This window comes from Peromyscus leucopus, chromosome 5 (genome assembly GCF_004664715.2).
Source record: "Peromyscus leucopus breed LL Stock chromosome 5, UCI_PerLeu_2.1, whole genome shotgun sequence".
In the NCBI taxonomy this organism is placed as follows: Eukaryota; Metazoa; Chordata; class Mammalia; order Rodentia; family Cricetidae; genus Peromyscus; species Peromyscus leucopus.
In genome coordinates, this window is record NC_051067.1 from 105,481,957 (window position 1) to 105,552,336 (window position 70,380).

Sequence of the window (70,380 nt, forward strand, 5' to 3'; positions counted from 1 at the left end):
CGAGCCCAAGCAATAACCAAAAGGAGACAATTTCATGTGTTGCAGCTCCTTGCACCAGGTCACGATACATTCCAGAGAAGACCAGGGACCCAGGGATGTCACACAATGTGTACAAGGTCCCACAGCAGCAGGCAGGCGTGGGAGCTGGGCTTCACGCTCAGGTCTCCCGACTCCATGTTCGGGGCTGTTCCTCCCTACCTCTTTTTCAAACTTGGTTGCAGAATAAAGCGGGTTGAGCAACTGACAACCGAAGCGTGACGGAGACCAACAGACAAGGGAACTTGAACTTGTTTGTAAAACATCCAACCCCACCCCTACCGCCTCCCCACCCGGCTGCCCAGCTCAGGAAAGGAGGACAGGGCTCAGCAAACACAGCTTTCTGGCATTCCCCCGAGGCTGCTGGCCATGAGCACAAGCAAAACACTGCCAGGGGACTGGGGGAATCTCATCCAACTGAGCATTTAGCAAATGCCCATTGCTGCCCTCCAGTGTCCCCATTAAGAAGGTCAGCCTCTCCCAGGCTTGGCATCCATGGTCCAACAGGAAAAAGAAAAGACTTGTGGGGAGCAAAGAAAGAGCCACCAAAGCTTTAACTTTATTATTATTTTTTTACACTAAATTGTATTGTACCAGATCTTTTTCTTTTTTTCTTTTTTTTTTTTCTTTTTCTTTTTAGTGTGGCGTGAAGCCATCCAGTGCTGTCCTCTAGTGGTGGATTCTATATCGCAGCCATCTATCACATGGCAATTTGAATTTAAATGTTAAATAATTAAAATGAAACTAAAGTTGGTCTCATATTCCAAGCACTCTGTGGCCACAGGTGGATAATAGCCACCATATTGGCCATCACCAACTAGAGACTGTTTCTTTGAAACACTGAAGTGTGGAGAGTAGTTTTCTCAAGATCAACACAACTAAAAGTAAAATCAAGTACAACTCACATTTGAACCCATGCATGGTCAACGGGCATTCCTGGTCCAAGTTCTTTATCACCCTACAGCATTGAGTGAGCCCCCAGATCCTGTCCCTTCCAAACATAGCCTAAGGCAGGAGCTAAGGTGTCTGTTGCCGCCGCCGCCACAGACACACACACACAGACACACAGACACACACAAAACACAACAACACAAACAACAAAAAAAAAAAAAAAAAACAGAGAGACCTGCCCTTACACACTTTTTTTAGCAACAGGACAAAGAACAAAAGAAAACAACACACAGAGATCATTTTTTTTTTTTTTTTTTCTTTTTTATCACGACACCTAGCACACACAGACACACAGACAGACAGACAACAACACACACACACACACACACACACACACACGAAGATAAAAGCATTTAAGGACACCCATGATTGTTAATACTGACAGACAGTACCACACCCAGAGCTTTTCAGGAAGACAGCTGAGAATGTGTCTCGAAACATGTTCCCTCAGAGCTGCCTATCTTAAGGTTCGGGCTTTTCAGATTTGTCTCTGATAACTCTCCCAGTTCCAGAAACATCCGTGAAGGCTGGTTGTATGTGAAGCATACAAGCGGTCAGTCTCACAACTGGCTGACAGCCAAGGGATGCAGGTAGAGAGAGAGCGAGGCAAGAACACCCAGGGCTGAAAGGTGGCCCACAGATGTGAGTAGCCGTAAAACCAGAGAAGCAAGCACACCACATCCCAATGTTGTGCCCAGACTAAGGCTGCCAGAGTTACCTAGGGACCTCCCGAAGTAGTGTAAGACACCACAGCATCATCACAAGCCCAGGCCGAATACCCTACGCCACAGCAGCCAAACAGGTGCCCACAGAGAGAGGCGAGCAGGATAGACGGCCAGGACTGCAGCACGATAGGACATACCAGGCACAGAACAAAGCCCCAAGTGAAGGAAATGCTCTGTCTATAACTGTCCCAAACAGGAAAAAACCCAAGTGCAAATGGGAAGATGGGCGAACAAAAGGCGACAGATTACATTGTATACAGTACATAATAGAGTATTTCTCAGCAAGTTAAAAATCCATACAATAACTACAAATGAATCTCACAGGCACAGTGTTGAGCAAGAGGACCTGTACGCAGGGGCGTGTGCCTGGGGACTGTGTTTATATACAGCTCCATAACTTCTTGGAGGGATCTGTATGGCTGGTCTCACTAAGCTCACCTCTGGCAGGGAAAGTGGGGATAAGGACTTGGCAGGGACATCAGGCAACTTCTGGGTGTCTAGAAAGGTATTTTTTCCCCATTGAACCATATATTTAAGTTGTGTGAATTTACAGTGCGCATGTCATTCTTCAACAATGTCTTTTTAAAAGAGGGGAGCATGCTAACTATCTGAACCAAGTGTTAACTGAGTGTGAGAGGCTGCACGGCTGGAGTGCACCTACTGAGCTTGGCCTGAGGGGGCGCCTTTTCATTGTGTTGTCTCATCTGTTCTCTACCCCCACCTCACCCCACCCCACCCCGCTGTAATCTTTTCCCAAGAAGCTGCAAAACTGTCCCAGCAGGCCTCCCAAAGTGGAGCTTATAGGAAATGTTCCAAGACAAACAAAACCTCACCCTGCTAGAAGGGAGCGCTTAGTCTCATGTGTACCCCACACCCCATCCATACCTCAAGGCCGCCAGGGGTGCAGGGAGGAGAAGCAGGCAGGGCAGGGTGCACCCTCTGGTACCTCCAAACCACTCCTCTGTCCACTCAAGACTGCAAGTAGAGCCTGCAGTCAAGTCCCTTGCAGTCTGACATCCCTCGTCCCTCATCCCTCCAAGCCTTAATGCACCATCTCCAGGGGCTGAGCTCCCGTGGGGGGTGGGGATCCCTTAGCTCTGGGGGTCCTGGGAAAACATTTCCATGGGTAGAAGGGTGTTAGCTCTGCAAGCGATGTTCCCAAATTTACACAGGGGACAGATCACTATGGCAACCAGACTGGAGTCTGGAGAGTTATAGGGCAGCTAAGCTTGGCCTCCAGAGTGGCCTGTGTCATAAAGAAACCCCACGAGGGAGCTGGAGAGGGGGCCCTGGGGATACTTGAGAGGAAGGTTTCTCGTACACGATAGCTGATGTGTGAAGGATGCAGAGGGGAGGAAGGTGAATGGTGCAACTGCTCCATGTACCTAAACCTGAGAACATGGACCAGGAAACAGATTTGGTCCATAAATGAAGAGTCCATTTCGGAACTATGTGGAATGCTGTGAACTAGACGGGCCTAAAATTAAAAAGAATACTCAATTTTATTTTTAAGTATCAATTAAAATACGGATTAAGTAAGGCAAAATAATTATCACTAGTGGCCAAGCCTGACTGGTAGTGAATGCTGGGAAAGGTTCTAGAGCTGTGTGTCAGCTCGGATAAGTGGCATTAGCTGCAATAACACCCAGCTCCCAAAACTTGGCCACTTAAGCAAACAGTAGCTTAGTATTGGCTCACATTACAAACCACTATTTTCTTAATCAACTAAGCTTTGGGGATTGAGTGTCAGTACAGGTGATGCTGCTTATCCTAGCTAACACATAGTTCTAAAAGTTTTAGTCAGGGTATTTCATCATAGCAAAAGGAAAAGAAACTAAGACAGCCCACATGTGGAAGAGAGATGAGGGAGTTAAAGTCAAGGAAGGAATCGTTAGGTAAGAAAAACACAAATGGAAGGCATGCAGTTGCTGGCTTTGAAGACAGAAGGAACCATAAGCCTAGGGATGCAAGATGGCTTCTGTGATGGTTAATTATCAACTTAACATGATCTAGAATTACCCAGGAGACAAACATCGACCCGTGTCCTTTCGGGAGTGTCTAGCTTTGGGTTAATGGAGGTAGGAAGTTCCATCCTATATGGAGGTGGTGCCATTCTGTGGGCTGGGGTCCCCGACTGAACGAAAAGGAGAGAGTGGGCTGTGCACCAGCGTTTGCCTCTCTCTTTGCTTCCTGACGTCTGCAGAAGTGACCAGCTGCTGCCTCCCACTCCTGCACCCTCTAACTGTGAGCCAGAATAAGCCCTCTCTTCCAGAAGGCGCTCGTATCAGGTATGTCGCCACGGTGACGAGGAAAGTGGCTAATGCAGCCTCTACACCCAGGAATGGGCACGGCGCTGTTTGAAACTGAGGACAGTTGTTTTACATGCATGTTCCCCGGAGTATGGCCTTACTTCGGGGGGCTTTGGGACCTTTAAAGGGTGGGGCCTGGTTGGCAGAAGTACATCACTAGAAGCAGGCCCTTGAAGGTGACAGCCCAGGCCCAGTTTCAGTCCTGCTTTCTGCTTCCTGGGCCACCACCTTGTGGGGGACTTCTGAATCGGGAGAGGGTGCAAGTCAGGGCTCCAAGGGTCCATCGACAATGACAATGTATCCGCTGGGACAGCTGCAGCAGAGCTGGCAGTGAAACAGGGTACAGTAAGGAAAGGCAGGGTGTAGGTCTTGAGGAGTAACCCCAAACTCCTTGACACAGCCCCAGAATAGCAACCCTTCCTTAGCGCCGTTTCTATTTTGAAGACAGTTTCTACTATAACTCTTACATGTGGCAGTCATTGTTGGAGCTGACACTTGCTGGGACACTGACTATGGATCACACCGTCCCAGCACCTTGCACAAGGAATGCCTGAGGGAAGTGTGTTTTGTTTCCAGGTGTTAACACTGAGGCGCAGAGCTTAAATACCTGCCCGCAAACACACGGGAAGGGGCCTGGATTCAGACTGAAGTTGGTGGTGGGCAGCAAGGACTGAAGAGGACCAGGCCTCCCTTGCGCTGCTCTGCTGGTGTCCGCAGTGGAGAGTCCCAGGAAGACTCAGAGCCCCCTCTCCCTCCCCAAACCCACCACAGACCAAGCAGCCCCTGCCAGCTCTCTGCAGCTGTGGCGCATCCAGCTCAGGGTGGGAGCAGCTCAGGGTGAGAAGATGTCCCACCTGCCCGCCCCTAGCAGCCGCCTGTCCATCCCCTCAAAGACAATTCTCCCTAGTGTTTATTGCCTTTGCAAGTGTTTATTAGCCATTTCCTTGACAAATTTATGCCGAATCAATGTTGGAATAACAGCTAGGCTGGGAGGATTGATTTCCTGTATTTAAGACGAAACTGGTTTAGTTTGGAAGCCCAGAGCAAAAGCCTCACACTGGCTGACAAGATAATGCTTAGCTCAAGGATTCCTGGGAAGCCTTCCAAAGCCAGAGCCCTGGGAGGCTAATGGCCTTGGCCTTCAAGGTTGGGGCCTGGGAACTTGGCCCCATCTGTGCCAAGAAGGACCAGTAAGCAGGAACATGGCCACTGAGTATTTCCCATATGCAGAAGATAGCATTGGACACTGCCTGAGCAAGTATGTCTCCTGCCCACTCTCTCCTTCCTAAATGGGGAAACTGAGGCTAACTTGATAGCTTGGGTCTGTCTTCCTCTATGTAGGTGAGACTTCTCTGTATCTAGTGGTTACAGCTTTCTAACCCCAAAGTAAGTCCTCCCGGTTTCCGAAACCACATCCCAAAGTGAACTGTGAGCCAGGGCATGTGACCCCTTTGAAAACAGAATGAGATATTCAATTTTGCTACCAGCAACTGAACATCCAGGTCGGGTAAACACCCCAGTCCCTGCATCCTAAACACAAATGAACAATAACACTGAAGTCATGATGATCGGCTGCAGGGTGAACCCTAAACATTCATGTGAAATCTGTCACAGGCCCCAAGACTCAGGAGTAAATCTGTATCATAGGAGAAACCCGAAGTAGTATAGATGATGTACACTTTCCCTCTATCAAACTTACCATTATCCCACATCACAAAGACTTTGAAAACTGCCCAAGGGGCTAGGGAAATGGCTCAGTCAGTAAAGAGCTTGCCATGCAAGCCTGGGGTCCTAAGTTTGACTCCCCAACTCACACATAAAAAACTGAGTAGAGTGGGGTGGGCCTGTAATCCCGGTACTGGGGTGGTAGAGACAGAAGGATCGGATCCCGAGATCTCACCACCCAGTCAATCTAACCTAATCACAGAGCTCTGAGATCAATGAGAACCCCTGTCTGAAAAGATACCAGGGAGAATGATTGAGGAAGACACCCAACATTAACCTCCAGCTTCCACACACATGTGCACCCAAATAATAACTTATGTATACACATAGCACACACAGAGATGGGGGGGAGGTTCTGGTAGTACCTCTGAATTGCAGAGGAAAAGTGACCTTAGCCATTTTCCCAGTACCCGTCTCTCTGATGCTGGCAGGGTCTCCCAGCTGCACCTTGAGCAGCCACTGGGATGAGGGATTCACTACCTCTTGCCTCCTATTCCACCCTAAGTTTAGCTTCCCTGCAGCCTTTCCCCACGCATCCCCTGCTTGCTCAGGAAGCAATGAACACAGTGCTCCAAGTCAGGCTCTGTCCAGGCCAGAGTTAGCAGTCCCTAAAGGGGGCTGGTCCCCATGCATGCTCCGTCATTGGCTAGCGCTGATGGTCTTAGGCTAGGTATGAAATCTGTCGGATATTCTAGTCCTGCTGTTGAATGGGGCTCGGTGGTAAGACAAAAGATTGGAGATGTAGCTCAACCATGGAGCACTTGTGTTGGGGAGTATTATTCTAAGGTGTGTTACTTTTGTTTATGTTGCATTTGTTTAACTCTGTGAAGCTGCGTTACTGTGCCTGTCTAAAACACCTGATGGTCTCATAAAGAGCTGAACGGCCAATGGCAAGAGAGAAGAGAGGATGGGCAGGGCTGGCAGGCAGAGAGAAGAAAGAGAAGGAGAAATCTGGGAGAAGGAGAGGAAGGAACAAGAGAGGAAGGAGGAGATCTTTGGGGGCCAGCCACACAGCCACACAGCCACACAGCTACACAGTCCCCCAGCCACCCAGCCACCCAGCCACCCAGCTACACAGCCAGACATGGAGTAAGAAGGAAAGAAAAGATACAGGAATAGAGAAAGATAAAAGGCCCAAGGCCAAAGACAGATGGGATGATTTAAAGTTAAGAAAAGCTGGCTAGCAACAAGCCAGGCTAAGGCCAGGGATTTATAAGTAAGAATAAGTCTCCGTGTAATGTATTTGGGAGCTGGGTGGGGGCCCCTCAAAGGAGTAACAACACAATTCGCCTAACATGTACAAAGGCCTTGAACTCAGCCCCCATAGTGTAAGAAAATACATTTAAAAAAATAAATAAATAGATTTAAAAAAGAAAATATATAAGTAAATAGTACCTATCTCTGCTCTTGACTTTGCATTTTAAGCCCAAGTTCAGGGTCTTCAACTCACATTTGCAACATTACATAATTATTTTTTAGCCCTTGGATCCATCACTAACTCAATTCCCACCCCACCTGGGTTCACATGGCCTATCAACTGGATCAGTGGACAGTCTTCTAAGTCCATCTAAAAGGACTCTTGACAGATCCTTGTGGCACTGGAGGCTTTCTTCCTGATCAGTGTTTCCCAAACTGTGTTCTTTGACATTTTTGCCTTCCTTGAAGTGGCAGGTGTGTTTGGCAGGTGTGTTCGGGGCTAAAGGACCCGAAACGGAGTGCTAAAATAACATTAATGTTAGCAAACAAAGGCACAACATGTAATGGAGACTTCCAGGCCTTACCCTCAGCAATACAAGCTCTCAAATCTCTTCTGTCCATGCTGAGCTATTTTTATGAAAGAATCACCTCTTCCCTTGCCCTTCCCCGAGCTTACAACATAGCCTTTCTCCTCCTGAAATGGCCTTCTTCCATGTCCTGCTAGTGAGACCCTGGGGCAGCCCAGTCCTCCTCTACCTGCTGTAGGGATAGGCTGCAGCCATTAACTCTGATTCATCACTGTGAGCCCCTGTTAAGACCTGGGTCAAATAAAAAAAAAAAAAAAACCTAGGAGGTGGTTCCTTCCATGGCCAAACCACTGTTCTTCCTGTGGCTGGCCCACGCGACTCCCTGGAAGCCTTTTCTGGTGAGAACAGTTTGCTGGGCCTTGGGGCACCGAACACCTGGAATAATCCATGCACCGCCCCAGATGTGTGAAAGACAGCGAGCCTTCCTCGAGCTGTGTTGTCACAGGAATGTCCGTTAGCCCTGAGGGTACGCAGAGCTGTCCTGCCTGGTGAGTGTCCATCATTGTCTGTGCTTCCTATCCGGCCTGGGACCCAGCCTTTCTTGCTTCTCTTCTAGGAGGTGGTGAGACTCCATCTCCAGTTCAGTTTAGTGTTTCTGAGACAGAGTCTCAAAAAGCTGGACCACACTAACCTGTTCAACTCCCTATGTGGCCAAGAGTGGCCTTGCACTTCAAATCCCCCTGCCCCTACCTCCCCAGTGATGGCGTTTCAGATGAGCACCACCATGGCCAGGTCTTACGCAGCACACAGTGGGCATCAACCTAGGGCTTCCTGCATGCTAAGCATGTATTCTGCCAACTGAGAACACCATCCCCATCCATCATCGTTAAACCCATTCACTCTTTCTCAAAGGACGCCTTTTGTAAACTAGTCTCCTCTCAGTAACGTCTGTCTCAGCACTGGCCGCTAGATGGCGATGATAATATTTTTCTTCTCCAAAATGAACTACGGGAATCTCACAGGGCTTCTCAGTAAATAAAGGGATCGTGAGAAGGGGAACGTCCGCATTTAGGACGCTCGCTCCTTCCTCAACGGTGCCGCCCTTCACTCAGAGATGTTGACCCTGGAGGCACCTTCCCCTAAACAGTGATTCAGCTCAGGTTGGACGGACACTCAGACCCCCAGGAGCTTTAAAACTAATGAAGTCCCTCCAGCCCAGGCCAATTAGGTCAGAACATCCAGATCTGCCTTTCCTTCCTAGTGCTCGGGACAGGACCATTTCACTGCTGCCCAAGGCGAGAGTCACTTACTTCCTGGAACCCTGGTGCCCAGGCCTGGAGGGACTGCAGGATTTACTAATGTTGCGGGCCAAATCGCAACTTCAAGAACCGTCTTAGAGAGAGGGAAAGTTCTGGAAGACAAGTGTATGAAACTCGAGGTGCTGGGATGTCCCAAAGGAGACTATGTGGTTTTATTTCTACCTTTTCTTCTATTGCAACGCCGCCGCCGCCGCCGGAGTGCCCAATAATTCAAGCGAATTCTGATGGTAACCAGGCATTTAGGGCACGTTATAGGTTCACCACAAAGTCGGCTGCAGCTCTAACCCAGTCATTCATGGCAGCCCAGGTGATTCACACTGAGAACAGACCACAGTCTACAGCCCTCCCTCATTTCCTTGGCCTAGCGGCTTCTTAGGTCCCATACTACAGCCTAAAATATGGAACCTTGGCATTTGAGAGATGAGCAGAAGGTCTTTCCAGCCTTCTCACTGAATAGGTCATGAGACTCTCAGCAAGAACTCCCCTCCTGAACCCAGCCTGATGGTACAAGGTTATAATCCCAGCCCTTGTGAGGTAGAGGCAGAAGGGTCAAGAATTAAAGCCAGTCTGGGCTACATAGGGAAATTGTCTCAAAAATAAACAAAAAGAAGTATCCTCCTTATTTCAGAGTGAAGGAGACCGTTGTTTCAGGAGATGTAGAGACACAGAAAGGAATCCGAGCACACAGACCCTGCAGGACCTGCTCCATTTATTGCCCTTGGCTTACAACTCCTTCGTCCAGCACGGTTCCCACAGCTACACTCTGGCCAAGGTCAGCATAGAACATTCCTGTTCCCTATGTCTTTGGCTCTTCTTGTTTGTCATGATGTAAAAATTACAGTAAAGGAACTTGTGTGTCCATCTCTTTGTTGTTGTTGTTGCTGTTATGGGGACTCAGCCACGAAGCTAAAATGGGAATATTCAAATAATTTAAAATAAAAAAAAATATTTATTTTCCCTCTTAATATCAAAAGACAGCAGAAATAGATACATTGGACTTCATTAAAACTAAAAGCCTTTGTATTTCAGAGACACGTTCAATAAAATTAAAAAGCTTGGAGTTTGGTTGAAAGTATTTATAATCATATATTTTATGATAGATTTACATCTGAGACACTTAAAAACAAAAACAACACTCCCCCCCCCAAGTGCTAGTAATTGAACTAATGCTTCACACATGCTAGCTAGACAAGCACTCTACCATGGAGCTACCTCCCCAGCCCCTAAAAATTCTTAACATCCAACAACAAGCAAGCCAATTAAAATTCTAAAAGGCAAACGATTTGACATTTTCATGTGGCCCGTACATATGAAACGTCACTGGAGAAACGCAGATCAAAATCACAATGAAACAAGACTTCTCACCCACCAGGAGCAGTCAGAAAGTCAGAAAACGACGTGCATTAGTGAGGAGACAGAAACTGAAACATCCCCTCTACTTTGGGAAAATGATTTGACAAATCCTGCAAAGATTCAAGATGGACATGTCAGTTCTGTGATTGGGTAGATCCATTCTTAGATCTCTACCTCAGGGAGTATTAAAAACACTCACACCAAACACCGTACAGCAATGTTCACAGCAGCCTTATTTATAATGGGAGAATGGCAGACATGGCCCAGATGTCCATCAGCGGATGAATGGATCAACCAAATATGATAGACCCATATAGCGACCATGCTTCACCATGGAAATATAGGGATTCTGATACATGCTACATCGTGATGGTCCTTGAAAACATTGTACAGAGTGAAAGAAGTCAGTTACAAAAAAGCACATGACTCCATTTGTGTGAAAACCCATTGCGACAGAGAGATTATCACTGGGGGAGGGGGAAACGGGAGCCACTGCTAAGGGGCTTCTTCAGGAGGTAACACCAATACTCTTGAGTTAAGTACTGGGGCTCAGTACAAAGTTTAAGAGTGCACACACACACACACACACAGAGAGAGACAGACAGACAGACAGACAGACAGAGACAGAGACAGACAGACAGAGAGACAGACAGAGACAGAGAGACAGAGAGACAGATTTGGAGAGGTCAGGAGTGGAATTCCAGGCAGTGGGCAGTGGAAACGGTCTGTGCAAACGCCCTGTGACCTAAGAGCATTGTGCTTGTTGGGAAAGCACTAATCTGAGAGATGATGTCTCTGACCTAGGCAGGGGAATCCCAGAGGAAGCCAGGTTCTCAGATAACGAGTGGAGGAGGGGTGTAGAAATAATACCCCCACCCCCGTGGGGCACCTGCCCTGACCAAAGGGCCCTGCTTCCTTTTCAGTTGGCCTGACTGTTCCCTAAGGACTCGGGGTCCCCACAGCGTTCCTGCCCTTTCACCCTGCCTCCTCTGTTCACGCCGTCAAGTTCTGCCTTCCACACCCCACACCCCAGTCATCTGTGGTCCCCTCTGGCCTTGGTGACAGTCACAGGAAGGACAGGCCAGGGAGGCGAGAGCCTTCATCACAGTTTATGGAGTTCTTAGAAAGCTGTTGCCTGTGAGGTCTGAAGTCAGTCACCTCACAGAGTAGAGATGAGGTAAAGGTGCTATGCGCCACCAGGGGCAGATCCCGAAATGAAGAAGCCTCTAATTAAGGGTCTACTGCTTCCTTCCACTGGGCCCCTCTGGCCTGGAGAAGTCCAATTGTTAGCTTATTACAAGTTCATAGAAACGAAGTCCACAATGTAGGAGAAGAGGAACCATTTCTGTTTACCCGAAGGTATCAGTAGGATGGAAAGTGGGGCAACTGGGAGGTCCCCAAGACCCATACCAGCCTGAGGATTTGGTTCCATCCAATCCGGCCTCTCTCTAGCAGCTGCCCTTGAAGGACTAGCACACGCTGCTGCCTCTCCCCCGGCTGCACCGTGCTTAAAGGACGGGCCTCAGGCCACAGGAGGCATTGTACACTGCGTTGAGGATACGGGAAAAGTTGGAAGCGGAGCTGGAGGGCTTGTTTAGATGAGAAACTGGTGAAAGACCCAAGTCTGTTTGCCCCATCAAGCTGGCCAGGCCGGGCCCACCTTCCTGCCCCACAGATGGGGAAGGCTCCTACCCATTGTTCTCCAGGATGCTTTGACAGAGAGGGAAGGGAATGTGGGACCTAGAGACAGGAAGGTTCAGCTTCCGGGCACCAAGGTCTGCCAGACTCAGGCCTGCCCTCCAGACAGGAAGGCTGGTCCTTGGTCCCATGCAGTCCTGCCCAGCTGCTGGGCCACCCCAAGCAAGGCCTCACCCTTTCTGGGCCCTTGCATGAGATGGGGTACAGGAGGATTTGTAAGTTAGCTGACGCAGGCAGAAAATTTCAGAATGTGGAGGAAGGAGATGCACAAGGTTTAGACCTCCCTGGGCTCAGCTGTACCACTCAGTGCATGATTGCACTCCAAATACCGCACACAGGACACATCCACAGGAATGCCTTGCACACGCCACGCTTGGTCTCACACACTCACATCATCAGACAAATGCCACGCACACAGCAGCAGCTCCTACGTACTCACTGTTGCCCATTAACCTCTCTGCTGTTTCATTGTCAACGCTTACTGAATAACTATTGTATACTTTGCGTAAATCTCTATAACTCCTCCCAACATCCTTTGAGGAAGGCACACAATCACCCCCATCGTACAGAAAGGAAACTAAGGCAGCAAAAGCTATGTGACTGGTCTGGGATCAGCTAGACAAGCTAAGTGGAAGATACAGACAATCCCAACCAGCGTGGCCCAACCAGCTCTCCTCAAGCTCCACGCTGAGTCCTTTCAGCCTGGCTGTTCCAGCATCAAGGTCCTTGATCCTCTCTCTAGTGGTACTTCCCCAACAACATTGATAGGATGTCTGAGAGAAAGCAAGCAAGACAGCTGGGAAAGTGCTCTAGGCGAAGTTAGGAAGTTAGTCCCCTCCGCCCAGGAGCTTTCTAACCTGCATTGTTCTCACCATCAGGAATGCGGTCCCCATCTGCTCCTTCCTGGCCTAGGATGGGCTGCCCAGCACCCCTCTTCCTCCTCAGGGTCCTGTGGCTGCAGCATCTGGCCTCTCCTGTCACCGTGTTTCAGATGCTCCCACCCTCGACCCCACTCCAACACACACACACACACACACACACACACACACACACACACACACACACACGATCACCCCATGGGGAGCTTACACCTAGATAGAGCAATCTCCCTAAAACAGAACCTCTTAAGTTTGGCCCACATTTCAAAACAGCTTGGGGGACAGCCGCCCACCTCTCTGGCAATGCCCAGCATTAAGGCATGTTCCCTATCACCAGCCTGGTTCTCTTCCATATGGCTCATGCTCACCAGGGGATCTCCCACTCAATGGGAGCTTCCCCACGCCTGGCACAGAGCTAGGAAAAGCTTGGGCATCATTGGGTGGGTTGGTTTGTTTTTAATGAGATGAAAACACCGACAAACAGTGACAGGGTCCTAGAAGTCTCGTGGCACTTCTCGGGGAACTCTGACCTCCAAACACAACAATGAAAGTTGGGATCCTGGCTCTGCTACTCGAGCGGAGACCTTGGGCAAGTCAATCCACCTCTCTGAACTCCACCTCCCGCATCGGGAATGTGGGTGGCATTTACACCTCAGGAATGTTGTGAGGACTCCCGGGGAAGAGCCTGTGTTAGTGACTTTTCTCACCACTGTGCTAAAACTCATGACAAACGCAACTTAGGGGAGGAAGGGTTTGCTGGGCTCAAGGTTTGAGGGGCCGCAGTCTGTCGTGGTGGGGGAGGCATGCCGGCTGGAGCATAGGCAGCTGACCACATCATGTCGAGACAGGAAGCAGAGAGAGATGCATGCTGGTGCCTAGCTGGCTTCCTCCTCTTCCCCTTTTTATTCAGTCCATAGTCTGGTGCTGCCCATCTTCAAGGTGGGTCTTTCTCCTTGGCGAAACCTCTCTGGAAACCCTCTCACGGTCACATCCAGGGGTGTGTTTCCTAGGTGATTCAAATCAAGTCGAGTTGCCAATGAAGAGTAACCATTATGGAGTGCTGACAGCAGGCTTCGCAACTGAACAGACGCGGAGCAACTGGAGTGTGGCAGGAGTTGGGGGTGGGGGAGGGGAGGGATCCCGCGGACTGGGTGAAAGGTGGTGCATTCCAGCTGGGCATTGAAGGGTTGGGAGGGCCTGGGCTGGCACACCGAGGAAGGAAGAACACCCTAGAAGAGAAGGACAGCCTGGGCGAAGGCTCAGAGGCAGGAAGCAGGAGTGGCTGGCCTGGGCTGATCCGCAGTGTTCAGCAAGGCGGAGCAAGACATACAGAAAGGAGCTTAGTTGGAGCTAGGCGCAGTCACGTGGGGGCAGTCACTCGGTGTTGTAAAAAGGTTAGCTCCGCCCCCTGCTCTCAGGGCCATCATATCAGAGATAGGATGTAAATCCCAGGACCAGGATGGCACACGGTAGGACGCACAGGAGGAGCCTCGGAGCTGCCTCTGGTATCAAGAGCATCTATAAGAAGAAAAGGAGAAAAAAATAGGAAATTTTTTCAGCAACCAAATCTGACTGCAGACAACAGACTATAGGGTAGTTAGGTGCTGCATGACTTCTCCAAATAGGATCCACTCTCTGTTCCTCAGCGACACTCAGCTCTGGTCAAAGTATCAGGTAGTCAGCCCACACTGGCAAAAACAAGACAAAACCAAAAGGAATCAAGAGCCAGGAATGACCAGTGCAAACCTGTGAGCTTAGTATTCAAGGGAGGGGCTGAGGCAGGAAAATCAGTTTCTGCCCAACCTGGGCTACAGGGCAAGACCCTGTCTGAAAAAAAAAATAAGAAAGGAAGGAAGGAAGGAAGGAGGAAGGAAAAAAGAAAGAAAGAGGAAGAAAAGAAAAAGAAAACCAAGAAGGAAAGAACCCACAGTAATGCTGGCCATAGCAAGACACAGCTCATCTCAACTCCCAGCAAGGCAGCCCTGGGCTGGGAAGGGATGGAGGGGGCTACTGTGAACCCTCTACTGAGTGCACATAGGCAGGGTGGAGCATGGGACAGGCTCCTGGGGAAGCCGTGGGACATGCAGTCACTGGGGAGGCTGCAGATCCGCCCTCCGTGCCCCGACAATGGTTCTGACGCATGCACAGCTCCAAGTCCCCCATTAGGGAGAACCCCATCTATGCTCCACATCGGGACAAGCACAGCAGTGAGATCATGAATCCTAAAGCTGCTGCAGAGGAGGTAAAATCAGGGAGATCAAGGGGCTTTGCAAACAGAAGAGACAGGAACGCAGGAGATGGAAGAGCATGGGCAGACCCCAGAAGGTGGAGGTCACATGGCTTTACAACAACCACCTGTGATGAAGCCAAAGGCATCACCTCCTGCCTTAAAGTTCAATGCTTGGGACTGTGGGGAATTTTTATTGACAGAAAACTAGAAATTTTTATAGACAGAAAGACCCGGAAGAGTTCTGTTGATGCACTGTTGCAAGGCAGGAAAGCCTGCTGGGTAAAGAGCTTCCCTGTGGAGCTGAAGGCCTGTTTCAGAATTGGCATTGCACCAACAACAGGCTCTCCGACCTCAGATAGCCCTTAACTCCCAGACTCAGTTTCCCCATCTGTGCAGCAAGACTAATAACAACTAACCCCCAGGCTTGTTCTGGGAACTAAATCAAGAACTCTAGGCGGCAGCAGCATGCAGGGAGGCTGTGGTCATTGGACTTGTGGATGTGAGTGCTCAGTCACAAGCCCCAGGGGCTGCCAGCCTGTGTAAGTATCTCCAGGCATTGTCTCCACCCACCTCAGGTGAGGTCAAGGACTCTGCATTTCCAGTCCCTTTACCCACCCTGGTGATTCTGAGGTAGGAGGCTTGAGGACCACACTCATTTTTTTTTAAAGATGTATTTATTTTTATTTGTGGGGGGGGGTTGCCTCCATGTGTCTGTGCACCATGTGCATGCAGTGCAAGAGGAAGCCAGAAGATGGCATCGGATCCTGTGGCACTAGAGTTACAGTCATTAGTGGCCATACGTGTGCTAGGAACAGAACCCAGATCCTCTGGACGAGCAACAAGTGCTCTTGACCATGGAGCCATCATTCCTGCCCCCAGAGACCACACTCACATGAAGCACATGTTCAGTATGCCTTCTAGGGTTAATGATTCCCAATGCGCATTTGACCCTCCTTACAGTCCTGAAGAGTATGACCTGAAGGCCATCCCAAAGGTGAGGAAAGCAGCCCAGAGAAGCCAAGCAACTGCTCTAGGTGGCACAGACAGGATCTGGCCCCGGGGTCTGCCAGTCCCACAGCCCGCAGTTCCTCACAGAGGACTCCCTCCCTGGTCAGGCTAGGTGGGCATCCCCTGGCCCCTCACAGCCTTCCCTTCCGCCCCTTCCTCGTCTAGCTTGCTCCTAGTCTGCTGCAGCAGACCACTGCATTTCCTGCCTCCCTGACAGCCTCCTGGGCTCCCAGTGCCATGTCCCATGCTTGTGCCCTCCTGTCACCCTCTTTGCCTCCTTTAGGCTTGGAGCAGGGGTCAGGAAGTTCGTGAAACCAGGCATGAGACCCACAGGAGCATTAGCCTGGCCTTTTGAGGTCTGAATTTCCTCTGCTATGGAGATCTCCACTGACATCCCTGGAGCCCCGGGTACATTCGAGGCTTGTCCATCCGTTGTTTACAGATGACAGCAATGGCGGTATTCAGGGCAGGCATACCCACCAGGACTAGAGTACCAAAAGAGTTGGCAGTGGTAGCAGCACAGGCCCTGCCCCTGGTGGCCTGCTAGGGCTGAGTATGAGCCCCAGTGGAAAGTGCTGCCCAGGCAGATGTATTCCTTGAGTATGCAGACCACCAGGATAGGCAGCCCTCACAGGAGAGCAGGCTATGCTGGGCCAGCCACCCTGAGGGCAGGGGACAGAACTGATCCTGGCAGAGAGGAACACAAATATTCCATCAAAGTTTAGACTCCATCTCCATGCCTCTGGTCCAGTTCAATTCTCAGGGAACCTGGAGGGAATGACTGGCTACACTGACTTTGCCTCCTTGTCCCCCTACCCTACCCTGACCAACCCCTCCAATCAGTTTTGTTTAACCTGCTACGATCAAGTCTATGACCTCATTTATCAAGCCCAATATCTGGAGCTGTCCTAGCCACACCCTTACCAAGGGTGACTCAGCTGCCACCCTACTGACCTCACTAGCTCCGACAGTCCCTTTATTAAAGAACCATCCTGTAATGGACCCGCAAACTTCAGAGGATGAGCCCTCCCTCCCTACAAGCTGGTCTACTCCCATGGACCAACTTGGCTTCTCTTTGAATGTCACCCATCCACTTACCAACCCCATGCCTCTACTTGGTGTCTAATGGGAGTCTCCAAAACCACCTACCCCAAACAGGAAATCTTCTCCTCTATGCTTTCTCCATCCAGTCCCGGATGCCTGACAAAGGCCTGCTCTCCTATAGTCCCCCTTTGCCTCACTGAATAACAGGTCAAGTTGGTGACTTCCCACCCAGGAAGAAACCTGGGCAACTTGCCAAAGGGTACATTCTTGGGGCCTGCCTTGTAAGACTGCAAGTCAGTTAGTCTGGGCCAGTACCCTGAAAATTTTACTAGCTCACTACAGAATGAATGAACAGAATCTTGACCTCATCTCCCTAACTTCTCGGTTCTGAAGGACTCTGGTCTACCTTCTGCTTCACTGTCTTCTAAGTTCTTCTTTGGCTGACTCAGGCCCATGGCTGTACCCATTTTACAGATGAGTAAACCGAGGCACAGAGCCCTGACTGGCCCACAGTCACATCAGAAGTAAAGCTACATCTCTTTGGCTTCGTCCAATATTCATAAAGTGAAATGGTGCCCACCAACTGACTCAGGCTGGTGCCTTGGAACTGAAATCCACACCACCCTGCCCAGAAGAAGCCAACGGGCACTCCAGTGCTGAAAGTGATCATCTGCCTCATTTCTAAGCCACCCCAACCCTGAGGCCACCGCTACCCCCTTTTCATCACATCGTTCCATGGAGTCACTGTGGAAAGCCATCTCTGTGGAGAGGCTGAGGCTGGATTTCTTGTATTGGTTACTCCGTCCAGCTGGGAGTACTTCAGACCCACTAAGCTTCAGCTTTCTGAACTGTTACATGGGGGGGGGGGTGTGACACCTGCCTTCAGGTTATGGTTGAAGGTACTGATAAAAGTCCAGGGCCCCACAGCTGGTGCTAGCCTCAGCCCCAGGGGCGGGACCTGGAATTGAGGTATGAGATGAATACCCTCAGGTCCAAGGCCTCCACAGGGCCAGGCTGACCAGGCTGAGGCCGCCCACCATAGGGCTTGCCGATCTGCAGGCAGCTCACAAAGGAACAATAACAGGAAACCATCCCGAGGGGAAGTGGGCCAGGGCCAGTTGGAAAACCTGCCTCCCTCCCAGGCTGGGTGTGGCTCCCCTCTCCCCTCCTGAGGCAGACAGCGGAGCTCTACACAAAGCTCAGCCCTGGACAGGCTGAGGAGAGGAGAGTCTTCAGCTCACAGACACGGTAAGACTCCCAAACCTCCCTCTTCTCCTGTCCCATTGAGCCCGAACTAGGAGGGTCCTGGCTTGTTCATGTGGAGGATGGGCACTGCAGGACTCCTAGGGGACAACAGCTTCTCCAGGGCCTGAGTCTCCTCTGGGGCCAGAGTAGGGCTAAGGAATGTATATCTCTTAGTGTGCAAAGACACACATGTATCTCAGAGCCAATGTGGGAGAAAGACTCGGAAATCTTACCAGTAGACTGTCTCACTCATGAGACTCCAGTGACCTGAAGTTTCTATGGATAATAGGTTCAAAGAGGACAGGATTCCCAGGGTCACCCAGCATGCTAGGGCAGAAGACTGGCCTGGGCCTTGGATTTGAGTGGGATCTGCTTTGTGTGGAATGGGGCAAACAATAGCTCTGCGCTTCCCTGTCTACCAGGAGTAGCTCTGTCTTCTGCTCAAAGAACAGAGCTAAAGGAGAAGATTTATCAAGGTCTGACTTTCCCTCCGTCGTCCCTACCCACAACTCCTCAAGGGACTGGGGTGGGATTTGGAGGGCTGAAAGGGGTACTCATTCCCTCTGTCAGTGTCTCCCACTTTTTTTATTCCCTTTTTTTTTTTTTTGCGGCGGCGGCGGGGGTGGGGTTGGGGGTTCATGACAGGGTTTCTCTGTGTAGCTTTAGAGCCTGTTCTGCAACTCACTCTGTAGACCAGGCTGGCCTCGAACTCACTGAGATCCACCTGGCTCTGCCTCCCGAGTGCTGGGATTAAAGGCGTGCGCTACCCGTGCCCGGCATGTTTCCCACTTTCAGGATGGGCGTTCTGAGGCTCAGCTCTGGACACTTGGGGCCCTGTTTGTGAAATCTCTTCCCTCATCTCCCCCAGACTCATGGGCCAATTTGTGCTTTGGCAGCTGCAAGCAGGAAGGCAGCCTGCCATTTCTCCCCCGATACCAGATACTCAGGGCCTGGAGCTCAAGAATTCCCGTGGCTGTGCAGCTTCGCAAAGTCTCTGGAAAGCCCTGGAGACAAGGACCTCTGAGCCAAAAGCCTGGCTTAGCGACGGTGACCCTGAGCACCGATCTTAGACTACTCACTTCCGTGTGGCCTTGGGACGACTACCTAAGGTCTCCAAACCTTCATTAGGAGAGGCCATTTTTGGGTGCAATTCTATTCACAATCTGTGGTGGGCAGTGGAGACAGTGCATGTAGAAAGAACACTCCAAAACAATGGCTGCTGGATTTGCTATCCAGTCCCCAGGAGGTAGATAGAGTCTCTCTGTACTCAGAGAAAGCAACTGAGATTTGGAGACGAGTCAGGATGAAGATTTGAACCTAGAACTCGGCCCTCCACAGCACGGGCTCATTCTGGTACCTGTGGTTACCCAGGGTCTCTGGCTTCTAGAACATAAAGTGGGGGGAACGTCTTCACAGTCCTTACACGTGATTTACACCCTTGGCTCTTGAAATGGCTCCTAGCGAGAGGCAGATAGCCAGGGAATCACAGATGGATTTACCCACTGCCCCAGAGCAGTAGGTGGCTGTGACTACAGTAAAGATTTGGAATCCCAAAGCACAGGCACAAGCCCCCTCCTCACCTCCTGTCAGGGGGCGGTACCTAGCATGGGAAAGGAAGAGCTGAAGTGAGAAGCCATCTACGCAGCTGCCCAGGCTGCAAGCTCCTTTGGGCATCTGTGCTTGTTACCTACCCCTGGAGGAACGAGATAGGCAGGCAAGGCTCCAAGAACAGGGGATGGGGACACATGGAAAGCTTGGAGGATCTGGGAGGCTGGTGGATGGCTAGGTTCTTCAGAGCAGGGCACGGAGGAGGCTGAGGAGTAGGAAGGCTTATGACAGCCCAGAACAATTAGCTGTCCTCAGGTGGGCAAGGGGGTCACAAAACTCTCCTGCGTCTCTGGCCTGAGCCCTGGAAAGTACCGAGCGACCCCAAGGGGCGCAGGGTCAGCTGAGCCTCAGGGGAGCCCTGCTAATTCTAACTTTCAGAGCTAGGAGCTGGGAGAAGTTCCCATACCTTGAAGGGGTTAAGCTGTCCACCCTGCAGCCTCAGCCCAGCCATTGTGCAGCCAAACAAGGGCCGGACATGGGGCAGGAAGCCAGAAGGGCCACACTTATTTTCTCTCAGAGTTAGATGACTCACAGTTGCACAGCTCCCTCAGAGGAGGCAGACACAGCCATCATCCCCACAAAAAACTCAAGCCCCTGGCCGAGTGGACCATTTCCAGTTGCTTTTATCACCTCTTGGGCACCCCTCAGTTGACATGAATAATTCCCATGTGGCTGATGGGACCTCTGAGGTCCAGAGAGGCTAAGCAGACATTCTGAGGTCACACGGTAGTATAAAGTGGACTGGGATAGGAGTGAGACCAGGTCTTCTGACCCCATAGCCATCCTCCATATTGAAGCTTAGAAAAGAGACAGTCAGCTGACTTAGACCACAGTAGCCTGCATAAGGACAAGCCAGGATCCTAGAGGCTCCGGGGACTGCCTTTACAGACTGGTTCTACTGCTATTGGAGAAATACAAAAAGCCCATCATAACTCTGGTCTAAGTTGGCATTGAGAGGAGAATTTACAGAGAGCTTCTTGAAGGAAGAGTAGCAACCTGGAATTCTGGGAAGACTACCACAGCTCCCACAAACTCAGCCTCAGTCTCCCATCTCTCTGTGGCAGAGCATGGTCCTTAAATCCACTCAGGGACACCCCACACACACACACCTAGCAGATACACAGGCAGGCAGGAACAAATGGGGCTCAGGGGTGGACAGACAATGGTGAATAACATTATCCCTCGAGGAGAACAGGGGACCGGAGATGAGCTTAAGGCAAGACCAGGAAATGGGGTCAGATGTGAGGCAGCCAGGGGAAGGTACAGCTGTAGACTGGAGAGGACAGGTAGGCGGAAGTCAAGCAAGACACCTGCCCACTTGTGTTGGGCTTCGCCTCTTCTCATCCCCCTGTCCAGGGATTCAGCTTTTGTTGCCTTTACTAGAGATAGAGTAGCTGAAGCCCAGATACAACAAAACCCAGAGCCAAGACCACAAAACCCAGAAGTTAATAGGACAAACAGACAAACATAAGGATCTTGTTCTGATTCCCCACCATTGCCCCACAGCCCCAGCTCAGAGTTGAGAAGCTCAGAGGAGGTTGAAAGGCTCCATAGATTGGGAGTCCTCTGCCTGATGCTTGAGCCTGTCCACAGGAGACAGGGAGACATCACTGTGATTGACTAGTGATGTCTGCCATGGGTGTGGGAAGAGATGAGCAGCAGCAGCCTATGAGATCTAGTGTGGTTACCATGCCTTAAGAGGCTCACTGCTCAGGGGTATGTCCTTTCTGGGGACCTGTATGAAAGATGATCTCATTGTCCTGAAGAATCAAAACTAGATGGGATCTAGCAATGTGATGGCTGTTAGAGGGCCTATTTGGGAAGACGCAAGAGCTTTTCTCAGTTAAACCACAGATGGTGTTTGCTCTGGCCACCCTGGGTGCTGTCTGCAAATATTCATGTTGGTTTTTAAATCATGTGAGTGAAAAGAGAATGGAAAGCAGTTTCAGAACGGGAAACTGAGTCACGGGAGGGGGGTGCGGATTTCACACCCTCAGGTTCCAGACCTGGATGCTGGATGAAGTATAGAGTTGGACCCAGAATGTTTCAGGGCAGAGAATGCTCAGGCTAGGAAGCAGAGGCTGGGCTGGGAGCTGGTGGCAATTGGAAGACTGCATGGAGGAGGTGACCTGGGCCTGCATTCACCCAGGGAACAAAGCTAGGGAGGGGCACCCCAGCATGCTGGGTATAGGACAAGCATTGTGCATTCTAGAAGCCTTTAGGATGCCTTGGGTTGGGAGGGGTAGGAGGGGTGGAAGATGGAAGAGCTGGAGGGGCTGGCAGGGGACGTGCTCTGCCAGCTGGCTGGGGAGCTGCAAGAAGAGCTTAGACAGGGGAGACACAGAAGGGAGCCAGGAAACAACCCCAGGGCAGCAGCAGGTCTGGGACCCCTAAGAACAGGTCTCAGGGCTCAACTGAGCTACAAAGGAGGACAGAGCCCCACGGGGCCAGCTCGTGGCTGATGGGCTTCACTCTCCCAACCTCCCGATGCCCACACTGACAAAACCCAGTTGCAAACATGGACCCTCAGGAAGGCAGTATAGGAATCACCAGAGAAGGTGGGGTGTGTGTGCGTGTGCGCGCGTGCGTGTGTGCTTGTACCTTTAGATCCCACTCCTGTCCTAGCTGAGGCTCAAAGTGTGGGGTAGGCAGCAAGAGCTGCCCAGGGCCACACACAGCGCTCAGGCTCCGAAGCCACTGAGCGCGCAGGCACACCCCCTACATGTTCTGAGCCATCTCCGCCCACCGCCCTGCCCCTCATCCCTGACCCAGGACTCCAGGCTGGAGTCCACAGTCTGCAGGGGGCTGGGGTGGGGCTGAGCATTCCGTCCTCAGAGGTCCTCCCTGGGGCTCCGCTGAGCTGCCAGATCCAGCCCTTGTCCTCATTGAAGGCCATAGGCCAGCTAGCGGAGAGGCCTTGTTCGGGAGTCACCTTTGTGGAGTCGCTGTGGGAACACGCCTATATCCAGGGCCATTGAGGACTTAACCAGGCTCCTTGAAGGATATGAGGCTCCAGGGGGAGAGGGGGAGGAGGGAGAGAGAGAGAAGGAGAGGAGAGGAGAGAGAGGAGAGGACAGTTAGTTAGTTAGCTAGTTAGTTAGTTTTCCTAACTCCCAGAGCCCTCCAGGATAGAGAACAGCCTCTCCAAAGCCAGAACCTGGCAGCTAGGATCTACTCAGGCTTAATCGAGGCCCCACCAGATGCCTGTGGCAGGGGAGGGCAAACCCAAGACCCTGGCCTTATGCCCCGCTGAGGGGCTCTAGCTGGAGCCAACTTTCCTACATCTGTTCAGCTACAAAGCCAGAACCTAGTCCCAGGGAGCCCCAGAGACACTCCAGCTCCTCCGCAGCCCCTCTTTAGCTGTGTCTCAAGCCTTCCTTCTGCCTCTAATCTGTAGAATTCAGGTTGAGCACAGCTCACATCCCCTTTAAGGCCAAGTCCTAGGGACAGATGGGAACAAAGGGAAGGGGGACCTTGCCTGATCTCCCACAGTGGATGAATGAGAAAAAAGGGGCTTCCTTGTGGGACTCAGGCTGCATGCCAGTTCTGTCCCTCCCCACACACCCTCTTACAGCTTCTTAAATCCTTTCCTCCCAGCACACTTCTCATTTTTGTGTATGGTGTGGTTCGTGCCCACCTTCCCACGGGTCCACAGACACAGAGGCCTAGGTAAGGTATGTGCTGGCGTTCGAGTGACTGTGTAATCTTGTGCTCACTGAGCTTCCTGAGGAAGTGATGTTGTATGACCTAGATAGGAAGGAACAGCAAGCCGGTGGGAATAGGAGGTCCTGGAGTTAAGGTCTCATAGCTAGGACTATGTTTGGAGTCTCAAAGGGAACCCAGAGAACAGCAGACAGAGCCACGGGGCCCTGTCCCATCCTACTCAGATGCCCAGTCAGCTTGGCCTTCAGAGCCACCTCTCAGTCCCCAGACTCTGGCCTGGGTGTCTTGTCTCTGGCACCTTGAACCATGGCTACTCTAGATACAGACTCCAAGAGCCCCCAAGATCCTTACCTACCAGGGCAGAGTTGAGTTCAGCCATACTCAGGCTCTCAGAGACTCATGTCCCCTGTCCTGGGCTATGCTCCACATTGGCACATTCTTTGTCTTCGAATCTGGGATCTTCTTGGCATTCTTAGACTGACAGAAGGCAGGGCAGGCACTGTCATATTTTTGGAATTTATCATGAACATGGCCCCAGAGCTGGGGCATCATGACAAGGACTGGCAAGGGATGGCAAGGAATATGGGCAACCCCTGAAGGTCCCACACCCACAGCCGAGCTACTAGGCACTTCCTGTCCCCTGGCCACTGTGCTCACACAAGTTTCCAGCTGTCCAACTCGGATGCTCAGCATAGAAATCCCCAGTCCTCAACCCTTCCAAATGCCATTGGTGCTGTGATCCCACCCAGAGACAGTCTAAGCATGTCAGAAGCTGGTAAGAAGCCAGGGGGATAAAGAGAGTGTCACCTGGACAGAGTCAAATACTTAGGAGATTTTATTTCCAGTGAGACTACAGCCATCCTAGCTCCTGGACAGGAGGAGGAAACAATGGCTGTCCTACAAAACCCTTCCCCTCTGCTAAATTGCTAATACTAAAGGCAATAGACTCAAATAAGTATGGGCTAGAAAGTCCCCTGAGAAAGCCCCCTCTGAGGCCATATGCAGAAGGTCAAAATTTAAAAGAAGGCAGATTGTGCGATGGGCAATCTCTAGACTTGGATTTCCTCATCTGTGAAATGGGAATGGGAGTTTCTGTATCCTGGACGTGCTGGGGAGAATGTAAAATTTAAATGCAGAGGTAGCTCTGAAAGCCAAACACTGGAAACTGTTATTAAGATAGGTGTTGCTGGAGCTGGAGGTGATGCCAGAAGGGCTATCTCAGCCTGAGCTTCCATGGAGTCTTCCCTTCCTCATTTGGAAAAAGGGACAATTGGCAGTTGCCTTGAAGGGTTGTGGCAAGGTTTAAATCAGATAACATGCTCAAGGAGGCCAGCTCACGTCACACCCCAGACCCCAGCTTTGGAGAGGAGACAGCCTTACTTGATCTCACCTCCCAAGGGCCCAGACTCCATGGCTCCACCTCCTCACCGACAGCTGACTGACAAGAGAGCTAAGCGAGCAGATCTCCCTGTCCCCTGATGTAAGGGATGCTGTGAGAGCAAAGGCCATTCCTACTAGAGGTGGAGAACTTACAGGTGACCTTGTGGACTGGAGGCTTTCTTTCAAGGGCTCACAGCAAGACCTCTGTGGGACACAGTCAGCCGAGAACTCTGCATGGCCAGCCAAAGCCCACCAACAGGCTAGTGTCCCCTATGAGCCAATGAACTCTGCTTCATTGAAGTCCAATATAAAAATGTCCTCCTGTAACTGATGGCTGTTGTCAGCCCTCAGAATCCTTCACTCATCCCAACAGGTCCCAGTAAAGAAACCGTGTTTGCTCATTGTGTCGTGCAAAGTCCCCGCAGGGAACTTAATATCCAACTCAACGTCCAGTGTAGGCTCTATGAAGGGACTGCCAGGCAGGGTTATGGGGCAGGGGGAGGCCACAGGGACCTTGTGGAAGCACCCAGAGACCAGCAATGGAGGCAAGCTATTGTCTCCAGGACTGAAGGGGCAAAAGGGCAGACACTCTTGGAGCCCAGAGCCCAGAGCCTAAATCCCACAGAGGCTGCCCACTAGGAGCTGGCGTGATGGAGGTGCAACCACAAAGGGAAAGAGAGACCAGAGGGATGGAGAAGAAGTGGCCTCTTTCTCTTCTCCCATAACCATAATACTGGACACCTCGTGGCCAAACACAGCTGGAGGCCAAGGCCAGGAGTCCCAGGAGAAACTCTGGGGCTCAGAGCAGAGGTTAGTGAGGGAGAGGAGGGGATCTGGGAGACAAAATGATCTACACAAACTCTCAGAAAATGATTGGGTGGAGTATTGTTGTTATTGCTCTTTTGAGACCAGATCTTGGTGTGTAGCTTAGACTGGCAGTCGTCATCCTACCTCAGCCTCCTAAGTCCTGGGATTCTAGGCAGGTGCCACTTAAGGATTGTCTGTTCGGGAACAAGTACGATAAGCGGGCCATAATCCTCCGATGATGGTGACAAGCTACCGCAAATCTGAGGGCTTAAAGCCGCATGTGTTTATTTATGTATCGCTTTACAGTTCTGAAAGCCAGGAGTCTGAAATGGATCGCAGAGGGCTGAAGTCAGAGTTGTGACCCCTCTCCAGGCCTCGCAAGGGACTCATGCCCAGACCTCTTCCAGCTCCAGGGGCCATTTGTGTCACTTAGCAATAGTCTCTCAGCACCTCAGATGAGTCTCACTACATCTTTTTGTGGTGCTGGACTCCAGACCTTCACATATTCGAGACAAGTGCCCTACTGTATAACTGCATCCTGAGCCCTCTTTTACATTTTATTTTATTTGACTTTATTTTTGAGGCAAGGTTTCATGTGTCCTGGGCTGGCCTCCAGCTTCCTATGTGGCTGAGGGTGACCTTTGAACTTCTGAACTTTCCAAATGCTGCTCGTTTGCATGGTGCTGGAGATAAAGCCCAGGCTCTGTGCATAATGGGCAACAGTCTACCAACTGAGCTACAGCCTTATTTACGACACAGGGTCTCCCTAGGTTGCCCAGGCTGGCCTTGAACTCACTCTGTAGCCAAAGAAGACCTTTATCTTGAGACCCTCCTGCCACAGCCACCTAAGTAGCTTAGGCTAACAGGCCTGTCCCACCAGACCTAACTACATCTTACCTTTGAATCTGACCCTCCTGCCTCTATCTTCAAAAAACCCTGGGATTATCCTGGGTAGTCCAGGATCAACTCCCCATCTCAAGCCTCAAGCAAGATCCTCCGTTTAAGCATATCTGCCCAGAGTCCCTTTAGCTGTGTAAGGTGACCTTTCAGGTTCCAGCGTATAGGACATGGGTATTTGGAGGATATCATTCACCTACCACACAGCCGTAACCCCTCTCCAGTGCCTTGGCCCTTGCTGCTCATTTCTGTTTGACCCAGGGGACATCATTGGTTCCTCAGACAAGGTAACTGCTCTTCTAAATTGGTGCTTCACTCCTGCTGATGCTGCATCCAGAAACCCTCTTCTTCCCTGTGGCCTTTTTAGAATTGACACTCAGGCATGGTCTTAAATAATTTTCTGCAAGGGCTGGAAGTGTGGCTCAGTTATAGTGCACTTGCTTAGCATACATGAGGCCCCTGGTTACACCCCCAGTGTGACAAAATACAATAAAAACCGTCTCTGGAAGGCTACCTATGGCCTCCCAGTCTCTGATGGCCACTTCCTCCCCACAGCTGCGTCTCCCAATGGGATTCCCACTGTCTTATCTTCCTGTTGGTCCCAGTGTGGGGAACAGTTCCAGGGCAGGTCTTCCCATCTCAAGACTGTGCTCCATGGACTAGCCATCACCCTCTGGACTAGCAGCGCAGTTTAGGCTCTCGTCCTCTGCTTACCCCAGGCCTGAGAACTCTTCCCTTCCTTCTCTGTTTCACTTCCTACTAGATTACTTTTCCATTTCCTAGTCACTTCTTACTTGAGAGGAACAGAAAACCCCGTGCCTGGCAGTTCTTCCCCGGGCAAAGAAGGAAATGACTCACATAGTATGCCTGTAAGGCGGAGGCAAAGGGTCACACTACACCCCCTTGAGTCAGGACCAGATTCCTGGTGGGTCTTCTGCCTCCACTATCCTCCCCCACCCTTTGTTCACTACCTTCCTCTGGCCTGGCATCTTATTCCAAGGGCCCCCAGAATGTTCTAGGCAGCCCCCTTTGTTGATGGTTGAATAAGACGACAAGGTCTGGGGAGAGAGAGCTTCCCCTAGGCACATAGGGCCTGTATTCAGGGTCCCATTCTAGGATACTGGAGTCCACTTCCTTCTAGGACAGACTTGGAGGAGCTGAGGGGAAGGAACCATGGGTGTTAAGGTCAGCACAGACAGCCCAGCCCTTGCTGAGGCCAGCCTGGCGCCAATGGTCCAGAGATGATGTTACTAGAGTTTGCAAACCTCCTGTGATGCACAGGGCCCATGCCTTCCCTCAATAGTAGGGGAGGAGGCCATGCCTTCCAGCTCCCTGAAGGCACTCAGCTCTCTCCAGGCACACATTTTCTTCCTCCATACCATCCTAGGAACTGCAGGTCAGTGACACAGGGACCCGGGATGGGTGGCAGGGGAGGTCAGGGCTGAGAAGCCAGGGGGATGGCCACAGGCATGGCCTCCGCCACCACAAGACACTGGAGATTTTCCATTCTTGAAACTTAGAGACGAGACTTGATCTCTGGGTGACCCACATTCCGAGCCTACAGGTGGCCTTCCAGAGTGCACAGTCCGTATAGTTGCACAGGGCCCTCACTTCAAGGGGTCTCTGTGATTTAAAATTCTTCCATCTTTATCTCAAAATTCCTTATTTAAAAAAATCAAGACCCACAGCTCTGTTTTACTTTGGACCAGTCTCTCAACTCGCACCCAACCCACCCCCTAAAGTGACCATCACTTGTGAGTTCTAGACTGAAGGGCTAACCTCTGGCCATCACCTGTGAGTTCTAGACTGAAGGGCTAACCTCTGGCCATCACCTGTGAGTTCTAGACTGAGGGTTAACCCCCCCCCCCAATTAAGATGTTTGGGATTCCTAGGAGCTTCCTGAAGGCAATATCAATGCTAGAGGGGCTTTCAGGCTGGAGTGTGCTGGAGAGATGCTTGGAGGAGACTTTAAATCTACCCCAGAGCAGCTGGTGGGACACGGAAGGCATCAGGAAAGAGCTGGAATTTTGGGCCACACAGATTTAGTCCAAGTCTTGGCTCTGTTCCTTACAGTCTGGGTGATTTGGGGGGGTTAATAATTGTCTATGTGTCTTAGTTCATTTGTAAAATGAGAGTTACAATTACACCAGCCTTGGGAGTTGGGAGGAAGAGATAGTGTGTCCAAAGCTCTTGGAACAGAGCCAGGCAATAGTGAGCTCTCAATGAAGGTGACTGATTGTGGTCAGTGTCCAGGCTTCATTCTCAGATACACCATTTAATCAAAGGTGAAGATGACCTCTCTATGCCTCAGTTCCCTCATCTGTAAAATGGCAATAATCTGAGTGCTCCCATGGTGCTTTGCAAGCATGAACATCGGTATGCCAGGTGTCCTTCCCAGCCTCCTGGGGATCTCATACTCCTGTGCCTGTGTTCATGCCAGTCTATGTAGGTGTAAGGAGAAAGAATCTCTGGGCTTGCCTTCCCCATGTACTCCAGAGTCTGGTTCTGCTGGCGTCAACTGAGTGACAGATAAAGGAAGAGAGTGGCAAAGGAACTTTGGTTCCTAGAGTGAACCTCTCATACCCTAGGACAGTGGCCACTCTACCCTGACGTTGTCTATCCTCTTTCCCCAGATCAGTTCCTCCTGGAAGGATGCGGAGGCTAACGGAGCTGGCCGCTGCTTTGGGCACCCTCTTGGGCCTGCTGGCAGTGGCAGCAACGGCAGACTTTAACCTTCCCCAGCTAGACACCCCCGGCAAGCTGCCTGCCCACCGGCGCCAGAAGAGAGCCTGGATTTGGAATCAAATGCATATAGATGAAGAGAAAAACAGCTCACTGCCCCACTATGTGGGAAAGGTAAGCCTTGGGCTCCGAGGTGATGGAAGTCATCAACAACCAGACTGTAGTCACGGCCGCTGATGATGGTGATGAATACAGGGATGGTTGTCACTGGAGGGTGACAGCAGCCAAGATGGAGGTGGTGGAGGTGGTGAACATGGTGGTAATAATGGTGACCACGACAACCGTGCTGTAGCTGTGATAGGGAAGAGGAAAGTGACGATATGGATGGTAATAGTGATGGGGATGGTGGGTAGGAATAGTGAGGGGGAAATAAAGTAGGTGGTGATGGTAATAATGGTGTCGGTGGTGATGGTGGTGGTGGTAGTCTTGGTGATAGTAATTTTGAGAGTGAAAATAAAGGGGAGGGGGTTAGTGGTCACGGTGGCTGGGGTGGGCATGGTAGTGAGGATGGTGGTGGTAATGATAAAGGCAGTGATGGTAAGACGGAAGTTGTATTAGTTCCTTTTCTGTTGCTGTGACAAAAATATCATGACCAAAAACAACTCAAGAAAGGAAGAGTTTATTCTGGCTTACTTGTCCAGAGGGATAGAGTCCCTCGTGGGAGGGAAGGCACGGTATGGCAGTAGGCACAAGAAGCTGGTTGGTCCCATTTCACCTGACACAGGAAGCAGAGGGAGAACAGTAAAGAGGCAAGGTTATAACTCCTCCAAGCCCACTCTCAAGGGCTTCCACTTCCACTGTGTTCTATAGTGCCCCCCCATAGTGAAAATAACTGCTCAGATAATGAGCCTCTGGAAACACTTCTCATTCCGAACAGAACAGAAGGTGAGGGGGTGGATAACAATGTGAGTGGAGATACTAACGGTGATGGTGGCAGGGATGCTGGTGATAGTGATGTGATGATAATAATGATAGCAGTGATGGCGAAAGGGATGGTGAGGAAGTCCATGGCGTCAGTGATAGCGATGACTGCAGTGCTAACAGAAAATGGGAAACTGAGGGAAGTAACAGTGAGGGAGGTGGTGGTGGGTGCCAGCAGTGTTGGTAGTGGTGATGGTAACAGTGGGGGCAGTGGGGGCAGGACTGCGATGTTGGTGGTAATGGAGATGCTGTTGGTAGTTCAGGTGGTGGTGGGAAGTGTGTCAATGATAGTGATAGTGGAGAAGAAGACGATGAAGTTAACTGTGGTGGTAGTGATAGTCATGGTCATGGTGGTGATAGGGATGGTGGTGGCGATGGGTGAGGAAGCTAATGGGTGGTGGTGGTGGTGGTGGTGGTGGTGGTGGTGGAGGAGGTGGTGGTGGAGGTGGTGGTGGTGGTAATAGCAGTGATAGCAAAGAAGGTGAGGGAGTTAGTGGTTGTATCGGTGATAGTGATAGCAAGTGATGATGGTGGTGGTGATAAGGTGCTTGTCACAGTAATCTAATGGCGGTGGTAATGTCAGTGATAATAAAGATAATGATGGTGAGATAGTAATACTAACTGTCATGATGATAGTGAAGGGGAAGGGAGGGAGTGGTAATGGTGGTAGCCGTGATGGTGGGGAGTAAAGGTGGTGGTGGTAATGATGACGTCACAGTTAGCGTAGAAGGGAAGGGAAGGGAAGGGAGGTTACGGTCGTGATGATCGTTGTGATGATCGTTGTGTGGTGATGGTCATGATGATCTGATGATGGTGAGAATGGTAGTGATGGTAAAGGGGAAGGTGAGGAGGTTATGGAGGTAGTCATAGTGATAATGACGGCGGTAACAATGATCATGGTGGTGATAAGAAAGAAAAGTTATGGGGTCACAAAGGGAAAACCTGGAAGGTCAGATAGCATGGCAGTTATGGAGTCAGTGAAGGAATCCCCTGAGAAGATGGCCTCCGAATCAGGGAAAATGAAGGTGAATCTCTAATAGAGATTCCAAAAAGTTAGATATGCCAGAAACGCAGAGGTAGAGCCGGATCAAAGGGCATACCATGGAGGCTGCAAAGAGACAGGCCACAGGGAACAGGCTGCCTAAGGCCTTTGAATGTTACATCATTATACCTCGGACTCAAGATGTTAGAAATGGAACTCTAAGATTCAGTGTTTTCCTTGCTAGATTTCTATCATACTTGAGTCCAATTCTTCCTTTTTGTCTTGGTTTCTTTTCTGTTTTCTGTGATGGAGTATTTTGACAAAAGCAACTTCAGGGAGAAAGGGTTTATTTTGGCTCAGGCTTCAAGGGTACCGTCCATCATCGAGGGGAAGTCAAGGCAGCAGGAGGTTAATGCAGCTGGTTCTATTACCTCCACAGTCAAGAACAAAGCAATGCATGCTTACTCAGCTCGCTTTCTCTTCTATATACAATCCTGGACCTCTGCCCAGGGGCTGGTCCCACTCACAATGGGTGAGTAGTCCTCTCTCACTTAAAAACAAGAAAGTCCCTCAAAAGCATGCCCAAAGGCTATCCTGACATAGACATCCCTCACAAGTGAGCCAGAAACTTGTCTCATGAGTGATTGTAGATCCAGTCAAGTTGGCAATTAATACTCACCATCACACTTTCTCCCTTATGGGACAGGAATGCTTGTCCTGTTCCATTGTATCTTGGAGTATGTAGCTTAGCTTTTATTTTTAAAGGCTCAGAAGCTTCCTTGAGTCTCAGAAGACATTTCTTGTGAGCAAAGGGGGAATTGTAGCTACTGTAGGGACTCTTGCAGATGGGTTAAATCCACAATGTTGGGAGACAAACATGAGCCCTTGGTAGTAAGAGTCAGAATGCTATCATATGGGGCTGGCAAGATAGGTCAACAGATGAGGGTAGTTCTGTACAAGCCTGACAACTTGAGTTCATATGTGGCAGGAAAGAACACACACACACCTGCCCTCACATATATGCACACAAAATTTATTTGTTTGTTTTGTTTGCTTGTTTATGGGTCAGAAAGATGACTCAGTGGGCAAAGGCACTGGCCATCAAGCCTGACAACTTGAGCTCAATCCTTGGGACTCACATGATAGAATGAGAGAAATGATTCCCACAAATTGCCTCTGAGGTTGATGCATATGCACACACACACACAAAAAAAAAAAAACCCTACACTAATTTAATTAATTAAAACGGAATGTCATAGTTTGGATCTTCAATGTCCCCTAAAGACCATGTGCTAATGGTTGTGGCCCCCATGGGGATGGTGAAATATTTCAGAGCAAGACCTAGGAGAAGAAAGTTGGGTCATTAGGGATGTTCCCTTGAAGGAGATATGGGGACCCTGGCCCCTCTTCTCTCCCTTTGCTTCCTGAGTGTCATTAGTGAACCCATCTCCTCTACTACATACTTCTACCAGGAAATACTGCCTTACCCCAGGCCAAGACACAGAGTCTCGTGATCGTGGGTGGTGGTATCAGTGACCGTGGCAGTGACGGTGACACTTGTATTACTTTCCCATTTCTTTCTCTGTTTTTTTCCCTTTCTTTATTCTTCTCTCATATGATACATCCTCACTACCCCCTTCTCTCCCCATCCACTCTCCCCAAGATCCATTCCTCTTCCATTTCTCTTCTGAAAAGAGCAGGCCTGCCGGGATATCAACCAAACATGACATCACAAGAGGCAATAAGACTAGGCATAGATCCCCATATGAAGGCTGGGTGAGGCAACCCAGTAGGAGGTAATGGGTCCCACAAGCAGGCAAATAGTCAGAGACACTCCCCACACCCACTGTTAGGAGTCCCACAAGAACACGAAGCTACACAACCACAGCATGCATGCAGATGACCTAGTGCAGACCCATGCAGGTTCCATGATTGTGGATTCAGGCTCTGTGAGCCCCTGGGAGCCCTGCTTAGTTGATTCTGTGAACCTTGTTTTCCTGGTGCCCTCGATCCCTCTGGCTCCTACAATCCTTCCTCCCCATCTTCTGCAGGGTTCCCTGAGCTCTGCCTGGTGTTTGGCAGTGGGTCTCTGTATCTGCTCCCTCTCATGACTGGGGCCTCAATTTGACCAGCCATTGGTTGCTCACTCCCATAAGCTCTGAGCCACTATTGCCCCAGTGCATCTGGCAGGCAGGACTGGTTGTGGGTCATAGGTTTTGTGGCTGGGTTGATGTAAATGTCCTCTCACTGGGAGCCTAGCCTGGTTACAGAAGACGGGCAGTTCAGGCTCCGTATCCTCCATTACTAGGAGTCCTTACTAGGGTCAACCTCATAGCTTTCAGAAAATTTCCACTGCACTAGGTTTTCACATTGCCTCCTAAATGCCCACCTATTCCAGTCCATCTCTCCCAGTAATCTCTCCCTCCACCTCTCCCTCCATGACCTGATCGCTCCTGTTCCTATCCCCACCTGCCCCAGTCCACCCACAAAATCTATTCTATTTCCTCTTCCCAGGGAGATCCATGCTTCCCTCATAGACCTCTCCTCTTTATCTAACTTCTCTTGGCCGGTGGATTATGGTGTGATTATCCTTTCCTTAACACACCCCACAAGGAGCATCTCAAAGGAAGAAGGGTTTACTTTGACTCACAGTATAAGAAGGGATATAGTCCATCACATCAGGGAAGGCATGATGGCTCAAATGTGAGGAAGACGGTTACAATGTGTTCTCGAGTCAGGAAGCAGAGAATGGACAGGATGTTGGGCCAGGCTGTTAAACCCCAAGGCCTACCCTAATGATCCACTTGCTCCAGCAAGGCTCTTCTTTCTAAAAATTTTACCACCTTATAAAACAGTGCTACCAGCTGAGAACTAAGTGTCCAAACACATAAGCCTATGGGAGTCGTTTCACTTTCAAGTCACAAGATTAGTAAAGTGAATGAGGAGAGATGAGAGTTGTCCTATACCATGGCCAAAGCAACTCTTATAAAGGAAAACATTTGACTGGGGCTGGCTTACAGTTGGACTAATGGCTTAGTCCATTGCTATCATGGTAGGAAGTATGGTGCTGTAGACATAGCTGAGAGTTCTACATCGGGATCTGCAGACAGCAGGGAGAGAGAGAGAGAGAGAGAGAGAGAGAGAGAGAGAGAGAGAGAGAGAGAGAGAGAGAGAGAGAGAGAGAGAGAGACTGGGCCTGACTTGACCATTTGAAGCCCAAAGCCCACTCCAGTGACATACTTCCTCCAACGAGGCTACATCTACTCCAAGAAGGCTACTTTATAATTACTTTATAATGCTACTCTCTAAGTGATCAAATATATGAACCTCTGGGGGACATTCCTATTCAAACCACCACAAAAGTGGAGGCCATTACAGAGACAGCAGTGGTAATGTTGATTCAATGGTGCAGATGGATGTGATGGTTGGTAAAGGAGTAGATGGTGGAGGTGGTGATTGTGGTAATGATGGTGATGGCAGTGACAGTGAAGGAGATGGAGAAGGTGGGAATAGTGGTGATTATGGAAATGTGGTGATAGTGATGGTGGCAGGTGGCCCCGATGAAGGCCAGTGAAAGAGAGAAATGATGGCTGTGATGAGGGATGCGTCTGTGGTAGTGGCAGCCATGAGCATCATGGCTCATTTTCGCTCACACTTTGCTCTGCAGAGGAGAAATCACTAAGAAGGCCACCCTATGCCAAGGCTGAGAAAATCAGCCTGCCTGGGGGCTCAGGACTAAGGGAAGAACCAACTAAAGCTGCATTCAATGTTCCTACTTGAGAGATCAGAAAAGGTCTGCGAAGCCTTCTACAAAGTCACACAGGTGACAATGCTGATCACCCAGGCCACAGTTTGTCAACCCTGGTCTTAGGCTCTGGGTCTCAAAAAAACAACAAAACAAAACAAAACTTTTCATCAAGCATAGTGAGTAAACCTGTAATCCCAGCATTCAAGAGACGAAAGCAGAAAGATCAAGAGTGATCAAGGGTTCAAGGCTAGCCTAAACTAATCCCCTATCATGAGGTGTTTGACCCAGGTCTGTCCTCTAGAGAGGTAGTGTCAAGGTCTTCACAGTCCATCTCTAAAATATGACCCACACAAGTCCATGTTCCAAGATCTTGCAGACAATCTAAATGAGTGATGAACATTCTCACCATGTCAAATTGTCAGAGACATCAAAATCATCCAACTCTAAATCAAAGGATTAACCCTCATAGTGGGATTTCACACGTAATGAGAGGTCAACGAATTAAGCATTTAAAGAGCTATCTGGAAGAAGAAAGATTCTGAGAGCATTAAAAATCTCACCATGTCAACTTCTTTGAATCCACACACCAGCTGTAAGACCAAGCAGGTCAATGCAATGCAAGAGGAATAAACAGCTCCAAGCCCTACACTGAGTGCTAGGAAAACAGCACTGGGCAGAAATGTGCTCACCACTCTCATGGATAGTAATCCCTACAGACGTCTGCCTCCAGGCCTAACATGTCCCTCTGCCTGGTTTTATGAATAAAGTTTTATTGGAACTAAGTTGGAATTAAGTTACTAATTGTCCATGGCTGCTTTCATGTTATAATGGTAGCATGGAGTAACTGTGACCAAGACCATACAATCCAAAAGGCCAAAACTGTTTTCTCTGGCCTTTTACAGAAATAATTTACCACCCTCTACCTGGGCCTAGAGGAGGCCAACTCTCTGTGCCTAAGGAATTTTTATACAACAGGTTATATAGATGCATAAAATAGGCATACAAATCAAACACTTACTGATAATAAATCATAAATTCATTTTTAGACAATTCTTTGGTATACATATAGCTTTATCACATATTAAAATTAAAACAAATTTACATAATAATGATATTGATGCACTTATTTATTTTTGCATAAATAATTGGGTCTTAAGCTAAGTGTAGTAGTATTTGTTTACAATGTAACACTGAGAAGGCAGAGCTAGGCAGGTCCCTGGGGCTTAGGATCCAGCCAGCCTAACCACTTGGAAAGCTTCAGGCCAGTAACAGATCAATTTCATACCCCCCAAAAGGTGGACAATGCCTCAGAAAAACACATCCATGTTGTCTTCTGTTCTGCACACATATGCACACACATGTGCATGTATGTACACTCCCCCACCCCCACTCCACATACACATGGACCCACACACAAAATAAAACAAAACTTTGGATGGATATTTGATACTATAGTCATAAAGCATATTGGATTCAGTGTTTTTCAGAATAGATATGTTGGTCTATTGTCTGTCTATCTGTGTGTTAACAGGGTCTCACTTTTAGCCCAGACTGGACTGGAACTCACTGTGTAGATCAGGATGGTCTCAAGTTCACAAAAATCTGCCTGTCTTTGTCCCCAGAGAACTGGTGTTAAAGGCGTGAGCTACCCTGGCTCAATATTTTGATTCTATAATAGTTCATATAAGAACACTGCTTTGCATAGCACAAAATGGCAGAAGTATGTTAAGGACCATTTTGGAAATTCTGTTCTAATTCAAAGATAAAATGAATTCAACTATTTTTAATGAAACTCAAGCCAACAACTCACACAGAAATTTTAAAATTAACTCTTCTGACACAACCTAACTCAAAGACACACTAATGTGACTCGTATATGCTGAGGAATGATGGCAGGAAAATGTTAGTCTATTTTACAAGGCATGGTGGCACACACCTTTCATCCCAGCGCTCAGGAGGCAGAGGCAAGTAAATCCCTGTGAGCTCGGGACAACCTGGTCTACATAATGAGGTCCTGGACAGCCAAGGCTACACAATGGACCGTATTTAGAAAATAATATTATATAAGGATATATATATATATATATATGTATATATATATATATATATATATATATATAGAGAGAGAGAGAGAGAGAGAGAGAGAGAGATAAAAATAGGATATATAATTATATCCCATAAGGATAAAAAGGTCTCCCTTTTTTTTTTTAAATCAGTTTCTAAAAGAGCAGAAAGCTTTATATGCCTAGTAAAATCACTGTAGCCTATACAGTAGTCTCAAATCTGAGCCAAGTGTTTCAGGTGTCACTCACTGGTGTTGTGTGACATGATGCCACACACAATGCCTAGTGCACACATTGTGTGTTGAGAACCAAGGCAGCAGCGAAGTTTACAATACAGTATCATGATACAATACAGGCAAGTATGACCAGAAAAACCATCCCACATTGGATTATGAATTACTTTTTGGTCATTGTGTATCAAGAAATCAGTGTTGCCAATTTTTTCACAGCTCCTACATTTAGGCCTATGACCTCACAGGAAGTTGAGGACTGCAGTTTAAAAATCTGAGATCTAGAGAAACAGCATGTATCAGACAGAGACCTCCACAAACGATAGGGATGGGAGCGTTCTGGTGGTAGAGAAACAGGCTGAAAAGGACCTTCGATGTGAGGCACAAGTCTGGACAGGGCACCAGAACTGCCTGCCTGACTCCAGCTAAAGGAAATAGATGGAGTCATCTGGGAAGTATCTGCTCACAGCCCCACCCACAGCCAGCTGACTAGGCACCGGGCTGGTCTGGCTTCCAAGAATGGCTTTTTTCTCCAGGTGATGTAAATGCTGCCACCTGACCAGGCAGAAGGAAAGACGCACATCTTGTTACACAGTGAGTCCTGTGTCATAGAGGGAAATGCCATAGCCCAATTATGGCTTTCCCAGTGGGATAACTGGCCATGAATCATCCTCCAAGGAGAATGGCTAGTCCTGAGAGAAATCTGAAGGTTGATTCAGGAAAGGCTATCAGAAAGTGGAGGCCAGGACAAACAGGATAAGCTTTGGAAGGGTGACTGATGGTCTGTGCCTTGTGATGACAGAACCTACTCGGTACCTAGCACAGGGCTAGAGGAGTGGACGAACCACATGTGATCCCCACCCTCCTTAAAACAAGAGTACGAAGGAGACACAAACATGGGACTCCAAGGGTCCTCTCGTGACTCCGAGGACACAATCTGAAGGAAGTGCGTGTTTATCGAGGTCAAGTCTGGAGCTTTTGTTTATAAACCCAGATGGACAATAGAAACCAGCTGGAAGCAGCCTGCCAGGGCTGGGCAGCTGTTGGCATTGAGAAATTCCATCCAAACACAATGATATTAGAAAGGGGGAGGGGCAAAATCACACACCCCAGTTCAGTGGTGAGAAAAACAGAGACGCTCAAATGAAAGGATGTCTAACAAGAGTCCTGAGCAGCACTCCCCAAACTGTCAAGGTCATCAAAAAGACTAAAATTCCCAGAAACTGTCACAACCAAAATTAGCTGTGAAAACATGATAACTAAATGCTATATGGTGTCCTGAAAGGAGTCTTGGGGTGGGGGGTGCGGTGGGGGTGACTGACAGACATAGATATTAGGTAAAAACAAGGGAATCTGCGTAAGCTATGTATGTTAATCAATAATACTTCACCTGTTTTGATCCCTTTACTGTAACAAGGGACCACACTAATGTAAGATGTGATGCTGAGGGAAGGGGAGCAGGTGCACAGGAACTCAGTGCACTGGTGTCTTAGTTTCTTTAAGTCTAAGAAGAGTTGTAAAAACTAATGTTTATTTAAATAAAACGGGTTAAGCATGGTGGTGCATGCTAGAAGTCTGCTACTATGGAGACTGAGGCAAGAAGATGGAGAGTTTGATGCCAGCCTGGGTTATACAGTTAGAGAGAAGAGAAGGAGAGAGGGAGGGTGGGAGAAAGGGAAGGAGGGAGGGAGGGAGGAAGGAGAAGATGGAGGAAGAAAGATGGAGGAAGGAAGGAAGGAAGAAGAGGAAGGAAGGAAGGAAGGAAGGAAGGAAGGAAGATGGAAGGAAGGAAGGAAGGAAGGAAGGAAGGAAGGAAGGAAGGAAGGAAGGAAGGAAGGAAGACTTGAGGAGGGGAAGAGAGGGGACGGGAAGAGAAGGAAAAGGAATAGGAGGGAAAGGAATAAAATACAGATGGAGAAAAGGGCACCCATGAAATCCGCACTGTTCCATTCATTTCCTAGTTGACTTGCTTCCCCTCCACTCCGCTCACGAAGATCCACAGGTTCTGACAGAGACCAGTGTCTCAGCTTAACCTGGGCCTTGCACAGGGTGTCAAACTATCCCTCTCCTTCTTCCCCCACTGCCCCCACATGCCACAGGTTACAGAGCTGGAACACAGATTCTTGCCCCTGTCTAGCTGTTCACTATCTGTCCTGCCCATTGGGCCCACCTGCCCCCTGCACACCACAATCCCTGCTCCAGGATCTCTGCCAGTCCTAGTTGCTGCCTGCCTTCCTCCTCCAATGCCTACCACTCAAGGGAAAGGGTCATCCCTCCATGTTTATACCCTTTCACCTGCCAGGATCTTCTCTGTGCTCTGCCATCTGGTTTCGTAGCCTTCCAGCTGTCTCCCCCTCACTAATTGCTCCAATTATTGAACAACTGATAAGCTCTAGGGACCTCATGGGATTGGTCCACACCCTTCTGGAATTTCCTTCTCCCCTGAGGCTAACATTCTTGACCTTGTGGCCACTCTCTGCTCTCCCCCTCCCCCCTTAACAAATCGTTACCGGACACCTGCACACAAGCTCGTTGCTCCATCTGATCCCCAAGCGCCGCCCTCCTGAAATGTCAGCTTCCCACTGTAAGCCTCAGTTCTGAGAGCCAGAATGGGACCTGTGATATCTGTGGATCCTACAGCATGCTTGATACCTAGGATACCTTATGGGCATCCAATTTCTGTTTTTTGCAAGTGGAATGCTAGTTTTTGTCATTCTATCCTTTATTAGTTTTGAACTAATGAAATGTTATAATCTTATAGACATACTATCCTCTAGTTGTAAAACTGGAATATTCAGCACTCGAACTTTCTAATATCTTTTGGTTTGTGGGTCTGTCATTAATCACTGTCATTCACCTCAGTAATGTCCAGTACAAGGTGCTTGGCATACATTGGTTTCCCTTAAGCTACTAGTAGCATGTGTTATTAAGAAAACCAGCTCAGTGGGCTAAGGGGTAGAGGACATCCTGAGTTAAACAAGCCCACTGGGGGTCTGTTCTGCGGATTAGATGCTGTAAACCGCCAAGAAGAGAAGATTTCATGCATCATTCCAAAAGGAAATTTACTGGGACCAGTGCTTGCTGTGCTGATAAATGTCTGACAACTGGCTATGCAGGGAAAGTGCAGATGTGAAGAACTCGCCAATTTCATAGTGTAAATGCTCAGCCTTCAGGCTGGTGATGTGCATCCCTGAAGGCAGAGTTAGTACAAGATGTACATTAGTACAAGACCCCCAGTGGGGCTTGTTTAACTCAGGATGTCCTCTACCTCTTAGCCCACTGAGCTGGTTTTCTTAATAACACACGCTACTAGTAGCTTAAGGGAAACCAATGTATGCCATACCCCATTCAGTATCGCCATCATGCTCACACAGGAGACACAATAACCTCAAAGAATGTGGTTAAATGCAGTAACATAGAAACATGAATTCTGTGTATCTTTGCTTCTAACATGTTTTTATTAGTTACACTTCTATTGCTGTGAGAAAATACTTGGACAAAATCAACTTCAGGAAGGGGAGGCTAATTCGGGCTCACAGTTTGAAGGTACAATCCATCATGGTGGGGAGGTTGGCAGCGGCATCCACAGTCAGGAAGCAGAGAGATGGATCCAGCTGCTTCACTTACTGTCTCTTTTTTATTCAGTTCAGTGCCCCAGTCCATAGGGTAATGAATGGCACCCATATTCAGGGTGGACCTTCCCATTTCTGTTCATGCTCTCTAGAAAAACCGTAACAGACACATCCAAAGACATGTCTCCTAGGTTGGTTCCAAATGCCCAAGTCCTAGGTTGACAAACCAGTCATAATGACTTATTTCGTTGCATGTTCAGATCATTTAATTTTTAATGTAGCCACATTTAACAACCAGATCACACATATTCTCCCATTCTAGCCAAGCCTTCAAAGCCATGTTGATATCAGCCAGCTCCAGTATATCACTGGCATGTATCCCTTTTTGCATGGGGCAACAAAGGAAGCCAAGGTTTCTGGTGCCCCTTTCCAAGTGGCCAGCTCTATTCATGAGTGCAAATCAACCTTAGAAATTCAATTAGCTCCATTTTACAGATGAGATAGTAACAATCAGTGTCTTCAAAAGGACAGTGATGACCTTTATTCCCCAGGGGCAAGTGCCTCAGTGGGTTCCAGGCACCATTCTAGGCACTGGGCATAGCTGAGAAATGCCCATCACTGCTTGCAGTGATGCAGTGAAGAAGACCTCACTGGTGACCAGTCAAAAGTTCTTGTTTAAGACCTCAGTGTCACAGTTAGGATCCCTACACAGCACTACACATATGGTCTTATACACAAACATGCACACGTGCATACAGACATCCCCATGTGCACGCACACACACAAACCTGCACAATCATGTGTGCACAGTCACAGATGCAAGCTGCCATACCTCCCATTCCTAGCTCATGTTGTCTGGTCTTTCCCAGATCAAGTCCAGCGTGAACCGTAACAATGCCAAGTATGTGCTCCGAGGAGAGTCCGCTGGCACAATCTTCCGGGTCAGAGCTGACTCAGGAGATGTCTATGCCTTTGAGAGATTAGACCGGGAAAAGAAAACTGAGTACTTCCTTACTGCCCTCATTGTGGACAAGGAGACCAACGTAGACCTGGAACAGCCTTCCAACTTCACCATCAAGGTTCATGATGTAAATGACAACTGGCCTGTGTTTACACGCCAGGTGTTCAACGCATCTGTGCCGGAGATGTCAGCGATGGGTAGGTACCTAGTCTGCCCTCTCTCTCCTCCTCTCTCTCCTCCTCTCCTCAGACCAGCCTGAAGGCACTCCTCACATCAGCCAGCTCACTGCCTAGAGTCAGGCTCCTGTAAGTTCAAGGAAGTGGATTGTAATGCTGTGTTGCCTCTTTACATGGTTTCAAAATTTGTCCCTAAAGGCTAACCTTTGACCTAGTCCCACACTAAACCCTGACCATCATCATAGATGGGTTCTGATCCGCATCGTATGCTAAGCACTGACCACCCTGAATGTCTGGGCCCTGACCCTGATCCCAGACTGTGTCCTCACACCAGATACAGGCTTAGGCGGCACTAGCCTGTCCTCATCCTGCTTCCAGAAGGTTCAGGAAAAGAGTGTCCAGGATCTGTGCTCAGGGCCCTGGGGCCAGACTTTTCTGAGGGAACCACAGAACTCCAGAGGCTGAGAAATGTGGTCCCCACCCCTCTGGAGGCTTCCCAATCCCACATTCTCTCACCTTCAGACGAGGCAAAATCATCCAGAACCCTCCTAAGTTTCTCTCTCAAACCCAAACATCTTCCCCTCTTCATTTTTCTTGTAACACACACACCACCTGTTCTCTTCATACCCTTCATGGCTGATCTGACTGGCCCTTACCATTGCTGGTACTTCACCCTCACGACGGCCCCCCTTGCACAAAGCAACCTTTCTTCCCTCAGCTTGGGTGGGAAGAACAGCAGAAACCCATCTACTCCCACCAGGGAATGAGTTGAGGACCACTCATGAGCAGCTACACCAGAACTTTCTCTCCACAGGGACTTCTATCATCCGTGTGACGGCAGTGGATGCAGATGACCCCACTGTGGCTGGCCACGCCACTGTCATGTACCAAATCCTAAAAGGAAGCGAGCACTTCGCCATTGATAATTCTGGTCTGTATGACTAGCCCTTTGGAGTGGGTACCTATTTGGAGAGATTTGGGGACATGAATATTGCAGGTGCCAGTGCACAGGGACCAGACATTGATCCAGGGAAGGAATACATAACACACATAAAGACATGTTGGGGTAGGTTAGGAGAGGGAGCAGACAGGTGCCCAAGGCATGCATTCAAGTCCAGAAAGAAAAGCAGGGTCTTTTCACCCAAGCAGAGACCAGGACTCAACAAAAATGCTGGTGGGAAGGTCTCTGTACATGTTGAGAGACATCAGATTCGAACCCTGCACTGCCACTCAGCTCTACAGTTCTTGGACAAGTTGATTAGTATCTATGAGCCTTACTTCCTTTGTCCAGAAAATAGGAATGCTCATAGTCCTTTGTGCAATAGCTCTGAAATCTGAATTAGATTATGCACAGACACAGTCATGCCGCATAATTTTTCATGCCTTGTTAAGAGAAAAACTTTAGACCAATTAAATTTTATCAAGTTTAATTTTGCAAAGAACAGTTCACAAATTGGAACACCCCAGAAGCCAAACAAGTTCAGAGAAACCCCAGGGCTGCCACATAGTTGGGTGATATTTATAGTGCAGAAGGAAAAAAAAAAAAGCCTGCAGTCTAGAAACAGCTCAGTTGGTTACAGCTGGGGTGTCTGCCTTATTTGAACAGCTTTGAACAGGTGGCAGCCTATGATTAACTGAAGCACAGCTGCTGTGATTGGCTGAGCATACTCCTAAGTTAGGGGGTTGGTTTATTTACACACTACTAGGTTGCAGTTCATCAGAGAAGGATTCAAGTCTGCAAAGCACAGAAGGCTTCTCAGGCCAAATTTGGTTCAGTTTAACACATTTGAAAAACTGTAAGTATTGAGTCTTGGAAGCACGAAAGAAGGCCAGTTAGACAAGCTAGGCCCACTGTCTTCCAGAAGATGAGCAAATACAGAGTGCAACTGATACTTCCATGTGCACCAAGATAGACATTACTAATCCATCACCGTTTTCTCAGCACTAAAAATTGTAGTCACTTCTATATCTGTCAGGCAGACATCATTAATCAAGTACAGCATTCTCAGCACTAAAACATGGCACAGCCAACCACGTCTATTTGTACCAAGGCAGACATCACTAATCCATCATAGCATGCTCACTCTGAGCCTGCAACTGGCCTTATGATATTTCTCAACATAAGGCTCTCTCTGGCTAGGAACAACTTGAACCCTACATTTGGCCAGCTTTTAGCCATACAGGGCAAGGTATGGAGGCAGTGGGCTACAGTCCTGAGGTTCTCAATCTCAGGTGTAGCGTGGAGTCCCCTATGTTTTCTCTAGGAACGATTTGGGCATCCAGATTTCCTCAAGGCTCCTCAGATAACACAATTCCTGTTGGGCCACTTTTTTTTCCAGGACTCATTTTCACAAAGGACAAAAACTTGGACAGAGAGACAAAGGCTGAGTATAAGATTGTGGTGGAAGCGCGAGATGCCCAGGGTCTTCGGGGAGAGTCGGGCACAGCCACTGTTCTGATCACGCTGGAAGACATCAATGACAACTTTCCCATCTTTACTCAGTGTAAGCTCCTCTCATAGATCCTTAAGTAGACGGGAGCTGGGACAATCCAGACGCAGTGATTTTGGGACTCTCAAAAGGGTACCCCAAACCTCTCTACATCTCCCCACATCCCCAGGGTGCTTCTGAAACCAGAATATGGAGACTCTGCTCCATCCTTGTACATTGCTCCCAAGGTCACCCAACTGTCCACTGATGGGTCCCTTCACAGACCAGACAAAAGTCACACCCCTGCTGATGCCACTACAGTGCTTCCAGTCCCACTGTGAGAAAGAAGCAATTTCACCAGATCCCATAGGCTTGGGAAACCTGGCCTCTGAGACTGAAGGCCCAGCTATAAAATCCCAGAAAACAGCAGTACAACAAAAGCCTGGCGTAAACCTACCCACAAAATGACTTTCCCCTTAAAAACCATGTCAAGAGCTTTTCCTGTGCCCTGGGGGAGATTAGGCAGGAAAAGTAAGTGGAGATGTTCATGGTACCCTCTAGCCCTGTTGTAATTCTGGCCTCTGTTGCCCGCCCCCCCCCAATTATCTAGTTCTGAAGTAGCTTTGTTGTATATGGCATAAGCTTCCTGAAGGCAAGATTTGTCTTTCTTGTCTATTGATGTTCCCAAGTACAGAATGAGCTTAGTACCTATTTACTGGGTTGATGGAAGGATGGACAGACAGACAGAAGACAAAGCAGGCCTCCTTGCCTTGGGACCCAGAATCCCACGGTCATAAGTTTCTTGCCTGTTTTCTGTAGCAAAATATTGTATGATACCCAGATAAGGCAGTACATGCCTGTGCCTCCAGCAACAAGAGACAGAAGCAGGAGAATTGTAAGTTCAAATCCAGCTTGAGCTACAGAGCAAGCCTCTATCTCAAAAGTCCAAATAGTAGGGGTATAGGTCAGTGGTAGAGTGTTTGCCTAGCCTGGGTAAGATCTTTGGTCCGATTTCTATCACTCTGTGTGTGTGTGTGTGTGTGTGTGTGTGTGTGTGTGTGTGTGTGATAGTATGAAAGGACAATTGTCTTATTCATCTCATTAACTCATTGTGGTACTCTATGCTTATCAGCCACATACACATTTACGGTGCCTGAAGACATCCGTGTGGGCAACCCCTTGGGCTTTCTGTCTGTCATGGACCCAGATGAGCCTCAGAACCGGATGACCAAGTACAGCATCATGCAGGGCGAGTACAGGGACACCTTCACCATTGAGACAGACCCCAACCGTAATGAGGGTATCATCAAGCCCACAAAGGTATGTAGACCTGCAGTACTGAACCCATTCATGGGCCATTGAGTTCACAGCATCCAAAGGACACACTCAGGGGCTGATTCTGAGCCACAGGCATTGAAAGAGAATGTTCTTATACAGCTCAGAGCTGGTCATGTGCTCACAGAGACTCTAACCCAACATCTCAGGCTGAGTTGTTCCAGAAATAGACCAGGAGCAAGGCTTTGGGTGTGAAATGTTTATTTGGGAAGTAATGCCTGCAAGCCTAAGGGGCAGTGACAAGTGGCAAGAAGGTAGCTACTCCTGAGATCACTGATGAGCAGGTAGGTACAAGTGGGGCCCAGTCTCATGGGGGCAACACAGAGCACATCTCGAAATTGCAGCTCTGTTTATGAGGCGCTGGGGTAAGCAGCCACAAACCCTGCTGCGCTGACAGAGAGCACTTATTCTAGAATCATTTCTGTTGTTATGATAAAATTACCTTGACCAAAAGCAACCTTTGAAAAGGGTGTATTTGGCTTATAGTTCCAAGTTGAGTCCATTAAAGAGGAGTCACAGTGGTAGGAGCTTGAGACAGCTGGTCACATCACACCAACAGGCAACAGCAGAGAGAAATGAATGCACTCATACTTCCTGTCTGTGGCTTCAGCTCTCAGCTAGCTTTCTCCTCTTACACAGTTCAGGACCAGGCCTAGGGAATGGTGCTGCCCACAATGGGCTGGGTCTTTCTACACTAATTAACAGTCAAGACATGCCCCCCCTACCCCACCTTCCACTCCAGACAAACCCACAGGCAACCTGATCTAGGCAATTCCTCCATTGAGGTTCCCTTCTCAGGTGATGGGAAATACAACTCCAGGTTATATGGAAATTTGACATTTAGAACTCACCAGCACAGTGCCCACCAGCATTAACTCCCTGTGTCCCGGCCAGTAGAAATCTCCCAGCATATATGTAAAGAATGTGCACCAGAGGGCACAAGGGGCCATGGACAGAGGCTGCTGCCGGCAGCCAGCAAAGTCAGACTGACTGAATCCAGAAGAAGAGGGAGAGGAGCTTTTGTACTTTCAGAAAGTTCAGGTAGAGGACTGGGAATATACACACAGCCACCAGAATCCACAAAGCTCTCAGACAGTGGGGAAGACAGACAAACAACAACAGAAAATGTAGCTGGTATGTTCAGGGCTGTGCAAACAATGCCAGACAGGAAGCGGTTACCTCTGTCCAGAGCGGCTTCTGAGAGGGTTGTGTCTTACTACCTACCTTACTAGCAAAAATTGTCATTCCTCAAGGCAAATAGGAAGGAATTTGCTAGGCAGACAAAAAAAGGAGAAGTCTCTTAAGCAAAACCATGAAAGGTACTCCTTTGAAGAGAACCACTAGGCTATGATCCCTTTGAGAGAGGGCTGGGGCTGTGTCTATCCTTAACACTTAGAACAGGGCTGGGGACAGAGGTGGGGCCAGGAAGATGAAATGGACTAATGACAGCCACCATACTTGCCACCCACGCAGCCCCTGGACTACGAACTCATCCAGCAGTACACATTCTACATTGAGGCCACGGACCCCACTATCAGACTCGGATACCTGAGCAGCCCTGCTGGCAAAAACAAAGCCAAGATCACCATCAATGTCATGGACGTGGACGAGCCCCCTGTCTTCCAGCGACGCTTCTATCACTTCCAGCTGCCGGAAAACCAGAAGAAACCCCGGATAGGCACTGTGGTGGCCAAAGACCCTGACAAGGCTCAGCGCAACATTGGGTAAAGAGGTGGTGGGCATAAGGTGATGGTGGTGTGATGGTGCTGGCACGGACATTCTTATGTCTAGTGGTCTGAGACCAAGGCTTGGAGAAGGACACTGGCTTCTCCCAACACCTTCATGGAAAAATGCAGAGGCTGGCCCTGGCTCTTTCCACTAATACCCTTTTCCTACCAGCTCCTATGATGTCCATCTTGTCTGGTCCAGGCCATTTTCTGTCCTTTGAAGGACTTCAGACCATGACTCACATTGGTCCCATCTAATAAGGCCTGAGAGTCAAGAGAGCAATCAGCAATGGTATAACTGAAGCCCCATCACCAAAAATAGTTTAGAAATTAGTCTCCCAAAACACAAAGCCAGAAGCGTTGCTTTCACTTGGTGAAACTGTACAAGTCCACAAAGAAATTTGTGGTAGCTCCTGAGTTCATGGGTGAAGCTCAGAGTGTGCGTTCCTTCGTGACCACACCAACACACAGACACACTGATGCTGAATTCGTTGTTGTTGTTCTTCGTATTCTTGCTGTCATTTGTTTTGGATGGTGTCCTGCACATTTCATCAATACTTGTTCCTCGTTCATTTTCCATGGCTATAACTTCATACCATGCTGATGAACAGCAGAGCTCTGTTTATCTTAAGGATCTAAAGGCTTGGAAATCCAAGAGCATGGTGCCAGCACCTGATTGCCATTTAATGAGGTCTTTCTCGCTGCCACATGGTGAGACATAATGAGCTTGCTAGTATGTGTCTTTCTTTGTCTTCTTAGAAAGCCACCAACCCACCTTGGGGACCCTACCCTCATGACCTAATCTAATCATTATTACCTCCTAAAAGCTTTATCTCCAAATACCACAAATATATGACTTTGTGGATACCATTTCTAACACATGAACTTGGAGGGTGTGGAATGACACACTCAAACCAGTGTCCTTTCTCCTCTACCCTCTGGGACAAAAGGAATATATAGATCTGCTCAGACTTCTTGGAGTCGTATAATATTTGGTAGTAAGCATGAATTCAATCCATCCTTATTTTACCCCACACATGTAGCCAGCTCTGTCAGCCCTGTTGACCAGATATCCTTATTTCCCCACTGCTTGGGGTATATTTAAGTTCTTACATAGACCTGACTCTACCTTGGAATTGCCCACTCTATCTGTTCTTCTGTGGATTTCTGCTTTAACGGAACAGCTTTCTGCTGAATTTTAATCTGTCTAACATAAACCCTTCTCTCCCTTTTTTTTTAAAATCCAATCTGAAATGACCATTCTTACATATGAACATTTTTTTCCTTCTTTTATGTAGCACACATTGGCCTTGAACTGCGATAATCCTCCTATCTCTGCCTCTTGAGTACTGGAATTACAGGGTACATTCCACCACACCTGACTTCACATGAATTTTAATATACTTTCTTAAAATATTTATATCCTAATGAGATTTTTTATTATGTATTTATTCCATGTGTTATGGGTGGTGCACACCGCAGCACAAATGTGGAGGCCAGAGGTAACTTACAGGAGTCAGTTCAGCTCTCTCCTTGTACCAGATTACAACTCGGGTCATCGGGCTTGGTCATAGGTACCTTTGCCCACTGAGCCATTTTGATGGCCCAAGAACTGATTTTATAAATCAATTTTGGAAAATCTGCTTTGTTTATTTACAGTACCGGGGTAGATCCAGGGCTTCACAAGGCACTCTACCTACTGAGCCACACCCCTAGGCCTCTTTTATTTCTTTATTTTATTTTTTATTTTTTTGCATTTTCAGACAGGGTCCCAGTAAGCTGACCAATCTAGCCATGAACTCACTCTATAGGCCAGGTGGACCGTGAAATTCTGCCTCAGCCTCCTGGAATGGTAGGCCTGCATTCCCAGGCCTAGCAGTGCTAGGTTTTCTTGTTGAGAACAGAGCAAGCCTCTCCGGGTTTGGTACATCTCATGCGTCTGGGGAGCACTATTTCACTGTCATTCTATTCCACGTGGTTTATAATTCTATTTTTGGCTGTTTCTTTGATTGAAGACTTTATCTGAGAGGTTGACTGGGTATTGTTTTATTTTGCTTTTCTTTTACTAGTGGTGGAGGGATTGGAGGGTGGTGGAATAATATGTCCTGCGATATAACACAGTTGTGTTGTGTCCATTTTTTTAAAACTGAAATATCAATAGTTTTATGTATTTTTAATTTTTTCTGACCAGTTAACTAAGATTTACCACTGTTTTGCCTTCATTATGTCTGATAACTTCTTTTTCCAGTGCAAGGGATAGAAGCCAGGGTCTGTGCACACAGTGCTCCACAGCTGAGCCCAGGACTGTAATTTTGCAACCCTGTGAACTTGGCCAGTTTGTTCTGCTTACCCTTCTGGCCCTCAGTGCCATGCCACACGATGTTAAGCTTGCCCGTCCTGTTTACATGTTATTTCTGCTTGATAACTGCTCCAACTTTTACTTCTAACTTTTCTAGATTATTTGACATTAAGCTGTCTCTTGAAAGGAGCATGCAGGCAGCCTGGCTTTGTCATCCCAGCAGAGATGCTTTGTGTTCATCCTGCTTAGTGTTTTGTTTGTTTGTTTTGTCTTGTTTTTTAAGATGTATTTATTTATTATGTGTACATTGTTCTCTCTGCATATATTCCTGCTCACCAGAAGAGGGCACCAGATCTCATTATAGATGTTTGTGAGCCACCATATGGCTGCTGGGAATTGAACTCAGGTCCTCTGGAAGAGCTGCCAGTGCTCTTAACCTCTGAGCCATCTCTCCAGCCCCTGCTTAGTGTTTTCATCGTCTGTGCCACCTCTGATCTTACCTTCCTTGTTTCTTGTCTTATACTCCTGGTCCTCAAATTCCTCTTGCTCCTCATCTTAGCTACAATCCTTTTTTTTCTCATAAATATTTGACTGGAGATTTACTTCTGTCTACAAAATCTTAAATGTTTTCTAGTTAAACACATCACTCAAACATTCCCCAATAACTTTGTTTCAATTCCTTCCAAGCCAGGTTCCTACTTTTGATTGAGAAATCTCTTAAAATTTCGAAACAATTTTTTTTCTTTGCAGGAACAGGACCTATCTTTATGAATGATGTATTACCTAAGTTCATATATTTACAAACTCTGTGTGTGTGTGCATGTGCGTGTATGAAATCACTTTGCCTTCTTATTTTAATAGCACTTGTGTCATCTTCAGATCACAGACACTTCTCTTCACAAGTCCCACCAATGGGTTTTAGCATTCACCTTTGTGGGAACATCTGTGGGACATCTAACTTCCCTCTCTTCTTAAGGAATCTACTTTTTTGTTCCCGGGACTCTGAACTCTTCAGTCTCCTTACACAGCTGGGACATTCAAAGGACTATCAGCACACACCTAACTATTGCTAGATTTTTCTAGTTATACCCAAATATTGATCACATCACTGTAGACTCAAGCCTTCTTCTTATCAGAAAAAAATTCTGTTATTATACGTTGTATTACTTCTGTTTTATTTGTCATGGTTTCTCAGTAGTAGCAACTATCTTCACACACACACACACACACACACACACAGGACGAATCCTAAAGTGACTTCTCTGTCATGCTGAGGACTTTGGAATCAGCAAAGGACATAGAAAGACATGAACCTCTTTCTTCCGGACAGATACTCCATCCGCAAGACCAGTGACAGAGGGCAGTTCTTCCGAATAACCAAACACGGGGACATCTACAATGAGAAAGAACTGGACAGAGAAACCCACCCCTGGTACAACCTGACTGTGGAGGCCAATGAACTGGATTCTAGAGGTGAGGGCCTTCATCTTCCAGGCCATCTGGGTTCTTCTTTCCTCTCATCCTTTCAAAACTCACATGATTCATCATTTTGAACCTCCAAAGGTATTGCCAGTCCCTGGGGAAGCAGTCTATGGCTGGGGTATGTTGAACTTCCATTTCTGAAAGTACTCCTTGGACCAGCATCTTACAGAGAACCCACAACCTTGTTGGGGTACAGAATAATAGGGTACCACCCTAGACTAACTGACAACCTCATGCACATCGTAGTTCAAGAAGCACTGTGTTAAAACAGGCTGTTCTGGTGCCTCTGTGATGAGACTCACCAAAGTCACATGCTACACACAGTTTCTGAGGGTTTGATCCAGGAAACAATGATAGGATAAAGGCTGTGCCTGGACCAAATGCTGCATGACTCTTAGTATTAAATGCACTTAGCAAACACTAAGTTATATCTACACCAGTTAAAGAGATAACTGGTGTAGATATAAATAAGAAGCAGCTCTCAACTAGAGATTGTCATGTTCTGCAACAATTTGTGTAAATTCTGACCAATGCTAGGAGAGTTAGGACAATCACCCAGCAAAGAAGCATTCACTTTCCTATGGCATCCAGGTCCCAAGGGGGTTCCTGAGAGGGGATAACATTTTTTAAATGAGTACATGATTATTTGTTCAATTGTATTTTAATCAGTTGTATTTGTTTGCTCGGTTTACTTACTAATTTAATTACACCTTCTCAAGATGCACTGAAGGTGTTTAGCTCTTGAATTCTTATAAGCAAATTTGTTCACATATGAAGGTCTACCCACATGTCCTCCTCTACATTCTTTGCATCCATGACACGATCCTTTGCCCTGCAAAAAAGTGGCCTCCACCACACAGTGCCCCAGGACTCTCCCTCCAAACATCCTCCAGCTCTGGAGGCCAGTGTCAGCTGGGCCCACTGTGGTGACAAGCTGTCTCTCCTGCAGGTAACCCCGTAGGTAAAGAATCCATTGTGCAGGTTCACATTGAAGTCTTGGATGAGAACGACAACCCCCCGGAATTTGCCCAGCCCTATGAACCTAAAGTGTGTGAGAATGCAGCCCAGGGCCAGGTGAGTTGGCCTCAGGTTGGGGAGGCAGGGGGAGGGCAATGTGTTTTCAGGCAGAGGGCTGAGGAGCAAACCTCAGTTTAAAGTAACTGTATAACAGCCTGAATAAAATGCTATTCACATTTTACAGAAGGAGAATTTAAACTCCTGGAAGTGTCTGAAGACCAGGTCAGGGATAAGTATGAGCAGGATAGCAGTAGACAAAGTGGCTTTGGGAAGACCATTCAAGATAGTGCTGCAGGTGACAGACAGCCATGGTTGTGTCTGAACCCACCTTTGCACCCCAGGATACTACCCCAAAACCACACTGACCATTTCCAATCTCTCACATTCCAGCTGGTAATACAGATCTCCGCAACAGACAAGGATGTAACGCCACCAAACACAAAGTTTAAGTTTGCCCTGAAGACCGAGGACAGCAACTTCACCCTCATCAACAACCACGGTGAGCAACAGAGCGGTCAGCTGGCTCTTAGAAGGTCAGAGGTGTCAGTTAAGAGTCTCAAAGCACTAAGATCAAAGACTAGACCAACATGGGGTGACAGGTCTCCACGGGGTCTTTCAAGTCATGGGTTATTTTGTACAACTCTCACCATATACATTATACAGTTGGTTGTGCTGTGGTCAAAGCCACCTGGCCAGGCTTCATGGTCCATGGGACATAGTCTGTAGGGTTAACATTACCCTGAAGAGACTTCACTGAAAAGGAACACAAAATAGATACAGGGAAGCAGGCAGCCAGCTCAGTCCAAATTATCCAAAGGCCCCTTCTAATACTGGAATTTCAGTCTCAACAAAACTGCAAATTTTCATATCATTCCAAAGGGCCCAAACTGAAAATAGGAAGTCATGAATCCCAACAAATGCAATGAGTTTTATTGCAGTTCAGCCAGAACGAGTATTTATCATAAAGTGGTCCCTGAACAGGATCTGGTCCACCAATCACAGCATAGCATAGCACATCTGTTCAGCCAATCAAAGCCCAGGGAGTCTTGTGAGGTCAGGAGTGTCCAGGCAGAGCTCTGGTGAAGATGCATGTATTAGAGTGATGATCCTGGTCTGGTTTACTTCCATCTAAAAGTGGCCAGGCTTCCATGGCCTCTGCAACATCCTAAGAAAAATAGACACCCTTGGGTGTGAATATAGCAACTGTTGACCCAAACATGGGAGGAAATCTCCCTGTTCTGGGTTGATGACACCACAAGGGCCCCTTACAGAAACATCCCATTGTCATCTTTGGAGAAGACTAGGGAAGAGGGTCCCTCAGGGTGAGGGGCAGGTACAAGCCATCAGCCACAGACCCATCAAGCAAGATGAATACCACAGCCTACAAATGAGGAAGGTAGCTATGTGGTGCTGACAGTTAATGATATAATCCAACACTTAGAAAATAACATTGTAAAAATACCCATCACCCCATTTCCAATGTGTACCTCAAATGAACTAAGTAGAATTGGGATCCTACAACAGACTGGGGAATTTAGGAGCTACCCCAAACACACATCCTGCAAGCAACAGAAGGCAAGCCTGTTGGTCTCAGAGTCATTTGCATACAAATGTCCTGCCTACCTGAGTCTCTCATTTCAGTCCCATCATGTGTCAGTGGCCTGTCGTTTGTTCTCAGTTACAATAGGCTTAAAACTGAAATGTAATGTAAATTATGAATAATGAGATGAAACTGGCTTTCATTTTAAATTCTTGGCTTTTGGCTGGTCTTGTATGTGCCCATCCTGTATGGAAGTAAGTCCTCTAACCGTTGGTGTTACAACCTCCCAGAAACCTACAAAAGGCAGACCATCAGTGCCCACAGTCACTGAACAGCAGCAGCAGCAGCATGTGTGTGTGTGTGTGTGTGTGTGTGTGTGTGTGTGTGTGTGTGTGTGTGTAAGGGAAAGGAGGGGTCTGAAAATCAGGATGTTCAAGAAGCTCCCCAGAGGATGCTCCTGTGAAGCAAACCAATGATCAGCACTGGGGGTTGGGGCTATTGTCACAGAAACTGACTCTTGGTTGCAGAATGCCCAGGGACACCCTCTCCCAGTGACAAATGTAATCAGTCAGTGCCCCTGGGAACCCAGGCTAGTGTTTACAGTATAAACCTCCTCTGCAATGATTCAGAGGCAGCATAAAGATGTCAGCCCAGCACCCAAAGTAAAAGCATTCTTTTCCCGATTGTGTGTGGAAGCTGAGCACAAGAGAAAAGGCCCTGCTATCGGGATGGGATTGGATAAGGGGATAGTTTTACCCATTGACCATAAAAACAGAGAGTTGGGGTTATATTCTGACCGAGCCATTCTTCCAGGCTGGGTCAAAGCAGCTGCTCAACCTACATCCTCTGCAAAGGGACAGGCCTATGCTCAAGGGGCTGAAACATGAGGCAGGGAGCAAAGAGGGCAGTGAAATCACCCAAGAGGAAGCAGCTTCCCCCCTAAAGGTGCAAGAGTGCCGATGCTCCTGGTAGAGCCTCACTTTGTGGTCCTGATGTTTCCAGACAATACCGCCAACATCACGGTCAAGTATGGGCAGTTTGATCGGGAGCATGCCAAGTTCCACTACCTACCGGTGCTCATCTCAGACAACGGGGTGCCCAGCCTGACTGGAACCGGCACGCTAACAGTGGCTGTGTGCAAATGTAATGAACAAGGCGAGTTCACCTTCTGTGAGGAGATGGCCGCCCAGGCAGGGTCAGCATCCAAGCGCTGGTAGCCATCTTTCTCTGCATCCTCACCATCACAGGTCAGTGTCTCATGGGACAGGGAAGAGATGCTGAGAAGGCTTCACAGAAGAGGCGGGGTCCCAGCCCAGTCCTGCACCACCCTGGACCTCATGCTTCCTTGTATAGGACACAGAGATACAGATGTAGAGCCCCACCAACCCAGTGCTTAAGAGGGTAGGAGAAAGGAGAGATGAGAAGCAAGACTATTCTTCGAGCTAACTCCATTTCAAAGCCACCTGGAGCCAGGGGTGTAGCTCAGTGGTAGATCATGTGTCAAGCACCAGGTTCAAGCTCCACCATTTCAAAAAGAAAGAAAGAAAGAAAAAAAAGGAGGAAGAAAGAAAGAAAACATACACGACATTCATACATTCACTACATATATTTTGAGTGCATATACTATTCCAGGTGCTGTTTGGGGCACTGATTTACATTAAAACTATTGTTTATTTTATTCATTTATTTTGAGACAAGGTCTCACTGTATAGCCCCGGCTGATCTGGAATTCGCTACATAGAGCAGGCTGGCCTGGAACTCACTTACATTTGCCTCCAGAGTGCTGGGATTAAAGGTGTGCACCACCACCACTCCTGACTGTGTTTCTAAAATTCCTTTTTAATGGAAAGCTTTGGGGCTTCTAGCTTGGAATTTCACCAGGGGATTTCTTTGCTTTTACAGACTTCCTCCAGCTTTAGGTTTTTTGTCTTTTTGTTTTGTTTTGTTTTTCCTTTGTTTTTTGAGCCTTGTCACTTTCAGGGCATTTAGGCTCCACCTAGGTTTCACATTCCGAGGAAACAGACCTCAGACAGGATTTGTGAAGGGCAAGCTTCCAGGAAAGGTGTTTAACCTTGTTAGCCAGCCTCATTCCCCTGAGGCACCAGGAGGTTTCTCCTTAGCATTAGCACCCAGGAGAGTGGGGCTTCTCCGACCCATTCGGCTGAGGGGTGAAGGCTCCTTCCAGAAAGTACTTTCTGCTGCAGCAGCCCATGCACGGCACTGACAAGCAAAGATGCTGTGAGGTACGGACAGCATCTGCTCCAGGCCTCTGAGCTTCCCACTGGGTGCGTCCATTTCCTGGACATTAGAGACAGACTTCCCTTTCATAATAATAGTGATGATGATTAAAAAAATATTGATGCCACCCACAGAACCCCATCATCACCTTCCCCAAATACTAGTGTCACGAAGCAGTCACTGTATCCACTTTGCAGACAGGAAAACTGAGGCATGGAGAAAGGCCTCTTCAGGCCATCCTCGATTTATGTATGTAACAGATTATTAACTAACTCAAGGCTAGAAACACAGAGGAAGCGGCTTCAGCCTCGTTGAGGGAACTCTCTGCCACAGATCAAGGACCTTCCCACAGCCATTCCAGTCCAATTTTCAGCAGGGTCGGTATTATGCCACTGACTTATACTTGGAGCCAAACCAGATCTGTATTGGCCCGGTCGTGGCAGTGGCCCTGGGAGTCTGGGCTGGCCCCAGGAATTTGCAGGGAGGAGGGGGCAGGGGCACTCTCCCCCACCCTCACCCCCCCACCCCACCCCACCCCATCCCACCCCCCGCACACCCTGTCTGACCCAAGCCTGTTCTGACTCCCTGGCTCGCAGTGATCACCCTGCTCATCATCCTGAGGCGGCGGCTCCGGAAGCAGGCTCATGCACATAGCAAGAGCGCACTTGAGATTCACGAGCAGTTGGTCACCTACGACGAGGAGGGCGGCGGCGAGATGGACACCACCAGCTACGACGTGTCGGTGCTCAACTCTGTGCGCGGTGGCGGCACCACCAAGCCCCTGCGGTCCACCATGGACGCCCGGCCGGCCGTGTACTCAGCAGTGCAGAAGCCGCCGCGGCTGGGGCCCGGGTCGCTTGGCGGGCCCAGGGAGATGGCCACCATGATCGAGGTGAAGAAAGACGAGGCAGACAATGACGGCGGTGGCCCCCCCTACGACACGCTGCACATCTACGGCTACGAGGGCTCAGAGTCCATCGCAGAGTCACTCAGCTCCTTGACCACCAATTCCTCCGACTCTGACGTCGACTATGACTTCCTCAACGACTGGGGACCCAGGTTCAAGATGCTGGCGGAGCTGTATGGCTCAGATCCCCGGGATGAACTGATGATCATCTAAGGTGGCCAAGCTCTGGGCCAGGAGACCCAAATTCATTGCAGCCTCAATGAGACACATCTGAAACCACCTTCCCTGATTTCCAAGGAGTGGCACAAACTTTCTAGCTCAGCACCCCTTGCCTCTGGGTACCAAAGACCTTTCCATCACCAAGGTAGCAAATTCCAGGTCCTTTTAATATCCAGGGACAGAGACATAGTTTGTTGATGGCCACTCCAAATGAGGCTAGTGTTTTGTCTGGGCTCCCACACCGTCCGGTCCTCCCATACACCCCACCATACACGCTCTCAATCTGTTCTAGACTTCTGTCCCTTCAAAACTGCCAAGCAAAGCTACCTATGCTGAACTTTGAGGAGTCTTCCCCAAGAGTCAAGGGTCCCTGAGCCCCTGGTAGGGCTGTCTGTCTGAAGGCAGAAGACTGGATGGCATGAGCTATGGGACAGGACTCTGAAGCCCAGTTCCAAGGGAGGCCGTAACTGATCCATTATGCCTGCTCTCTCAGGAGTCCCAGCACTGTTGTGCCTCCCTCTCCTCTACCCAGTGCCCACCCCACCCTACCCCCACCCCTCCCCAGGCCTGTCCAGGGAGGAAGGAGACTGTCCGCAGCTCCTGACCTTGGGTCCTAAGGTGATCCGGCAGGCCTGCAACTCCATTAACTGCTTTACTGAGCAATGATCCGTTCTGTCGACTTCAGGGAAACGGCTTGTTTAATTTGAAGCAACTGTGAATTCACCCAGGAAGGACCGTGGAGACCAAGGGTGACAGGTCATAGAGCAAGGATAGCCTCCAACCCACTCACCAGGAAGATCCTGGGAAAGCTGAGAAGCCCACCTGACACTGCCCTGGTTGCCTGTGGGAGGCACCCGCTTGCCCGGTCACTCACACCCCCTTTTCTCTTACTGTCTGCTTATATCTAGGAGGCATCCAAGATGCAGCCTCAGCAAGCCTGGCTGATGTCCCAAATCAAACCTAACTGCATCACAGAGCCACCATGCCATTTGTCTTTTCCTCTCTCTAGTCGCCACATCTCAGGGAATGACCCCCGGGCACACCCTGCAGAATGTAAGCCCCCCCCCCTCCCAGGAGCAGTGGCATCTCTGGATCTCTCCCTTGGAGGGATCTGAGTAGCTTTCCACTGAAGTCACAGCTGGAGGTCCAGGCAAGGCAGAACTGCGCCTTCAGCTCACCCTCCATTGTGGACCCCTCCCCCAACAAGGCCTCTCTGCAGGGGATTGTAGATAGCACTGGAGTTTGTTTAACCAATAATTAGGTTTTCTTATTTTTTTTTTTTTACTAATAATACTTACAACTTTCTAGTTCTCACAAACGTAGAATAAGGGTTTTTTTTTTTTTTTTTTCCATAATAAGCAGGTTGCTATTTAGGTTAGCAATTTTAATTCAGGTTTTTTTAGTTGAATAAACAATTCCTGTAAGTTTTTATCTCCTGTTGTAGTGATTGCTGTAAGGATAACGACTATATATTAGTCACCCTGGTGCATGAGATGTACTGTACCTTTTTATATCTAAATAAAGACATCTTGAAATTCTTCCACTTCTAGAACTGAGAGCTCATATGAAACACATACACATGCATGCATGCAAATGCACACACGGTCACATACACACACATGTATACACATGTACACCTGCTGCCAGCCTCATCAGAGGAACTCCGAGGACAAGGGCACTTGTGAGTCACAAAGTGAATTATGGACCTAGATAAGTGGCTCATTGGTTAAATGTGTGTATTACTCCTGCAGAAGACCCGAGTTCTGTTCCCAGCATCCGTGTTGGGCGGCGCACAACTACCTGTAACTCTAGCTTCAGGGCATCTGATGCCCTTTTCTGGCCTTAGAGGGTACGTGCACTCCAGTGTGCATGTGTCTGTACACACATAATTAAAAATAAGTCTATTCTTTAAAAAAGAAAAGTAATTGTGACAGAAAATGAGGAAGATCCAGTTCGGCTTTCTATCACTCAGGGCTCCCCAACCCCCATGCTCTGTGCATGCCCTACTCCGACACCTCCAGTCCATGCAGTGGTCAGGGCTGCTGCTTGGATGAGAGTGGCGGGGGGGGGGGGGGGAACGGGGGGGCCCCCGGACACGGACGACTTGAACACCATTTACATTCATCAAAGAAGCAGGCTCTTTCCTGGGCACATGGGGCATCTCACTTCCAAAGCATATGCCTGACCTTGTCAAAACCCTCTGCAGAAAAGCTTCCTCCTCGACTTTTGAGGGTCTGGTCAGCTCCCTGCTAGCTTTGGCCAAGATACCTTTCATGTTAAACAGCCACACAGCCCATGGAGACTGTCTCTGACAAGCTCAAAGCTTTGAGTTCTTGAGTTGCTCCAAATCAAGTCAAATGAACAAGGTCTTGCCAGAGAGGTTGTTCGGGGAACCCCCAGATAGCTCCGCGAGTCACCAGGGAACAGGTTTGGAGATGCACAGCCCCCAGCCCCACCCCGTGTGTGTGTGTGGGGGGGGGTGCCTCTTTCCATGGCCGCCAGTGTTCTCCAGTGGTGGTGTTCTCAGAAGCAAGGGGAGGGAGACAGACCTTGGCCGAGTTACACCACCACAGAGCTCACTGTCTTTAGCAGAATTTAGCCTTTATATTTTTCTTGACTAGATGCTCCCTGGTAGTTGTGAGGTTGGCATTTACTTCCAGACTTGCCAGTAACCTCATCGCTTCCGTAGGAGAGGTGGTCTGCATTTTGCTGTTCCCGTGGATATCACCTCCTCTGGCTCAGGGTTCCTACCTGTCTGGATAGTGCCTTTGTTCTAAATCAGCCTTCCAGGAGACCTCTCCCTAACTTCTTTTCCAAGAAGTACTCTCCCTCTAATCCCCCCCTCCCCATTCCCCAAGCTCCTCTAGATGAAGTCCTGACCCTCCACCAGGGTCTGACTTTCCTGGCCATTCTGGCCACCTCCTCTGCTTGGCTCCTATTCACTCTGAGTCACAAGTAACTCCCATGAAGGCCGGGGCCACTTTGAGGCCCGAGACTTTCAGTGGATGTCAAGGTAGGGTACAAACCCAATGTTCTCTGGAATTGTCTGACTGCTTGCTCCAGTGGCCCTGGGCTCCCAGGCTGAGACGAGAGAAATAATATCTCAGCCCAGCTACTCTCCAGGACCAAATCATGATGGCCCCGTGACCTTCATTTCACAGAAGACCAAGGTGAGACCCAAAGTGCGGTACGATGATACCAGAGCCGTACAATAAGAGACCTAGTTGGGGCTAGAACCTGCCTCCTGGCTTCTTTCCTAACTGGGAGCTGGAGACTGTGCCAGGAAGCACTAGGGCTCTGGCCATCGGGAAGTCAGGAAATTCCCACTAGGGGGCGCGCTGCATTTACAAATGCTGGGTCCTAACCAGTAGCCCGGTTTCAGCCACCCTAACGCAGATGGCAGGCCCTGGGAGATCCTTGCTTTGACCAAGAACTATATTTAAGAGTGAACTCCAGGTCTAGCAGAACAATCTCAATGGCTCTCATCTGGAAAGGCAGGGACGCACTCCCACTCCCGGCCTAGAGCCAGGGTGCCTGCAGCTTCCAGCAACCCAACGTCCTTGAGTTTATGAGCATCACAGTGTACCCCATCCCCCTTCTCTACCCTGTCACCTCTCTCCCACCCTTGGGGAATGTGTGTGTATCAGTGTGCTCCCCACCCAACACACACACACACACACACACACACACACACACACACACACACACACACACACTCCAAGTTAATCTGGAGGGTTCCTTTGGGGCCAGAAACAATAAGTTCTGCTTACATGTCCTCATTCTATGGCCTTGCAGGTCAAAATTCCTTACAAAGCCTGCTGTCCTTGAGGTGACACATGGAGCCACTGACTCCCACAATCAAAGTTCCAAGGCATCCAGCAAATCTCCCTTCCGAGGATCAGCCCATGAGACATGTACTGGGTGTTAGGATCGTGTCCTTACTCCTCAGGGTTTTGCGTCTTTCGTCACGGGGGGCGGGGGGGAGGGGTGCTGGCAACTATGATTCACGGTGTGGTCATGCAATCTGCGCCTTAAAAAGCCAGACACCAACCCTGACCCTCTCTCTCTGCTCTCTGCTCTCTGCTCCCTGCTCTGCTCCCACCATCTCTCCCTTCCCCCAGCCCTGGCTCTCCTCCCTCCTACCCCCTCCTTCCTTCTAATAAAGCTCTCTGTAACTCTGGCTCGTGACTTTTCTGCTGGTAACCAGCGCCGATTACCTATCACCAGGTATATCGACCTTGATCTTAAGGGCAGCGCCATTTACAAATCAAAACTGGAAACAGAGTCAATAGTCAACACTAAGAGGTTGGTTAGGTAGACCGTAGAAGCGCCGTAAAGCGGAGTGAGCAGAGGTTGGTGAGATGACTCAGCAGTTAAAAGTACCTGTTGCCCTTTCAGAGGACCTGGCTTTGGTTCCCAGCAGCCACCTGGCAGCTCACCACTGTCTGTAATTCCAGTTCCAGGAGATTTGATACTTTCTTCTCATCTCCATGGGCATCAGGCACACACAATGTTGCACATACTTACACGTGGAACAAAAATTCATACATACAAGAGAAAATAAATAAATCTTTAACAACAACAACCCAGCAGCCATTACAACCCATGAGATGGGCTTAAACTGAATTCAAAATTAAGTACATTACACTCAGGCCCCAGGGTTTTCCTCATAAACACCCAGGTTATGACATTCTAAGTAATTTCCAAGTTTTCTATTATCCACACACATTCTTAGAACCAGAGAAACATTTCCATGTTAATCCATAAAGTGACCAGACAGGAAGTATACAAAGTGGTGAATTGATCACTTTTTCTCCATCAGTTTTAAACATTGAAAGACTTTGTTTTAAAACAAGTTTTCTAACTTTGCTACTGATGCAACAAAACTTTTAAAGTAAACTAAGTTGTGTGGGTTTTTGTTGCTGGAGGGCTTCTCTCCAGTTTCCACCAAGCCCCGCAGTCCCACAATCCACATATAAAATAATCACTCAGATGCTTATATCACTTATAAACTGTATGGCCGTGGCAGGCTTCTTGCTAACTGTTCTTATATCTTAAATTAACCCATTTCTATAAATCTATACCTTGCCACGTGGCTGGTGGCTTACTGGTGTCTTTACATGCTGCTTGTCCTGGCGATGGCTGCAGTGTCTCCCCCTCCTTCTTCCTATTTCCCCAATTCTCTTCTCTCCTTGTCCCGCCTATACTTCCTGTCTGGTCACTGGCCATCAGTGTTTTATTTATATAGAGCGATATCCACAGAAGGCTTTGTTTTTGGTTTGGAAGGATTGGATGGGTTATTTTGTTGTTGTTTGTTTGTTGTTTTTGTTTTGAGACAAGATCTTGCCAAGTAGCCCAAGTACAAATTTTAGACTCTCCATCCCCACCTCCCTCTAAGTGCTGGTGTCACAGGTGAGCCACTGTTCCCTGCTCCTGAACTGCTTTTGAAGTCAATACTTCTGAACCCAGAAAAACTGTTTCTGGAGGGGCAACTTCTTGTTTACTTCTAATCATTTCTCTGAACTTTGTGGGACTTCAATCTCTTCCCATCTGGAGTTCTTTACCCCTGAATTTCCAGCAGTTTTCAGGGTCTGTGGGAGGAGAGAGCCGGTTTTTCAAGCAGGCAATACTGCTCACCCCAAACAATCCTGTTATGCATAAAATGCCTAATGTTGCTCTTTGTTTGGGATGTAAAAGAAACAATTGGGGTGAGTCTCCATCAGTCTATTAAGAGATCACCTGTGGTGTCTGGGAAATCTGTGCATGCACAAGCTTTCAGGAACTTTATGACACGTTGCAATGCTCTTGTATAGCCTGGACTCAGGTGCAGCTAACTTACAATGAGCCTGCGTCATGGTTGCTGGGGGGATGGTTAACACTTTACTCTGGAAGCTGTGCAGAGCAACAGGTTTGTTTCCATATGAGGCGCTGCACAGGATGTGAGTCTTCTCACACACACACACACACACACACACACACACACACACTAAAATAAAATAAACAAAACTGCAGAAGTTAAGAGAATGAGGAGCCTCTGACCAGTGTAACCTATAGATACACAGCTCCGGGCAGTCATTAGTAATGGGCCGCCTAGGGTGCCACATACCATAGCTCAAGTCATTGGTAGCCCCAGCAGGGCCCAACTTTGTGAGGTGACAAACCTTTCCTGGTTTGACAGGCCTTCCCTCATTTTAGTTCCCAGAGCCTGTGTCTGGAAAATGCCTTGGCCCCAGGCCAGGTGAGCTGGTGAATCTGGGCATGTCCAAAGTCAGCAGCCCCAAGTGTGAGTCAGTGAACTCCTCACCCACTAGCGGAGGTGCTTCCAATCTCTCTAAGTCACATAAATTTTCCTCGTCTGTAAATAAGACACCTATTATTCATAAATTTGGTCTTTTTATGATGTCCCAGACTTTGTGGATGTTTTGTGACTGAATTTTTTTTTTAGATTTAATGTTTTCTTCGACCAAGGTATGTAAGACAAACTGCTAAAGATCTTATTAATAATAATAATAATAAAAAACGGAGCCAGGTAATGGGGTGAATGCTGAAAGATCAGAGAAGCAGAACAAGCCACAGCCAACCTCACCTTGCCAACTCCTCAGCTGATCTTGTTTCCTCAGACTGAAAGCCTCTGAGTTCTCACCCGAATGTGTCTCTGCTGAACTGCTGCTAAAAGCCTCTAGTTCCTGGTCCTCATGCCTTATATACCTTTCTGCTTCCTGCCATCACTTCCTGGGATTAAAAGCATGTGTCCTTCCCAAACAAAGGCATGAGATCTCAAGCCCTGGGATTAAAGATGTGTGCCACCACTGCCTGGCTCTGTTTCCAGTGTGGCCTTGAACTCACAGAGATCCACACGGATCTCTGCCTCCGGAATGATAGAATTAAAGGTGTGTGCCGCCACTGTCTGGCCTCTATGTCTAATCTAGTGACTGGCTCTGCCCTCTGATACCCAGATAAGTTTTATTTGTTAGAACACAAAATAAAATATCACCACAAAGGTATTTCTTCTACCTTGTCTTCAATGCCTGGGATTCTGTCTTTTATGTCTCTTCCAGGTTGATGAAGCTTACCTCTGAGGTTTTTGACTCTTGTACTAGGCCCCCACAGTTCAAATCACCCTCCCCACTGTCTTCCAAATGACTGCTTGGATGGCCCACTAAGCCCTGCTTAGAATGTCCAACTGCTTTTGCAGTCTGAAGTTCCAAAGTCTTCCATTCCTCCAACAAAGAGCAGGGCCGGCCCATCACAGCAATACTCCAGTCCCCGACAGCAACTTCTGTCTTCGTCACTGTCCTAGTGCTATGAAGAGACACCACAGCAAAGGCGACTCCTAAGAAAGCATTTAGGTGGGGGCTTTCTTACAGTTTCAATGACCAGATGAACAGCATTAACAGTTGTTTATTCAGTAATTAAAAGTCTCCAAAACTCCCCCCAAAAAAGAAAGTCCAGGGCCAGATGGATTCAGTGAAGAATTCTACCAGACCTTCAAAGAAGAATTAATACCATACTCCCCAAATTATTCCACAAAACAGAAACAGAAGAAACATTGCCTAATTCTTTTTACAAAGCCACAATTACCCTGATGCCTAAACCACAGAAAGACTCAACAAAGAAAGAAAATTACAAATAAATTTCCCTTATGAACATAGATGCAAAAGTCTCAATAAGATATTTGCAAATGGAATCCAAGAACACACCAAAAAGATCATTCACCATGATCAAGGAGGCTTTATCCCAAAGACACTGAGGTGGTTCAACATATAGAAATCAATAAATGTGATCCACCTTATGAACAGGCTGAAAGACAAAAATCACATGATCATCTCATTAGACACAAAAAGGCCTTTGACAAAAATCCAACACCTCTTCATCATAAAAATCCTGGAGAGACTAGGGATACAATGGACATACTTCACCTAATGAAGGTAATCTACAGCAAGTCCACAGCCAACATCAACCTAAACAGAGAGAAATTCAAAGCCTTTCCACTAAAATCAGGAACAAGACAAGGATGTCCACTCTTTCCATAACTATACTTGAAGTTTTAGCTGAGCAATCAGACAACTGAAAGAGATCAATGGGATACAAATTGGAAAGGAAGAAGTCAAAGTATCTTCTATAATATGATAGTATACATAAGTGACTCTAAATGTTCCCCAGAAACTTCAACAGTTGTTAAACACTTTCAACAAAATATTAGGATACAAAAATTGACACACACAAGTAGCCTCCTATATACAAATAACAAATGGACTGAGAAAGAAATCAAGGAAACAATACCTTTCACAATAGCTTCAAAAATATTGTGTTAACTTGCCAAGCAAGTGAAAGACTAAGATGATAAAAAGCTTTAAGACACTGAAGAAAAAAACTGAAAAGATATCAAAAGATGGAAAGATCCCCTATGCTCATGAATCAGTAGGATTAATATAGTAAAAATGGCCATCCTACCAAAAGCAATCTACAGATTCAACTCGATCTCCATCAAAATTCCAACATGATTCTTCACAGAACTTGAAAGGGCAATATTCAACTTCATATGGAAACACACACACATAAAACAAACAAGCAAAACAGGATCACTAAAACAATCCTGAATAATAAAAGAACTGTTGGAGGTATCATCACTATCCTGAACCTTAAATTGTACTACAGAAACACAGTAATTTTTTAAAAGCATGGTATTGGCATAAAGTTAGACATGTTGGTCAATGGAATCTAAGACCCAGACATAAATCCACACACCTATGCATATCTGATCTTTCATAAAGAAGCCAGAAGCACACACTGGAAAAAAGACAGCACCTTTAACAAATGATGTTGCTCAAACTGGATGGCTACATGTAGAAGAATGCAAATAGACCAATATTTAACATCCTGTATAAAACTCAACGCCAAATGGATCAAAGACCTCAGCATAAGTCCAGGCACCCTGAATCTGATAGAAGAGAAAGTGGGACATGGTTTTGAACTTACTGGCACAGAACACCATTAGCACAGGCACTAAAATCAACAATTAATAAAAGGGACCTCATGAAACTGAAAAGCTTCTGTATGGTAAAAGACACCATCATTCTGACAAACAGCAGGCCACAGAACAAGAAAAGAACTTTACCAATTACACATCCAATAGAGAATTATATATACATATATATAACTGGACATCAAGGAAATAACCCAATTAAAAACAGTTAATAAAGATCTAAACAGTTCTCAACAGATCAAACACAAATGGCTGAAAAACACTTAAATGTTCACTATCCTTAGATATCAGGGACATGCAAATCGAAACCACTTAGAGATTTCATCTTACACCAGTCAAAATATCTATCATCAATAAAACAAATGACAGTTCATGCTGGGGAGGATGTGAGGTAAGGGGAACACTCATTCATTGTTAGTAGCAGTGCAAACTTGTACAGCCACCATGGAAATCAGTTCCTTGGGAAGCTGGGAATAGATCTACCTCAAGATTCAGCTATACCACTCGTGGGCATATATCCAAAGGACTCTACACCCTACTATAGAGGCACTTGCTCATCCATTTTCATTGCTGCTCTATTCATACAAGCCAGAAATTGGAAACAGCCTAGATGTCTGTCAGCGGATTAATGAATGAAGATAATGTGGTACATTTACACAATGGAGTATTACTCAACTGTTTAAAAAACAATGCAATTCGCAGGTAAATGGAGCTAGAAAAAAAGTTATCCTCAGTGAAGTAACCCAGACCCCAAAAGATAAATGCAGTATGTATTCACTTACATGTGGATGTTAACTTTTAAGCCTTTGGCAGGCATACCACAGTGTATATAATCACGTAAGTTGGGTATAGAGTAAGGAAGGGGTGGGGACAATTTCTTGAGAAAGGAGAAATAAAGGGAGGCTGGAATGGGAGGATTAAACAGAGAAGGAGAGCGAAGGCCGAGCTGAGGGAGGGATATGAGGAGGGACAGCTAAAACTAAGGGCCATCTGAGGGGTCATATGGAAATAGACTACAGTAGCTACTTCTTAAATTATATACATAAATGAAGAAATATAAATGGAATCATTAAATAATGGGGAGACAAACCCCCAACTAGATATCTCTTGCCACCAAATGAAGCCTGCTGATCCAGGAAGGGTTTACATCTAATTGAGTTGTTGGCCAAAGAGACCCAATGGAAAGCCCCAAACAACTCAGGCCATTTCCAAGGCTCTAAGTTGCTCCCCACAAACTGATGGTAAGGTCCCATTGCTGAAGTTCAAGACCCATTGAACACAGAGAAGTTGATCTGGTTCCCAAATAGAGCCTTCACTCTTACTGGCTAGTGTTCATGGTACAGGAAGGTATTCTCCTGGCTACCAGAAGAGAAAGGTAAACACCAATCCAGTTACAAACCCAGCAGTCTACATGGTGAGCTGCCTATATGATACACTGGGGTAACAGTGGCATAAAAGGTGTGGGAATAACCAGTCAGTATCTGATGGATTTAAGACCCACTCCATGAGATGGGCCCATTCTGACACTGCTCTAGGGTGGCCAAGAACCTCGGACTAGATGGGTCATTGACCCAGGGAAAGAACAAATACTATTGTTCTGCTAAAGGGATCTAGCCATAAAATGACTGCTAAAGACATTCTGCTATACCAATAGATGAGTGTCTTTTTCTGCCATCCTCAGAGAATCTTCCACCAGGGCTATATGGGAGCAAACAGAGACCCACAACTAGATGATGTGCAGAGAATGAGAGCACGCAGAACACTCAGTTCTAAATGGGATGTCTCCATCAAACCTCCCCCTCTGGGCTCAAGAAACTTTGTAGAAGAAGAGACAGAAAGATTGTAAGAGCCAGCAGGGATGTAGGACACCAAGGAAACAGTGTCTTCTAGACATAACAGGATGAATGTATTTATGAGCTCACAGAGACTGTGGCAGCATGCGCAAGTCCAAGCCAGACAGGGTCCCAGCATCAAGAAGGGGGAAATGGACATGAGTCCCCATTCCCAACCAAGAAACTATCTCCAATTGACAACAGCTTGCAAAGGAAAAAATCAGTTTTCTCCAGTGAAGTCTCTTTGGGTATACAAACCACATTTAAGGGCAGGCCTCATGCCTGGCAGTAGATGGCCAACTCAAAATGAATTCAATGATATTTTTGAAGATTTTTTTTTTTGTCTCATAATGCTTTGTCTGGGCATATTTTACTTTACTGATCTTTCACTTATATATTATGGTTTCCAATTTTGTGTTTTTATGGTGTGTGTGTGTGTGTGTGTGTGTGTGTGTACATGATTCTTGTGCTTTTTCTTTGTTTTTATTTTTGTTTTGTTTTTTTTTTTCCTATTTTGTTCTATTCTGGCTTGCTTGGTATTTTGTTTTGTTTTGGTTTTGATTTTGTTTTTTCCCTAAAGAGAGAGAGAAAGAAGGCATAGAGTTGGGTGGGCAGGGAGGATCTGGGAGGAGATAAGGAAGGGAAAACTATGATTAGAATATATTGTATGAAAAAAATCTATTTTCAATGAAAAAAATCCAGCCCCAGCAGGCAGCAGGACTTGGCAGCTTTGCCCATGTAGTTCTGGCTTTATAAAGGGATTGTGTTGTGGAATCTTCCAGTTAAGGAAAGCAGCTGAGGCCAGGAATGTGGCAGGGGAGTCCCAGCATGGAGGCCCAGAGAGGCCATTGCCTCAAGCTGTGTAAGTGAAGCCTAGATTGTATTGGAGAGCCTGTGATGCCGGAATGCCAGAGCTGTGGATGTCTGCTGAAGAGAGTGGCAAACAGTGCATGGAACCAGCCCAGGAGAGAAATACACTGCAGTCAACAAAGCTGGAAAGAGCGGGGGATCTGAAGAGCCATCTCAGTCTTTGACATCAGGCATGAACATACAGGACTTGGAGTTTTCCCTGCTGGGGCTCACTTAAGGGTTCCCGCCTTATGCCCCTTTCTTCCTTTTTGGAATGATAATGTATGTTCTGTACTGATCTATGTTGGAGGTATGTGATTGGCTTTTGCTTTTGGTTTTCCAGGGGGTTACAATTGAGAAATTGATTGCCTTGAGTGTCAGAAGAGACTTTGGACTTTTACACAGTCTTGAGAATGAAAGAGTAATGGGGATTTTGAAGTCGGAGTGGATGCATATCACACTGTGATGTGACTATAAGCCCATGGGGGCCAGGGAGTGGAATGTGGTAGTTTGAATGGGAATGGACCCCTATCATAGGCTCATCTATCTGAATGCATGGTCCACAGTTGGGAAGGATTAGGATGTGTGGCCTTGCTGGAGTAGGTGCAGGTGTGTCACTGGGGGTGAACTTTGAGGTTTTAAAAGCCCATGCCAGGCCCAGTCTGTCTCTGTCTCTCTGACTATGTCTCTCTCTGTGTCTCTCTGTATCTCTGTCTGTGTGTGTGTCTCTCTGTGTCTCTGTCTCTGTCTCTCTCTGCAGCATGCTTTTGGATCAGCTACTGCTCCAGTACCATGCTGCCTGCCTGTTACCATGTTCTCACCATGATGGTATGGACTCACCATCTGAAACTGTAAGCAATTCCTTAATTAAATGCATTCTTTTATAAGTCGCCTTGGTCATGATGTGTCTTCACAGCAATAGAACAGTGACCAAGACACTCACCATTAACAGGGAGGGAGGGCAGGAAAACAAAATCAGTAAAAAGCTTCCCATTTTATTTAACATATTTTTTTTTTCTACAACTGTTCTCCCCACTCCCACCCTTCTCTTAGCTCATCTCTCTCTCTTAGCCAGTTCTCATCCTGTCGCTCAAACTAACCCAAATGCTCAGTCTGACCTCAAACTCACGGTCTCCCTGCTTTGGCCTCCCAAGTGCTGGGATTACAGGGAAATGACCACCATGCTGGTTCTAACTCTCTGTTGCTAACTTTGTAACTTTCCCACACCTGTGGCTCTGTAGATTGAAGTAACTCCAAAACAGCAGCCATCAACTTCATGAGCTCCTCCTACATCTTTTGCAAACATTGCTATTTTCCTTTGTAGTAAGCATCTACAGTAAGTGTCCTGTAGTAAGTGAGACTCACCAAGAAAGAGAGACAGGGGTTGGGCCAGAAGAGATGGCATTTTAAGAACGGAAGAACATAATTTTATAGAGCGAAATTCTAAAGATTTACAAACAGAAGATATTGCAAAATCTGTATGCTCTAAATAATAAAATACCAATGAAATAATGAAAGAGGACAC

At 47.9% G+C, this 70,380-nt stretch overlaps 1 protein-coding gene across 1 annotated transcript; it reads left to right on the forward strand.

The window, feature by feature from the left end:
- Positions 1-18,141: 18,141 nt before the first annotated feature.
- Positions 18,142-58,737, forward strand: Cdh5 (cadherin 5). Its single transcript, XM_028884363.2, is given in 13 exon segments — positions 18,142-18,248; positions 29,234-29,456; positions 41,728-42,016; positions 42,810-42,926; positions 44,335-44,499; positions 45,557-45,744; positions 47,233-47,483; positions 51,116-51,258; positions 52,217-52,341; positions 52,675-52,783; positions 54,827-55,018; positions 55,021-55,071; positions 56,659-58,737. Coding segments are annotated over 12 exon segments (2,358 nt in total). The 5' UTR covers positions 18,142-18,248; positions 29,234-29,252; the 3' UTR covers positions 57,183-58,737.
- Positions 58,738-70,380: the final 11,643 nt, after the last annotated feature.